The sequence below is a fragment of the Eubalaena glacialis genome, chromosome 11, assembly GCF_028564815.1.
Source record: "Eubalaena glacialis isolate mEubGla1 chromosome 11, mEubGla1.1.hap2.+ XY, whole genome shotgun sequence".
Classification (NCBI taxonomy): domain Eukaryota; kingdom Metazoa; phylum Chordata; class Mammalia; order Artiodactyla; family Balaenidae; genus Eubalaena; species Eubalaena glacialis.
Genome location: NC_083726.1, coordinates 890,481 through 960,745, shown reverse-complemented (window position 1 = coordinate 960,745; position 70,265 = coordinate 890,481). Strand labels below are relative to the sequence as shown.

General features: G+C 56.8%; 1 protein-coding gene across 7 annotated transcripts; it reads right to left on the bottom strand.

The window, feature by feature from the left end:
- Positions 1–14,519: 14,519 nt before the first annotated feature.
- BRD1 (bromodomain containing 1) lies at positions 14,520–48,964 on the bottom strand. Of its 7 annotated transcripts, none has more exons than XM_061206298.1 (13): positions 48,916–48,964; positions 44,513–45,890; positions 36,626–36,782; positions 31,698–31,829; positions 31,222–31,350; positions 30,573–30,885; positions 28,877–29,137; positions 23,642–24,136; positions 17,740–17,881; positions 17,201–17,328; positions 16,771–16,880; positions 16,399–16,553; positions 14,520–15,718 (listed from the first exon to the last, which is right to left on the bottom strand). In XM_061206298.1, exons 2-13 carry the CDS (start codon positions 45,874–45,876, stop codon positions 15,535–15,537), a joined length of 3,570 nt encoding a protein of 1,189 aa, XP_061062281.1. In that variant the 5' UTR covers positions 45,877–45,890; positions 48,916–48,964; the 3' UTR covers positions 14,520–15,534. The 7 variants fall into 7 exon arrangements, 5 of the variants coding, with proteins under 5 accessions (XP_061062281.1, XP_061062283.1, XP_061062284.1 ...); XM_061206300.1 differs by having other exon boundaries at positions 23,642–23,746; XM_061206301.1 differs by having other exon boundaries at positions 23,642–23,746; positions 28,934–29,137.
- Between the last annotated feature and the right edge of the window lie 21,301 nt (positions 48,965–70,265).

Genomic DNA, 70,265 nt, shown 5'->3' with positions numbered 1-70,265 from the left:
AGCGCGGGGACTCTCCTGGGTCCACAGCGTCCCGCCCACCCTGGGTGATCAGAAATCACACACGGAACGCGTCCCCCACTCCGGGTATGAAGACCCCACGGAGCCCGTGAGGCACCGCCTCACCCCCCGCCCCCCGCCCGGAGCCCCGGACGCCCCAGGTCCCGCCCTCCTGCTCCTGAACACGCCGTTAATTAACAAGGGGCACCACTTCAAAATCCAAGGGAACGTCCAAATTCTGCCCAAAATTATTATTGAAACTTTTCCTGTTGTGCATTTTACGCTTTTCTCCCAAACTTTGGGTTCACAGGAATAAGTCTTGGGCTGAGGTTGGTCACAGCACCGGGCGCCCGGCCAGCAAAGAGCGCTCCTGCCACCCGGTGGCCACATGGGGAATGACGCCAGCGGAGGGAAAGGGCTGGGGACTCCCAGCAACGGGGGACCTGGGGACGCCCGGCAATGGGGGATCCGGGGACCCCGCAGACAGGCGCCCCTCCGCCAGGGCAGCGGCCGAGAGAATCAACACCGACGCCTTAGACGCTGCAGAAAATGTCCGCTGCCCGCCACACTGTCCAAGGGGCCTGGGGGCCCAGTCGGCAGCCGGCCCACACGCGGCCTCCCTGCTGTACCCCAGAACCTGGCGGGCACAGGGCAGATCCAGGAGAATGGGACCCCAGGCTCAGGCACTGGGCATGCAGGGAGGGGCCTGGGATGCCTGGGAGACCCCCAGGCCAAGGGGCTGGAAGGGAGAGGTCTTGGATCCTCCTTGGGCAGGGCCACGGGCACCAGCCACCTCCACGTCCTGCTGAACACGAGGCCCCCCACCCAAGCCTCCTCTGAAGGCCCCCAGGTCCTAGCGAGGCCCCTGGCAAGGATGAGGGCAGTGCCACTCTGGACAGCCTCTGGGCCCATTCCCTCCCCAGGCCTGAGAGGCCGGAGCGGACCCTGAGGGAGCCGTGTTAGAAAGCAGGTGATATGATCCCTGGTCAGGTGGCCACTAGGTCAGATCAAGCTGTAGGGACCCGGGGAGGAGAAGGGCCCACCTGGTGTGCAGCCCACGTGAGGGGTCCAGGCGCAGAGGGCCGCCCCAACTTTCCACATGGGAAAACTCTGTCCTCCCTGCAGGATTCACCCCGACTTTCTTCTCTCATTGATTTTTAGATCAGCTACTTCACATAAATTCAAGATTCTAAATATTGTTTAATGTATTTTCTTGCTTTTAAGCAAAATTTATTTTTATTAATAAAAATCACTGCATATGCATTGCAATTAAGATAATCCTTCTTATAAATAGACCCTGAGCAATTTTACGGTTTGTTCCAGGAAACCCACGTCGGATGGTAGACAGCCCTTGTAACAGAATAACATTCTCAGATCCCAGGGAGGCCTAAACAGAGCTCAGAGACGCTCGCTTGCTCGGCCCTGTTCACACAGCAGGTGATTAATGTGTGTCTGCGGAATGCAGATGACAGTGGGGCAGGAGTGCCCTCGAAGGGCCGGTCCTCGAGGGGTCCTGGGCTGTCCTGGGCCCCGGGAGCAGCTGTGCAGCGAGTCCTCAGGGGGTGGCTTCTGAAGGCTGCACAGACCGCGAGGAGGCCCCAGAGGGTAGGGGCCTTGGAGCCCCCAGGGGACCGGGGGACAGGGGGAGGGAGCTGGGCTACAGATGCCCCACAAGGCTGAGCCTCCTCCTGGTCCAGGAGGACCCCCACCACCTGGGGAGTCCCAGCCGCAGGACTCAGAAGGACCCCATGATGTCACGTGGCCTTGAGTGGGCTGTGGGGAGCCTCACCCCCCCACAGGCCTGCCGAGCAGTGAGCACAGCTGCTGAGCCCCCCGGCTCCCCTCAGGCCGCCCCCCAGCACGGTTGGATCATTTAGAAAAACAGTGTGTTTGAAGGTGGCAATTTAAATTTTCAGACAAGGACAGCTGAGCACCATTTATGTACCTGTGATCGCTGTACAGGTGTCGAGAAACCGAAACAAAGGCTTGTCTACAAAGTTGGATGGGGACCACTGATGGGGCTTTAATTTAAAATGGAGTCAGACACATTTTTTTTAAATCCCTTCAAAGCGTTTTCCTGGGGACAAGTGAGCTACTGGGCAAGTGCGCCTCCCGGGGCCCCTGCTGAGGCCGCACCTGGTGATGGAGCAGGGCTGACAGGTGTGAACTCGAAGAGATGCAAATTTCACCACGTCCTCGGAGATTAAGATCCACAGATTAAGTGTATATCTTGGAAGGCCTGAGAGCCAGGGTCTTATTAGACTATTTTAAATGTGAATGTTGCACATTTGGGCTTTTAGCCTGACAGGTAGCATTGGCTTCCGACTAGCAACGGTGATGATCGGGTGGGGATCAGGGCTCCAGAAGGAAACTATATCCAAAAAGCTGGTGCCCAAGGAGACATGCCGGACGTCCTCCTGTCTCACCACCCCGGACCGTGCGTACCCCACGCGGGCCAGGCGCAAACACAGACCCCGTAGCTGAGTTGGCAGGAGCTCCTTGGAGGAGCACATGGGACTCGGGCACTCACGCACTCCTCCGCTTGCCCCAGAGCTCACCTGGTGGGTTTCACACTGAGACCAAGAAGAGTCGAGACCAAGTCCTCAGATGAAGCCGCAACCTCTGAACCTGAAAGGGCTGCCCCTGGGGTGGGGAGGGGCTCCACACGGTGCCCATGGCCCAGAGGTGGCTAACTGGCTTGCACCCCAGATCGTCCCCAGAACCCAGAAAGCACAGGCACGGAGCATGCCTGGCACCCTTGAAGGCAGCTAAGATGCTGGGGATGTTAGGACCAGCTGGCTGCCTGGGTCCTGGGTGGTAGACGGCTGGGTATTCAGGAAGACGGGAGGGACATGACCAGGAGGCAGCAGCCAGCCAACAAGCCTGGTGGCCCTGGTGGGAGGAAGGTCAATCCAGACAGCTGGCACCTCAGGCGGACCTCATGGTCTGCCAGCATCAGGATGGGGGTCAGAGAGTGGACGCTCTAAGGGTCCTCCCTGTCCGGCTTGGCTCCCCCAAGAAGGGCCCCTATTTCTGAGCAGCCAGGCTCTGTGTGGCCCAGAGGAGGGTCTCCGTAGCTCAGGAGGGTAACCGTAGGCCAGCGTGCCCCTCTGTCTCCAACCGGCCTCAGCTGGACACCAAGATCCTGGTCTGAGCTGTAGCAGAAGCAAAATAAGCAGACCACATGGCTGCTTTGCGGCTTCTGGTGATAAATTCTCTCAGGTTTGTACGTCTGGGAGTCCTTATTTTGCCTTCAATTTTGAAAGATATTTTCACTGTAGAGCTCTCAGTTCCAGTATTTTATTCCAATACTTTAACAATGTTGACCCACCATCTCCTGGCTTGCGTTGTTTCTGAGGCTAAACCGGCTGTCGTTTTTATCTTTGTTCCTCTGTCTGCATTTAGGATTTTCTCTTAGCACTTGTTTTAAGCAATGTACCTGGTGTCATTTTCTTCACGTGCTTGGAGTTCATTGAGCTTCTTAGACATGTGGATGGATGGATGGATGGATGGATGGATGGATGGATGGATGGATGGATGGGTGGGTGGATGGATGAGTGGGTGGGTCGGTAGATGGATGGGTAAATGGATGGACAAACGGAGGGATTGATAGTTGACAGTCAACATCACCAGAAATTGCCCAGAGCTCATTATGACCGTGCTGAGTTCTAAACCTCCTCTTGCCTGGTAGGTGGGCCATAAACACTCCCAAGTAACGGCTCACTCACCTCTGAGAGTCGATCACCAACTCCCTGAGATGTGGTCCCACCCACCCATCCATCACACACAGTTGCCCACACAGTGGAGGTGACAGCCACTGGGGACCGACTGTCAGTCACTGGCCTGGATTCTGCACATACCTCAGCGATCAATCACCCTCTCAGTCACCCACCCCACACCAGTCGACCAGCTTCTGAACTGTGCCCCTAACCCAGATTCAGCTCCTCCCTCCAAAAGCTCCTTGAGTGACGGCTGTCACTGCAGAACTTACTCACCCACCTTGTGTTGTTTCATCCTGCCTTCAGCTCACCCATGCGGCCCCTCGGCCAGACTTGGGAACAGTGAGCCTTCCCTCAAGGAGCTCACAGGTAGAGGAGCAGCAGACACATGGAGGGGCAAGTCGAGATTGCACCAGGAGCTGTGGACCCCAGAGAAGAGGCCCGTCACTCAGGACAGGGAGGGAGGAGTCTAGAAGGCTGCCTGGAGGAGGTGCCTCTTCACGGAGTCATCAAAAATGAGTGGGAAAGCATCTACTGTTTCACCATTGAGTATGATGTTCCCTGTAGAGATTTTGTAGATGTTCAAGTTGAAGAAGTTCCCCTCTATTCCTATTTTGCTGAGAATTGTTATCAGGAATGGGTATTGTATTTTATCAAATTTTTTTTTTGCATCTATTGATATAATTGTTTGATTTTTGTTCTTTAGCCTGTTGATGTGATGGGTTCCATTAATTGATTTTTTAATGTTGAGCCAACATTGCACACCTGAAACAAATCCCACTTGTCCATAGTCCCAGTGTATTCTTTTCATACACTGTTGGATTCAACTTGCTAATGTTTCGTTGAGAATTTTTGCATCTTATGTTCATGGGAAATATTGGTCTATAGTTTCCTTTTCTTGTAATTAGTATCTTTGTCTTGGTATTAGAGTGATGCAGCTTCATAGAATGAGTTACGAGATGTTCCCTCTGTTTCTATTTTCTGGAACAGCTTGTAGAGAATTGGTATAATTTCTCCCTTCAATGTTTGGTAGAATTCACCAGTGAAGCCATCTGGGCCTGGTGCTCTCTGTTTGGGAAGGTTATTAATTGTTGATTCGATTTCTTTAATAGGTATGTAATTTGCTCTTCTTTTTCTAGTTTCCTAAAGTGAGAGCTTAATTATTGGTTCCAGATTTTTCTTCTTTTCTAATGTACGCATTCTTCTGTAAATTTCCCTGTAAGCACTCCTTTCACTGCATCCTACCAATTTTGATGACTTATATTTTCATTTTCATTTAATTCATAATATTTTTCTATTTCTTTTGAGATTTTTCTTTGACCTGTGCATTGTTTCTTCTCCAGGTATTTTGGAACCATCCAGCTATCTTTCTCTTATTGATTTCTAGTTTAATTCCACTGTGGTCTGAGAGCATACTTTATCTGATTACTAGGCTTTTGAATTTGTTAAGGTGTGTTTTATGGCCCAGACTGTGGTCTATCTTGGTGAACGTTCCATGTGAGCTTGAGAAGAATGCGTATCCTGCTTTGTTGGATGGAGGAGTCTGTAGCTGTCAATTAGATGCAGTTGATGGATGGTGCTGTTGAGTTCAGCTCTATCTTTATAATTGTCCGCCTGCTGGAGCTGCCCACTGCTAACAGGAGTCCAATGTCCTACCATCACATTTGTGGATTTGGCCATTTCTCCTTGCAGTTCTATTGATTTTTGCCGCGCCGTTTTGATGCTCTGTTGTTGGGTACAGACACATCTGCATTTGCCCAGACGGTCAGGGTGGACCAGGAGGGGAGAGCAAAGGCCCAGGGAGTCTGGGAGGTCAGGGAGAAGGGGCCGGACAGAGGGGAGGGAGGCGAGGTCCAGGCCAGTCTGGCAAACCCCGCGAGTGGTGCCTAGACTTCCCTTTCCCAGGAAGCACGCAACAGCGTGTGCTGTGGGGCTCAGACCCCTGGGGAGTCTCGGCAGACAGACGCTGGGTGGTCCTGGGCCTCCCACATCCAGGTGTCCACCCTTTGCGTGGCCCCCTCCCCGTGAGTGTGGGCGGGACCCATGACTTGCTTCTGAGCAGGAGAACATGGTACGAGTGAGGGTGCCCATGACCACGTGCACGTGACTTCCGCACGTGGGACGGTAGCCCCGTCTTGATGGATAGGGGGCAAAGCAGCCACATTAGGACCACAGCACACCAGGACCCAAGGGTGGCCTCTGGCCAACAGCCAGCAGGAAAGGAAGCCACAGTCCTACAACCAAAAAAGAAGCTGGACGGTGCCAACTGCTTGACTGAGCCTGAAGCACCGCGGCCCAGCTGCCACCTGCACTGCGGCTGCGCGGGCCCTGAGCCGAGTGCCCAGCCGTGCCAACCTCTTCCCGCACAAACTGTGGATGACAATAAACGTGTGGGGTCTGAGCTGTGGTGGTTTGCTCCACAGCAGGGGACAATAGCACGACAGCTGGCACAGCGGGTCCCCAGGCCGGGGCTCTAATGCCCAGGAGCCCAGGGGACAACATCACCAGTGGCACCATGCCCACAGCACCGAGGGCCGAGCTCGGTTCTGAGACCTCTCGGGAAGGAAGTGGGTCAGGACCATCCTTGTGAGCGGAGCAACAGGCGTGGGTGGGCAGCAGGGCCAGTGGGGGTCCCGCGAGGCTGGGGTGCATGGCCCCCGCCCCAGCCGGCAAACGGCTCCAGCTCCAGGCTCCCAGTCCAATTTCCTGGGGACGGTCAGTATAAGTGAAAAAGCAGATGGCACCGGTAACGAGCTGTGATGACAACGGACCCGGGAACTGGGCAGTGTTGGAGAGGGGCAGTGCCTCGCAGCCCAGGTATTAATACTCATAATGCACACGGTTTGGTGAGAATTACCATGTTTTTCACGTGCCTTCAAACTTTTATTTTCCCTCCGTAGTCTCCAAGTTTCTCCAGCCCCATTGCTGATTAGTTCCAGCTAAGTCTGCCTTTTCTCATCAAAAGAAAAGATCATGCATTTTATTTTCAATTAACTTCCAGGAATCCATCAGGAGCAACCCAGCTGAACCTCATCATTCACAGTCCGATTTCTCAAAATGCCAGGCGCTGCCAGGGGCAATCAAGGGTGCGCCTGGCCTCCTGCCCGCCTGCCCAGGTCAGCCGAGGGGGCCGCACCCACCCCACTGTCTGGATCGGGGCTGCTGTGTGCACAGGAGAGCGGAGGCCACGTCTAACCAGGGTCCGCAAGGCGCTCGTGGACCTCCCTGGCAGGACACGGGCCCTGGCCGCCCACACAGGAGGGCCAGCTCTCAGAACGCAGGCGGTGCTGCCAGGCAGGTCTCTGGCCTCCCGGCACCCCCAGCAAGACTGGAAGCAAAGCAGTCCGAGGGGCCAGCATTCCCGTGGCTCCTGACCCCACGTCCCAGGGGCATCCAATGGGGGCCTGCGGTGGGCTGTTGCTCCCCGTGGCCTGTCCCTGGGTCCCTCTGGACAAGACCTTCCCTGTGCCCCAGGTCCCCCCTGACCTTGCACCTGCGCTCAGCGCGGCCACAGAAGACTGACCGGCTCTCAGAGGCCTCCCTGTGCAGCCCTCGGGTGCAGCCGCCCTGGGCGCCCCAAGCCCCTGCTCTTTAGAGCCGTAGCCCCTGGGGCTTCACATAACTCGGATGATGTCACCCCACTGGGTGACATCCCAGTTCTTGGAGCACAGACGCCCAGCACCTCCCCCTCCTCATCTGCCCCAGCCCCACGGCCCCTTGCCGGGTGCCCGGGTCTCTGCACTTTCCTGACCTCCACCCAGGACTGGCCATGTAACATGCAGAGCCTGCAAGACGGAAAGGCCCCTTGTTCAGAAACAACAAAGGCTTCGGGACGCCTGTCCCGCCCCGACCTGCGTGTCCTCTGAGCCCCTGTGCCCGGGAAGCCCATGGGGCAGGACTGTGTCCACAGTCCAGTGCCTCAGACTGGCCTCCTCTACAGCTCCGTCCAGCCACGTCACGGCCTCCACTTCACCCGACATACACAACTGCCCGGCTGGCACGGTGGCCCGCCTGCCTGTCCAGGTGGCCTTCCCGCCCTGCTGGGCCTCTCTGAGGGGTTCCCCCACCCATCCCAGCCCCTCCGCCCCCCTTGACCTGGTCCATTTCCTGACCCCTCCCTGCCGTGCACCCAGGAGCGCCCCATCCTGGGCGGTGCTATGAGACACCTCCTCCAGGCAGCCTGCCCAGCATACCTGTGACTCCTCACCCTTGTTCTGGGCACTGCCCAGCTCCTGCCTGGGGGGGGGGGGTCAGCAGGCTCTCACCCATCTTTTGTCCGACACAGAGCCTGGCACACAGCAGGTCCCAGGAAACATCTGTGGACCCAGGCAGACCCATGAAGGAAGGCCCTAGGGAATGGACGGGGCTGAGGAGGGTAGGGGAGGCAGCCAGGAAGCTCGAGAAAGAGCCAGAGGTGGAGGCTGAAGGGAGAAGGGAGGCAAAGCAAGGGGGCCAGTGAGGCCGGGCCGGGGGGCTGCCCCAGGGGGCCCTGCCGGGCATGCAGCCCAGGGGTCTGCGAAGGGACATGAGGAGGGCATGGCTGGTGGGCAGGAGTGGAGGGGCAGCTGGGTGGTGCCCAGCAGGGCTGCTGACGCCCAGCGGCCCCCGACCGGGGACGTGCAGTGAGGTCTGTCTCTGGGGGAAGGACAGAGGAGGCCTGGTGGCGGGCCTGGGGGAACCACGGTGGGGCCCCTAGCGCCCGCAAGCCAGACGCATCTCCCTCCCAGGAAGCCACCGGCTCCCCAGGGCCCCCTCCTCCCAGCACTGTCCACAGAGCCCGTCCATCTTCCCCTGCGAAGCCCTCCTGGCCAGGCGTCCCTGCGGGCGGCAGGTGTGGGGCTCGCAGCCCTGCGGGGAGGCCCCAGTGGGGGAGGACTTGCTCAGGGGGCACCCGGGGCCTGGGGCACAGGCGCGCGTCGGGCTCCCAACCAGGGTGGGAAGCCGAGCAGGGAACCAGCAGCCGCTCCCCAGCCCACGGTGCCAAGCCCCCGGGTCCACAGCAGCCCCCGGCCCCGGGGAGCCCAGCTCCGGCGGGCACACCCACGGCTCAGAGCCCCTTCCCGGCTCCGGCCTCTTTAATATGCACAGAGGCCGCGATTCACCGGGTGAGCCAGCGAAGTCGGAGCATCTGCTACGTATAAATTGAAACAAATCTGCTGCTTCTCTAAGGACACGCGGCTATAATAGGCACGGCCAGCACATCATATATTGTGATTTATGTGCAGAAAGCTTCACACCGAGCGCAGAACCGTCGACAAACACCAGGAAGACGCCGCTGCCCGGGAGCCACGGGCCAGGCTGCCCCTCACCAGCGGTGCTAAGCGGGCACAGAGGTCCGTCCTGCAGTCCCCACCCCAGGGCCGCAGCCTCAGCCCTGCCGACAGAGCAGAGCAGAAGCCCAGACGCCAAGCTCAAGTTCACTCACCGACACACACACACGGCCTCGCCACACACACAGTCAACACTGGTGTGCGTATATATTTATGTGTATGTGTGACTATTATTTATTCATCAAACCACCACTTAAAGGCCAGAAATGCGGTCCTCGAGACAGACAGAGGTTCAGGCAGCTTCTCCTGCTGCGCCCAGCGCGGCGCGCAGGTGCCTCGACTCCTGGCCCGACTCTGGGGGCTGAGCGGTCAGCACGGACCGGACTGTCCACAGACCTTGTCCGTCACCCGACGGAGACCCCACACCCACCGCAGGGACAGGTCATGGAGGCTGGGGGTCACAGAGGCAGCGTGGAGGCGGAGGGGCAGGGGGAGGGGGGCGCCACTTTCCCACTGGGGCTGTTTTATTAATACCGGCAGGAGGGCCTGGGCCTCCCGCCCACGCCAGCCCCTCCCCCGGCCCAGGGCCCTTCGCACAGGGTCCCCCCACCACCCTGGACATAGCCACAGACCTCGGACCTCTGTCTCCCTCCACCCTGGGGGGCCTCTTCTGGTCGAGCAGGTGGAGGGAGGTGTGTGGGCCTGGAGCGTCTGGGGCTTCAGGTTGGGAGCTGGTACCACAAGAGATGCTTTTCATGTGCAACAGGAGAAGTACTGTAATGAAATAAGGTAACAGAACCCCGTTAAAAGTGACAAAAAGAACATTTTAAGTGCATAACGGCCCCGTGTCTGTCCACACCAGCCAGCAGGCAGCCAGGGGCCGGGGCACCGCTTCCTGCTCGGGGCTTGAAGCATCACTCTGTGTCCTGGGAACGGGAGCCCAGCCCTCCCAGGTGCCTGGTCGCAGTCAGATGGATTTCCCAGGGAGCTTCTCTCTCTGTAGTTTCTCCCCAAATCCGCAGCAAAGAGCCAAGTCCCCCGTCCAAGCTTGACAAATCACCACTTGCGTCTCGGTGAGCCACAGATGGAGTCTCAGAGCACTGATGAATTTTTAATTTTCAATATCTTTGTGTATATTGCTTTTTAAGACCAAAGAAAATAACTCCACCAGGACACCAAAGCATTTATTTTTAAATACAAGTCTCGTGTGTGAACTGGCGGAGATAACCATGAAATTGTGCCCACGCTGAGCCCTGTAACTCCGCAGTAATCAAGTGTTTTGACCACACGACCGCCGAGTTTGTTTTTATTGAAATGATGCATTTTTAAAGTGAGGGTCTGGGTTATAAACAGCTGGGATGGGAGAGTAGAGGAGGCAACACTATGTGCCCCGAGGACTCCCCCCACCCCAGTCAGCCCAGGCCCCTCCGGGCCATCCCAGTGTCCCCCGACCCGAGGCCGATTCCCCGCAGCCCCTGCTGCCCAGCCATCCAGGGGAGCACGTCTGTCCACTCGGCATCCCCATGCTTTTACATGGAGACCAGGCGCAGCTGCGTGGCAGCCTTCATGGGATCCCAGGCTGGGCCCCGCCAGCCTTACTTGGAGGGACCCTCTCAGCCACCTGGCTCTGGACACACTCCCGGGGATCAGGGTCTCTGCACTCAGTTCCCACAAATGCAAGCAAGTCCCCTCTTTGACACAAACAGCGGCATACCCTGCTCATTCCTCCCCGCCTTGCTTTTTACACTTTATTTTGGAGATTTTCCGCATCAGTATATAAAGCCCTTCCTCACTCTTTGCAACAGCTGCCGAGGACTCCGCCGTGTGGTGTGTCTCCGTTGATCTTGGCAATCCCCTGTGGATAGACATTTAGGTTGTTTCTAACCTTTTGCTTTTACCAAAATGCTGCCACCTGACAGAGTCATTTCACACTGATGAGAATATATCTGAAGGATATATGCTCAGAGGTAGAACCACTGGGTCAAAGGGCGTTAGTCTGATGACCGGTGTGGATTCCTCCCCAGGGGGACCAGCTCAGCCACTCACCCACCAGCAGCGTCTGAGAAGGCCCATCCCCCTCCCTTGGACATTTCCTGTGCTTTTGTTTCTTTGCCAACCTGACAATTTAAAAATGGCTACTACGTGCAGTTTTAATTTGCATTTCTATTACTATGAGTGAAATGAAGCATTTTTTAATATGTTTAGAACCATTTGTATTCACTTTTCTGTGAAATGAGTCCATTGTTTGCCCATTTTTTTCTATCCTATTGGTGGTCTTTTTAAAACTGATTTGTAGAACTTTTATTTCTTAAGGAAATGAGCCCTTTTTCTGTGGTTTGAGTTGCAAATATTCTTCCGAAGTGGTCTTTTGACCTTGTGAATGATGGGATTTTTTTGACCATGCCCACACAAATTTTTTGATTTTACATTGTTAAATATGTTGATACTTTCTTTTATGGTTTCTGGAGGTTGTGTCATATTTTAAAAGGTCATCTTCACTCCATGGTAATAAATAATCACTCCACGATTTTTTCTGGAATTTTAATGATTTCATGTTGACCCATTTGATATTTACCTGCTCTAAAGAAAACAACTGTGGCTTTAAAAGGTAATGTTTCTATCACATAAAAAAATCTTCAGGCCTGGTAGTGTCGACAAAAAAATTAATCAGTCGAGGGCTTCCCTGGTGGCGCAGTGGATAAGAATCCGCCTTCCAATGCAGGGGACGCAGGTTCGATCCCTGGTCGGGGAACTAAGATCCCACGTGCCGCGGGGCAACTGAGCCCGCACGCCACAACTACTGAGCTCGCGCGCCACAGCAAGAGAGCCTGCGTGCCGCAACTGCAGAGCCCACGCAACCTGGAGCCCGCGTGCTGCAACTAGAGAGAGAAAACCCGCACGCCACAACTAGAGAGAAGCCCGCGCATCACAGCAAAGAGCCCCGCGCGCCGCAACGAAAAGATCCCGCCTGCCTCAATGAAGATCCTGCGTGCCGCAACTAAGACACAATGCAGCCAAAATAAAATTAAAAGTAAATAAATAAATAAATAAAAGAAAAATTAATCGGTCGATCTACAAAAGAAATGGAACATTTTATTCAAGCCAAATTTGAGGATTATAACCCGGGGAAGAGCATCTCAGAAAGCTCTGAGAACCGTTCCGCCCACTAGAAGTCAAGGCACAGTTATATAAGGTTTTTGAGACAGAGGGCTGTACATCAAATGACGTATTATTGACAACTTACACAATCCAGATCTAAGCGTCATCATGGGCCCTTGGGAGATCAAGAAGGAAATTTATCTTTAAGGAGCTGTCTTGCTGATGCCGGGAGAATACTGTTCTTTATGGCTGAGCAGGCATTTCTGCCAGCGGGGAAGGTGTGGTCGATGCATCATGCAGATACACGATGCGCAGTAAGGGGGAGAGAGGGGGCCAAAGGGCAGAAAAAATTTTTTGTTTAAATTTTTTTTGTCTTGCCATAAAATATGAATTGTATTTCACAACAGGAAATCTCTGTGCTTACATCAAAGGCCCAAGCTCCATCAAGCTTGTGACTCTGCCACTTTCCACATGGTCCAAAATGGCTGCTCCAGTTCCAGCCACCACATCCACATTCCAGCCAGCAGGAGGAAACTCCTCCCACATGGAGGACATTTCCTGGAAGTGATGCTCCCAGTTACTTCCCATTGATCTTGTCTCCTGGCCTCACCTCACTGCAAGGGAGCTCCCCTGGGGGTCCCAGGAGGGGCCGGGGTCCGAGCAAGGGTGGCAAGACCTGACCCCACAAGTCTGTGGGGTGCGGGGGTGTGTGGACAGTCTCTCCCCAGCCTGGGGTCAGCCCCTGGTTTGGGGGGAAGGGTTTGAGGGAGACCTCTGCCCCCCATCCCCCAAGAAGCCAGACGCACCTGGTCCAGGAGTGGGGAGTCTGCCCTACCCGCAGAGCATGCCTGGAAAGGGGACACCGAGAGGACACGTCTGTGGTGGGGGACCCCAGAGAGGGCTTGTTGGGGGGATGCGAGAATCCCTGTCTGCTTCGGGGAAACCCTGAGTGCCTCCCACAGAACTGGGGAGGGGCCCACGCCGAGTGGTTGGACCCTGCCTGGGGGGACAGGGCCGGGAGCCCCAGTCACATGACGAGCACCGTCTACACCGCCTTGGACACGAAACGCCCCAGCGCCGGGCTGTAGTTCTGCCCCTGCGCTGGGAGCTGGACGCTGGGGCCACGCAGGCCTGCCACGTGGGGACTCCGGAGGCTCAGGTCCCACCGCCCGGACCACGAGACCCCAGTGTCCCCCAGAGTCCCCAGCCCTGCGGTCTCAAGTCTGCAGGGCCAGGGCCCCGGGCAGCGGGTCACACGGGATTAACTGCAGGTCTCGAGGAGAGACCGCCGGCCTCCCGCGGGCTGGGCTCCGGCCTGAGGCGCCCCAGCGCCCCTGCTGGGTCCTCGCCCCCAGCTGCCCTTACAGACGCCCCTGCGCTCTGAAGCTGCCCTTTCTGCCCACCCGCCCAGAGGCCCTCCAAGAAAGAAGGAAGCCACAGCCAGGAGCGCCAGGGCCCCCGGGGCTGGATCCAAGAGGGCAGTGGGGCCCAGGAGGTCCCGCTAAGGACAAGGGGCGCCCTCAGCCCTGCCCGCCAGGCCCCTGCTCCGGGTTGGGGCCGCGGCACAGCCACGCCCTGGGTGGGGTTGGGCGGCCAGTGCTGGGCCGAGTGAGATTCCGAGACGGGGGCTCCTTGGGGCTGCCCCGGCCCGGCAGGGGCCCCAGGTACGGGTGAAGAGCTCCCGCGACGCTGACTTCGGTGCTGACACCACAAAGCCCCGGGCGAACGGGGACAGGCTGGACGCCCGCCCAGCGGGCCCGAGCAGCGGCAAGGGCCAGCTCCAGCGGGGCGGGCAGAGCCGAGCGCGCAGGAGGCCCCACCACGAGCCCCGACACGTCCTGGCGGCCAGGGTGGCGGGGCTCCGTGGAAACCACAGCAGCAGGACTCGGCGCCAGCGGACGCCGCCGGCAGAGCTCAGGCCGCAGCAGCCCCTCGCGACCTTCGGCGTGACCGTGACTTGGGGCAGTGGGGGCAGAGGAGGCCCCGGGTGCAGCTCCAGGCTCTGGAGCAGGAGCTCCAGCGTGAAGACCCCGTCCCTCCGTCCCTCCCGTCCCTTCTCCGACCACAGCCGGGGGCCTCGCCCGCGGCGACATGGCCCCAACAGGCCTTCCTCGAGGACCCCAGAACCACAGCAGAGAGAAAGCGTCCGTCAGACACGGGACAAAACTATCAAAGGAAGATGTTTTATTTTCAAGTTTCTATGGAGATGTTACAAACGATGCAGACTGAAAAGAAAAAAACATTTAAAAATTTTAAACTACCATTTTAAAATAAAAATATGATTAGGTAAAATAATAAATAATGACATCCCGTGACACTTTTTGAGATGAAGGTGTGTCGTGTGCCTCGGCTGCAGGGACCCTCGCCCCAGCCCCGGCCCGGCCGCCAGGCTGCACGCCCACCCGGCATTCTAATGATGTAGGAATGAAAGGGACACACCATCCAAATCTTGACTTTATTTTTTAATATAAAAAATGCAATTTTGGAAACCCACCCTACCTTTTCCCCTAACATAATGCTTTACCTCTTAAAAATAAAAATAAAGTACTAATTCTATATACATCACGTGTACCATACAAAAATGTATCCAAAGTTTCTATTGCTACCAAAGTGTTCTAAATTAAACAAGTTACAGAAAGCCCCTCATTGTAAACAAAAGATTACAAGTTACAAAATCAAAGAACACACAGCCAGAGTCATTTATACAACAACCAACACATCCTGCTCCCGAAGCAAGTTGAATTTTTATGTGCCTGTATAAAAATGCATATCAATATACTTCTGCAAATTTATCTTTCATTATAAAGCAAATGAATACACTTTCTACAATAAATAATCCGCTGGGAGGCACACCCGTGGGAGGCTGGAGCGGACAGGCGGAGGCTGGCGAGTGGTCGAGGCTGGCGAGGCTGGCGAGGCCCAGGGGAGGCGCCTGCCCCAGCCCTCACGGGGGCGGCGGAGTGTTTTTGGTGATTTGCAAGTGATGCACGCGGCATAAATTTATTCTCCACCTCTTTCCACAAAGTACCATTCAAAATAATGTCATTTTCTTTCTTAAAATACACATTTGTCATTGTAAATTTACATCCCATCTATTAAATAAGTGGTACTCTGTGTAAAGAGTATGATTTACAAAATTATTAAACATTCAAAAGTCTTTAAAAAAAAAAAAAAAAAACAAGACAAAAACCAGCTACAGATCAAAGAAAGTGACGCCGGCAGCGCCCTCTGGAGTGACCTGTGAGGGGCACAGAGCTGCACTCCGGGGACGCGCCCACGCCATTCACAGAGTGCCCAGACGGGGATGATTTCATAGAAAACTGGGAAATAAAACCTCCCCCTCCCTGGGAGAAAGAATTAAACTACACCTAAAAATCAGAATAAGTTAAGTGGTGAACAATATACAGTATGTACAGCGTATCGACACTATGGACAAGGCCACGGCCGCGTCAGTCTATGTCGCTGAGGTCGCTGGCCGGCTCCCCGTGCACGCGGCTCAGGTGGTTCATGGCGCGGTCGAAGGCGATCCTCACCGCCTTCCGGATGCTGGAGTTCCTCCCCTCCATCATCTTCAACTTGTCTATCGTCTCGTCAATGCCGAGGGGAACCATCTTGGACTTCGGGAGCCACTGCCTTTGAAGGAAGAGAATGGACCGTGAGGCCGCGCAAGTGTCAACCTGTCCCTCGGCCACCGCGCACACACCAGCCCCCACGCCGTCGGGCACTTCAGGCCAAGCGGCATCTCGGAAAGCGCCCCTGAGCACGGAATCGGTGGTCACCTCCTCTCCTCGGCGTCACTTCCCGGGGGGCCGCTGCAGCCCTCCACCGTCCACACCACGCCTGAGTGGCCACCAAGGGGTACACACACGCGACAACGGGCACACACACACATACAGACATACGCACGACACATGCACTCACACAGCAAGGGGTGGAGAGCAGGGCCACGGGTCCGGAAGACCCACTGAGCCACAGGGAACATAGCAGGGGGGCGGCCCGGGCCAGCAGGAGGAAGAGAAAGATGGGGGCAGGGGTCAGCAAGACACACAAACCCAATGCAGCCGCACGGGACACTGCGGCCGGCTCCCCACCGAGCAGCCTCGGGCACAGAAAGGGCCACGGTGCAGAGAGCAGAGGAGCCTGGCGCCAGAAGGGCAGGGGGGCGGCTCCCGCGTGCACTCAGGTCAGGGTCTGGACCGCGGCACGTCGAGGGCCGAGGCAGGGGCATCCCCTGGCAGAGCGCAGGGGTCTGGGAGCCCGTGTGAGGCCCATCGGGACCACACGGACCCACACAGGACCCGGCGGGCACTCACCAGCTTCTCTTGTTGTCGAAGAACAGGACAAGGAAGAGCTTTTCGTCCGCCTTGGTCTGCATGTGCTCGCCGATCTTCAGCACGTCCAGCGGCGGGGCCGGGATGGTGACCCCGTTGTGGTGGCCAGGCACACGCGGCATCTTGGGGTCGATGATCTGCCGAGGGAGGACACGGGGTCACGGTGGAGCCCTCGCACCCCGTGCCCTGGAGCAGGCCAGGGCCCGGCGAGAGGGGGGTCTGAAGGAACTCCGCCCACACCGCGACACCCCCCGTGTGCGTCTCTCGGCAGGTGGTCACAGGACGCCTGTCCCAAGGGCCCAGGGACACGGCCACGCGGCTCGGCGCCCCCGCCCCACTTGCTCCGCGGCTCACCAGGGCCGGGTACGAGGGGTAGCCGCTGCACTTGGCCCACACGACCTTCAGGGGCTCAAGGACGGAGGCCGCAGCATCAGTTGAAATCCACATGCTGTTCTGACCAACTTCTGAGGAGAAGAGGGAGGGAGAGAAGGGAGTCAGAAGGGCAGGGCCTCCGGGACCCAACACGCTGCACAGCTGAGGCCGCCCCAGGGCAGCAAGACGGGCCTGGGGGGTGCACCCGGCCCGGCCTGAGGGCGCGAGAGCCCGGGGAAGGCAGAGGGCCGGCCCAGCGCCCGCTGTGGTGCTGAGGGCCTCCGCACCCGCCCTCAAGCCGCGACACCGCGTCGCCCTGCACCCCACCCCTCCCCCAGCTCCAAGGCCTCCGGCCCCGGGGTCCCCAGCATCTCCCGCTCCGCGCACGAGGCGGCGGCGGGCGTGGACGCACCGGCCGCGATCCGGGCTGCCTTGGCGTAGTTCCCGTTCTCGATGCAGGAGATCAGCGCGCTGCGGTCCTCCAGCGTGTGCCTGCGGACCAGGGCGGGCTTGCCCCGGCCGCACGGGGGCGCGCTAAAGCTTCAGGAGGGAAAGAGGGGCCCGTCAGAGCCCGGCCGCGGGCCCTGCACGAGGGGAGGCGGGGAGAGGTCAGGAGAGAAGGGAGACGGCAGGGCCATGCTGGCCACCTTGTTTTTTTGGGCCACACCGTGTGGGATCTTAGTTGCCCGACCAGGGATCAATCCCGGGCCCGGCAGTGAGAGTCCTAACCACTGGACCACCAGGGAATTCCCAGCCACCATCTCGGTAAAGGCAAGACTCAGCAGGAAAAACCAAGTACAGACGTGACTCGTGCATTCGCCACTCGCGTTAGACTTGTGTGGCGTCTGCCTTCCCACTTCCGGTGAAGTTCTACAAAGCAGGTGACCGCGGAGCCCCCCGCGGGCGGGCGGGCGGGCGGCTCGGGGCGGGGCGGGGCGGGGCGGGGCCCACCTGGCGTCGCAGAGCGGGCTGCTGCTGGAGGAGGCGCTGGACTCGGAGGCGCAGCGGCGGCGGGGCGCGGCCGTCCTCCCCGGGGCGCCGCCCGGCCGCTCGTCCTGCTCGCTCCGCGCGGCCCCGAAGCCGTTGGCGAGACCTGCAACACAGGCGCGCACGCGGCCCTGAGCTCGGCTCGCGGGGCCGGTGCCCGCGCCACCGCCCCCTCTAGCCCGGGGACGCCGCCAGACAAACGCGCCCTGCCCGCCCCGGCACCCAGCACGCTCAGAACACGGGACGGGGCACAGGGGGCGCCGGACGGAGATGACAAGCCCCGGCCAAGTCAGCGCACACTGGTCTCCAGAAGGCGCTCTTAAAAAACAGGCCCCACAAAGGCAAGGAGGGCCTCCCGCGACTCCTTCCTGGACGGTCCACGCCCGCCGACAGAGGCCCCAAGTCTGGGCGGGGGCCCGGGGGGGTGGGGGGAGGGAGGGGAGCCACGGGCTTCTGGGGGATCAGCACGTCCACGTCCAAGGAAAACCTTCTTTCAAAACAAAGCACTAGCAGGAACCCCAAAAAACGCTCGCGACCTCCTGAAACCCAAGACGAGTGTCTCGTTCACGTGGCCGCCCTGTGTCCAGACGCCACGGAGACCATCAGCACCAAGGCACACGGGTGAGGACGCGCCACCAGGGGGCCAGAACTCACGGGGGTCCGAACATCCAAGCAGCCCAACAAACCAACGGCTTCACCTTAGCACCTGAGAAGCATTTTAATTGAGGCAAATCTCAAAAGCCAAACCACACATCCTGCCCCCGAAAAGTCTGACACCAGCAGGAGGCAGGAAGGACACCCCAGGTCAGAAGGTGCCGCGAGCCGCAGCCTGTGTCTGGCGCCGCCAGGCCCAGCCCGGCCCCTCTGGGTGCGACGGCTGCAGGGGAAGGCATGTTTTTTCCCCAGAAAAGAATCCCATTCCTCGTGCTTCAAAATTTTTTAAATCCATTTCTTCAAAACATTTTTTGAAGTAGTTAGCCAGATTACAGGGTTTTCTCATCTGCTTCACGTTACTTTCCTGTAAACAAAGGGAGGTGAGTAAACCCAGACAGACGGCCGCTGCTGCTCCTGAAGAGAACGAAGCCCCCAGCTCTCCGTAAGTGAGCCACTCAGACGTCCTGCTCCGGCTCCGCCAGACTCGACGCCACCGGCTACAGGAAAAGCTTAGCGTTCTCCGTTTCAAACCTAATTCGTATTTGTAAGTAGTATACTCTGCAGGCAGTGGCGGGTGCTGCACTCATTTTCGGAACTTGGACCAAACCACCTCAGGAAGGCAGGCCCATGAAACGGAGCGGCTGGGCCAAGGCTGCGGGGCAGAACCACGGCCGCTTCTCGTGGTCCCAGCCCGTGGGGCCCAGGTCCGCCAGAAGGGGCTGCGCTCACGCAGGCGCACGCCCAGCACCAGCGGGGCTACAAGACCCCACCTGTACCCCCCGGGGAGGCCCCAGGACAGCACCCGACACTGGGCCAGGTCCAGAGGCACCGTGTGGCGGCAGCCCAGGGGTCAAGGACACGCAACCACCAAGCTGCTCCAAGCACAGCCAGCGGGGACGGCCTCCCCCTGCGCCCAACCTCCCGCCGGCAAAGCGGGCTGCCCGTCCACCTCTCCTGGCAGAGCAGGAAGAGGGGCCCTAGAAGGTGACGGGGAGTCTCACTGCCTGTGACAGGTACCCAGCGCCTGGGAAGAGCTGGGGCGAGCAGTGCATGGGGCCTGCCATCCGCGACCCCCCCATCCCAAGGCAGGAGGTGGCACCCAGGAAGGGCAGGGCGCCCGTCACAGGACGCACGTGGTAAAGGTCAGACGAAGGACGGGCCTCCTGACTGCGGAGAAAGGAGAGGGGAGACAGGCCCCGGCTCCAGGGCACCGAGCAAGGCTGCACTCATGTCGTCCCCAGGGAGACGGCACAGACATCACCCACATGGCATGCATGGTGACAAGTGACACCAAGGGGAGAAGATCCAGAAGTGGGGAGTCCTCAACTGGGAAACAAGAGGACATGCACGTCTCCCTAAGGACTCAGAGGACACACGCCCCCAGGGTGACCAGCTAGTCACATATGGTTTTCCCCGTATCACCCACTGAGCAGCAAACAAGCCCAAGGGCACGAGACCACGTGGCCACAGCAGGGCCAGGCTCCACAAGCCACCCCACGCCACCCAGAGACCTGCAGGGACCTGAAATGACACTCAGTAGGGCAGGGTCACAGGTCTGCACAGAGGCGGGCCCAGAGCCACAGGCAGACACAGGTGCCCCCGCAGTGCCTCCGAGAGCCAGGTTAGTGCCCCGTGAAAAGTGCCTTCAGGGACAGGCCAACGCCCCCCAGACATGAGCTGCACCCCCAGAGCCCCTGGGAATCAGGGCTGACGCCTCGGGTGATAGAGGAGGCACCCCGGAGTCTAAACTCCCTTCTCTGCCCCATAGGAGGACACGCCGAGCGGGGAGCTCCGGCCCAGCCGCAGCTCAAGGCCGTCCAGGCGCCCCCGGGCGTTCCAAAACGCGGGTCGGCGTGGCTGCAGCGACCTACATCTTGAATGCCTCGCACCTGCCGGGTGGCAAGAAGCCTCCAGGTGCTCCCACAGGGGTGTCGGGCGCCCGAGGTCCACGCCGCCACGCCCTCGCCGGGCCGTGAAGACCTCCTGGACGGCAGCCCAGCAAGAGGCACAGCGACAGGAGCGGCTGCGCTCCCTGCCAGCCACACGGTGTGGACGCAAAGGCTCCCCTCACACGACACAGTGTCAGGGCCAGCGGGCACAGGGAGTGCAGCCGGCCTCTCGGGAGCAGGGGGCATGCCTGTTACTCTGATTACAAGTTTTTATTTTTACTGTTAGCAACAGAATTGCATTTTTTATGCGTTTTTCCACCTTTCAATAAAAACACAGAAGCACATCAAGTAAGATCCCAACACCCTGCTTTTGCCCAGACCGGCTCCAAGAAGACGCAGAAGCGTGGAAGGCTCGCCAGGACGCCCAGCACGGGACGCCCCCAGGCCCGCAGCCAAGACATCCGCTCGTGGCAACCAGAGACAGAACTGTGCCTCCCCGAGGGCCCCGGGGACGAGCGGGAGGAGGAGCCAGAGGAGAGACAAGCGAAGGGAGGGCGAGCCCGGCGGGAGCCAGGAGGCGCTAACAGCAGGCAGCGAGGGGAGACGGGGCTGACGCCACGTGGTCCGGCACCGTGTGCGGCCTGCACAGTCCTTCCCGAGCCCAGCGCCCAACCCAGAACCCCTGGTCATCTCAGACCGGTCCTGTGCCGGCTGAGGGGGGCTCAGAAGCTCTGTCCACGTGAGCCATCTGCGGACGCAGCAGCCTCTCCAGGCACCTCGGCCCGAGGCTTCCTTCCGCATCGCCACCCTACCCACGGGGAGGCCGAGCGACGTCCCAGCCAGCTGGAGGACGGGCGCCGGCCCCGGCACCTGCGGGCGTCTGGCCGGCTGACAGAGGGGTGGGAGGGGTGGGGCACGGCTCCTCCGAGGGCCGGTGTTTGTGTTTCTGTTTGGAGGGCGGCTGAACGGATGCGTCCAACGTCATCCTCAAGAACTGGGTGAAATGCAAGGGTGCAGGGATCCTTCTGCGTTCCAAAATGACCGCGTAGCAGAACTCCAGTCCCAGGTGAGTAAAAGAAAATAATTAGGATCCAAAGAGTGAACTACCCAGCATGTTAGTAGTTAAAATGAGAACCTGGAAAACAGCGAAAATTTAGTCAGACTGCAGGCCCCGCCGAGCAGCCTCCTGCCGGAGCAGCCTGCAGACACGGCGAGACGCGAGCGCACACGGCCCCCCACGCGCACGACCGGAGCCACGCGCAGGCATCTCAAGCGAGGAGACGGGCAACACGGTACCCTGGCCTGGGGCCCACGAGCCAGCAGTCACAGAAGGAAGCCGGGAGACACGCAGGCCCTGGCGGCACGGCTCCAGGAGGAGCAGCCAGTGTGCCGCCGCCGCCCGCGGGTGCTTCCGAGGAGAGGCCTGAGTGGCCGGAAGGAACAAGGCGGGGTTCACCCTCACCTGAGGCCTTGCAGCACACTGCGGACGCCCGCGGGCTCCCCACGGGGCAGCGCACGCAGACGCACCCCTGGGAAACAGAAGGCTCGGAACACCCCAAGTCCCGAGACCGCGAAGACTGCCGCTCGGGGCGAGAGCGCTGGCCGCGGAGCCCACCAGACGCCCGGGCGACGGGCCAGCCGAGGGCCGAGCAGACCCTGCGGACTCACCGCACACCACGGAAGGCACCGCCACTCTGGAAGGGGAAGCAAAGGGCTCCGCCTGAGCCAGGCCACAGGGGCCGACACCGTGGACGCGCCCCGGCCCTCGTGCAAGGCCTGCGGGAAACTCCTCCCGGCCTCGACCATCACCACTGAGTACCTGCAAAATCCTCGGCTCAGACGCGGAAACCGGAAGGAGGGGACGTGATTTTCTACAAGGGACCTTCGGTGAGGGAGTCCAAGAGGCCCCCAAAAGCCCGACGGTTGAAGGCCCACGGCGGGGCAACGGTTCCAGAAGAACAGCCGGGCGGCAAGGGCCACGTCGGGGCCTGGCAGCCCACCCCCCGGACACCAGCTTCGCCGGGGGCCCTTGACCGCAGTGCCCTGTGCACGCTGCACCAGAACACGACCCCCTGACGCGCCTCCCGGTGCAGATGCCGGGACCCTCCAGCGTGCTTGAAAACCAAGCCCAGAGTCTTTCGCTAAATTCGGCCGAGAAAGGCCCCAGGGTAGTTAAGGAGCCCCGAGCACTGGCACAGGCTCCGTCTGTATCTGTATCCTGGACACACTCAAGCAGCTGGCAGTACTCAGAAATAAAGTTTTAACAAATTATCAAAAAACACCAACTTGATATTGATCCATCAAACTAAAAGCACAAAAGTGTAACGTTTCAATAAAACTAACTGTATGTGCCAAAGTTTACTGTGAAAGAACAGTCAGTCTGTCGAGGTGCAGGCGACACACCTCCCCGTAAGCCGAGCTGGAGCCGTCCCCTCCAGGGTGGACGCCCGGGACCGAGCCACCCCAGCCGGTCCCACGAACCCGTGGCTCAAACTCAGTCAAGCGCCGAAGGAGAAGAAGCACTTCTCTGTCTGGATGTGGCAGACGGACCAGCAGCAGACACAAGCCGGCTCTGGTCCACATCCAGGACCAAAGGAAGCTCAGACCGCCCCCAGGAGACAGCCCCGCGGGCCCGCCGCCGTGGAGGGGCGCGGACGACAAACGGCTAGGTTACCAGCACAGAAACCCCTTGCCTCCCGGCGGGAAGGCTGGAAACAGGCTTCGAAGGAGCAGGAAGGTGCCTCCTGCAAACACAGCTAGTGGGAAATTCCTGACTCTAACGTGGACATAGCACGTGGACGTCTGGGTGAGTTAATTAGACAAACTTAAGCCATAAAAGCTTAGTAATGAATGAGAAACACTTTCAACTGTTATCTCAGCAAGAGACAGCCCATCGTGCGTGTACCAACCAAGCCACACAGGACGGCGAGAAAATGTCAAAGTACGCTTTAAGCAACTGGGTGACGCGCCGCGTTTAGCCCAGACCCTGTGGGCCTCAGAAGGGAGGCCCGCAGGACACCCGCCATCACCCGCGGCACCTGGACCCGCCCACACGCACAGCACAGCGAGGCACCAGCCACGCTCGGAAGCCCACCTGGGTCCAGACTCTCCGAGGGGAGGGACGAGCAGTGCCCCCGGCCCCCCCCCCAAGGTGGCGCCACCTCAGACCTATGATTCAGGGCTTTTCAAGGAAAAACACCATCTGTCTTCTTACGTGGACAACAAAGTGCAAAACACCGAAGCTGCTGGCACACCCCGCCCCCCGCCCCCACCCACCCCCGCCCCGCCCCGAGACAGAACGCGGCGGCCGGCGCGGCATTTACCTGTGTCCAGGCGCTTTCCCGGGGACCCCTCCTCCACCTCGGAGTCGCCGCAGGTGCTTCGCGACCTTTTTCTTGGCTGCAGAAGAGTCTCCAACCTCGGAAGGACTACAGACAAAAAGGTTTTGGTCCCTAGCTGAGGAGAAGTTGGCTGGGTTTCAGTGTTCTTGGCAGACTTTGGGGGGCTTACACTTTTCGATTTGCAGAAGAGAACAGAAGTGCGTCTGTTTACATCGCTTGATGGCTCCGCCACCGCGGAGGCCGCCGCCGGCGCATCGCCACTACTGGCGAGGGTGGGCTCTGGAGGGTGTCCGATTACCAGTGCGCTCTGAGTGCAAGTGCTATGTGATTCATTACCAAATGTGACTCTTTTGAATAGTTTACTCTGCTCTGGGTTGAGTTCTACTGGTTTGAGGGTTGGTGGTTCTGAATTAGTCTCCGAGTTTGAAGGAAGAGGTAATGCATCTGATGGTTCAAGTTTAGGGGGAGATTTATCTCCTGAAAAAATTATAAATAAAGTGATTTTTGAAAACTGATAATTATAAAATCTATTATAAAACTTACTATAAATGTGAAGTCCACCAAAATACTAATTCAATTAAGGAAACACAGCATCACACATAACTGTCTGCAAGCAGCCGCGGGTTACCCTGTGTGCGCTTCCCTAACACCGAGGCCGTGGCGCCTGGCGCCCAGGTGTCCAGAGTTCCCCTCTGAAGACAACCGTGAGGATCACCGCACATGCGCCAGCATCAAGACATCATTCGAGTTCATGACAGTTTCTGCAATCAACGTTCACTTACCTTGAGGAAGAAAAATATTTCACGTAACTAAGGGGTTCTAAGCGGGCATTCCCACAGCCCTGACCTGGTCCCCAAGGTTAGCAGACAGAAGGAAACAGCACGTAAATCTGATTTCTGACCAGGGCATTCTAAGTCGATGTCAAAAACAGGGAGTGGTGAGTGGCTGAGAACGATCCAGGAGAGCAGGAAAACTTCCCACTCGGTCCTCAGATACACTAACTTCTGTGCCACCTCCAGAAACGTTACAACCTAAGTTCTTTCTTCTAAGTCTGACTTTAAATACAAAAACACAATCTTCGGACAAAGACTATTTTAACCTCTTAAGAAAGCCTTTTAAAAATTACTAAGGTAGAAACAAGAAGCCTGAGAGCCAGCGTGTTAGCCCCGGGCCCCGGGAGGCTGGAGAAGCCTCTCCAGGGAGGACGGAGCTGGCCGGGGCGGGCACACCCTCTGGGATAAGCCACCGAGATCTCTCTCTAGGCACGGCTGATACTGGCTTCAGAATGTATGACATAAAACGAGAAGGACACTAAGTAGTACATATCATCACAAAGTACAGTTTCTATTTTATGAAACCTGCAAATCTCCCCAAAACCGTCTGGAATACATAAGGTTAATATTTTAAATCCGAAGTCATTTTGACAATGAAAAGCTACACAACTTCTAAGGTTCGTTTATGTCTCCGAGCAAATGTTTCGAGAATTCTCCCAACTTATGGTGAGGAGAGCCAGCCAGGCTCGGAGCCCAGGAGGGTGGCACCGAACTGCAGGAGCGCTCTGCCCAGGCAGCTGTGGTCAGGCTCTGCCCCAGAGGGGCCTTCGCTTTCAAACGCCACTCAAAGCCTGTTAAGGCATGTGACAGCGACTCAGAAAATGAGCGGAGAGCCTCTCCTGGACCAAAAGCTGTTAGAAACGTCAGTTTCAGAAGGAGACACTGACTCATCTCGTGCATGTGTGCAAACACTAGGGTGCGAGTCCCACTGACGGCGCTCGGCTGGTGAGGAAGCTCCCCCGCCCGCTGTTCGTCACCACGTGGGAACACTGACCAGGCGGGAACTAGGGACGTGCAGAGTGACCGCTGGCAGGCTTCCTGTCCCTCACTAGGAACTCCAAGGGCATCTTCCCAGGGGTGGGGCCCTCCTCCCTCCCTTCCCGACAGGGGCCTCCTCTCCCCCCCGCCCCAGACCCACAGGGGCTCTCGTGCTGACCTGACACCAAGGTGCCAGCATCCGCCGCAGCCTCGGCAGGCGGGGGACGCGGGGACGGCAGCGCTGCCCCCCGCCCCGCCCCCCACGCAGCACGCAGGCTAGGCGACCTCAGGCCCCACCCCCAGGCTTGGCCGCTCCCGCTGGGGCAGCCGCCGCCCCGCCCCCCCCAGGCGCCCACAGCCCTGGCTGCGCCCACGAGGCCCCGGACCACGTGGTCCACGGCAGACCGCGCCCACACCCAGCCCGTGCCAGCCGCGGGGGAGGGGGGCTCATCAGAGGGGCCACCTGACCCTCCTCCACGAAGGCTACGCTGTGGCACAGGGCCCTGCCGTCTGCCGGGGCGGCTCACAGAGGCATGTCCCCAGCCTCTGGGGGCCACGCAGTTGCAAAGTGGGCGTCAAGGACAGAAGCTGCTCAGGTGACCTGGTGCAAACCACCCCCACCAGCTGCGGGCCCCTCGCAGGCCACCGGCCCCAAGCCTCAGTGTCCTCGTCCGTCAGATTAGAACACACAGCACGGCAACCACTGACCCCGCCGCACTCGCCGCGCACAGAGCAGGTGCCAAGCGGGGCCTGGGGGGGCCGGGGGGGGGAGGTGCACACGGAGCCGACACGAGACCGCAAGTCCCTGTACAGTCACTGGCTGCGAACAATCACACGCCACTGAAATGCTTGTGAAAACCGCTCGATTAACTTCTAGAACAAACGCTCTTCGTCCGTAGCATAAACGAATGCAGAGCACCTGAAATAATCCTGTTCACAGGAGCTCACCACGCACAGAACCGCCCGGCGGCTCCACTCGGGGTGCCCCACCTGCCCCACTGCTTCGGGGAGTCTGCAGGGCAGCTTCTCCGCCGTCCACACCCGTGGCGCCAACCCGCCCAAGAGCCGCTTCCAAACCGAAGCCACAAACGGCCTGGGGACCCAGCGAGGCACCTGTCTGGACACCGTGCCACCGACCCTCCCGAGTCAGGGCCCCCGTCCTCACTCGAGCGTGACCGCGCCATCCAGCCTCAGCTGCGCTGACCCTGGCAGCCCCTCTGGAGCCTCCACGGAAGGAGACGGGCGCAGTCTTGAAACAGCAGAAACAGGGCTCGAACCCGAGCCTGGACCAAAACCCCAACAGCTAGAGGCAGAGGCCCCTCGGCGACTCAGGCCCACGGCCTCGGCCACGCCGTCCTCACTGCCCTGCCCCCCGCTGCTCGACGGAAACCTCGCCGTGTGTGAAACTGACGACCCAGGCACGAGGCTCCCCGGCTGAAGGCCCCAGACCAGCACCGCACAGACCGCGGGCAGAGTCCGCGGGCGCCCGCCCCAAGCTGCGCGGAGCCCCACGCCCGCCGCCCCTGGCGCCTGACGCCGGCGTCTCCTCCCTGCTTGAGTTTCCAACGGAAACCCCGTGAACATCAAATCACAACTAAGACCGCGTTTGATGTTGAGAAATCACTACTCTTTCAAGCGTGATGGATTGATATTGTGGTCGTGAGTCTTTCAGAAGATTCTTGAGTTTTGCCCCAGGACCGTGATCCCAAGTACACGTTTCTACACTCGTTCACAAATGGCTGCTTCCGCCGCCTCCACCAACCTCTGTGTCATCCACACGACCCCAGCCCCACTGTCTGCAGGCCACGCCGCCGCTTCACGGGGGGCGCCCCCCACCTTCCCTGACAAGCCCGGCTGTTTCTCCACTCCACCCACACCTCTCCTTCCACGTGTCACTCTTAACCAGCACGGCTCCAGGCCTCCCTGCTCACATCTGCCGCGCCTGCACCTGCTTCCTCCAATGTGGGCCAGCCCCACGGAACAGCGAGAGGGCCCGCCGGGGACACCCGCCCAGTGGGAGAGCTCAGAAGCTGATGGCGGACCAACCCGTCGACACGTTCTCCCCCCAACCCACTCTTTTGCACAAGAAGAGAAACACATGCCCTCAGCCGGAGGGGCAGCTCGGGCAGCGGGAAGGAGCCGGCTGGGAGGCAAGCAGGCGCCCACGCCAGAACCCACGCTCCAGGCCCACCCTGCACCCCGAGGACCCCTGAAGGCACAGAAGGGGGCACAGCCTGGGAACCCAGGTAGGCCCGGCTGTCGAAGGTCCCCTTGAGCAAGAGCTCCTCAGAACCAGACCCCCAACAGGCAGGGCCGGCGCAGGTGGCAGCAGGGAGGCTCCCCCAGACTCTACGGACCGAACGTAACTCCCATCACCCAGGAGCAGCTGCAGAGGCTGCAGCTGACAGCGCCGCCACCCACACAGAGCGGCCGGCGCGAGGAAAAGGCTGCTGAGCGACTCAGGGTCGCTCCCTGAGGGAAGAGAAAGCTCAGGGCTCCAGGTCCTTCCTGCCCCACTGCTGCCTCAGGCAACTGGATAAGAAAGGAGGGGGACACGCACGACTCTGCTCGGCCAGAGGGACGCCCAGCGCCAGCCCACCGCCCACGCACGGGCGCCCATGCAGAAGCACACGCGGTCACCGCCAGGACGTGGCAGATCCGCAAGGCTGGCACCCGGCCACAGCACACCACAGTTCTTTTAAAAAGATAAGCTGTAGAACAACCTAGCGTATGATTTTATTAACGTTTTTGTTATTCTTATCTGGAGGCGGTGGGGAAAAAAATCAGAAAGACCGTAAAACAGCTGCCAACTGCTGTGTTGGCAGGGAGTCTGACTCCACGGCCTGTGTCGCCGCCTGAAACATGCTGACCCTCAGCTGAAGCAAGGAGAGCAGGAGGGGAGGGCCCTTGGCCCGCCCTAGAGCTCCAGCCCCTGGAGGGCACCTCCCAGAGCCCGGGCTGAACTGGCGTCCACGGCCCGTCCTGCCGGGGAGGGGCTCCTCTGGGCGCGCGTCCGGCCCAGGCCTGTGCCCCACACACTCGGCCCACGACGGAGCACGGGAGGGACCTTCACACCCCCCAGGCCCTCCGCCCTCCCAGGAGCGTGTCAGTGAGAGGGCTGAGCGCAGCCGCACGGGTCACCAGGCACCCGGTGAAACGACTCTGCTCCACTTTCCTGACCCGACACACAGTCGTGCCCCCCGTCACTCTCCAACCACCCTGGCAAGGCTGTGGACGACCTAAACGGTGCTCCTGAAATAGTTTTCCAGAACCAAGCTGAGAAAAAAATCTCATTCCACGCCCTAGACTTTGTTAGTGCCCAAATGCGGCGCAGACGGCACAGACGGCCCGGCGTTTGCCCGGAGGTTTCCGAGCGCTCCTGGCCCGCGCCCCCGAGCGTGCTTACCTTCCTCCCCGGTCTCCTGCCCCAGCTGAGCACCGTCCTCTTCAAAGCCTGCAGTACCTGACTCGGCGGCCGGGGGCTGGCTGTGCTGCTGGCTCAGCTTGTTCCGAAGAACGGCGATCTCCTTCTTCAGCAACTTGGCTCGCTTGCTCCGCGACCCGCTGGACTTCATGGAGCACGTGAGGTCCAGCATGTCCAGCAGCTCCCTCAGCTGCTCCTCCAGGACCAGGTGGGCCCTGTTGGCCGGGTTCAGCAACCTGTCCACTGGAAGCAGAGGCACGGCCATCAGAAGCCTCAGACCACCCTGCCAGCCCCCACCTGCGCGTGGCGCCCACGAGAGCAGGGGCGGCGCCCAGGGACACCGAGCCCTCCTGCTGAGACCAGCCGCCCACGCCGAGTGAGGACTCCAAGAAAGGGCCCGAGGGGGGTGTGGACTCCCCGAGGGCGCCAGCGTGGGGCGTCTGCCCATCGCGACTGGTGTAGGAGCTCAAGTCTCGGGCCCAGGCTGTTGTGTGGCTTTTTTAAAATTGGGCTGCAAGATTCACAGATAATTTGGAGTTCGGGGCATATTTACTACAAAAACCGCTAGCAATTTCCATTTCCGCCAAACACCAAAATTCATAAAGCACAGATTATCTTAAATCAGTGAGAAGCGGCTAAGAAACAAAACGAGTCTACAGAACCCGCTGCAGATAAAACTGGGACAAAAACGGCAGCGCGGCCGTCCAGACAAAGGAACACACCTCCCTCCACAGGCAAACCTTTTACTTTTAAAGCACCGCCTCGCCCATAAAAGGAACGAGACGACGCTACAGGGAAACAAAGCAGAAAGCATCCCGACAAAACCCCGCAGATGAGAAGGTTCACGGAAGCAGAAGGCACATCGCTTGAGGAGCCTCACCACAGCGTCTGGTCCGCCCTCGTGCCACCCCAATGCTGAGGGAGGAGCGGATTAGACTTCGCATCCCTCATTCTATCCTCAGTGAAACCTGGGCGTGGAGGCACACGCGAGCACTCGTGGCGGCCCGCCCGGCTGTTTCCTGCAAGGCCCGACCTCCGTGGCCCCGCGGCCCTGCCCGCCTGGGGCTCCTGTGGGGGCAGAGCCGTGCAGCGAGGCAGCAGCTTCCAAGGGTCGGACGAGTCAGCGGACGGCAGGCCCCCCAAGGCCACGGCGCAAGGAGTGCACCGCCAGGGAGAGGGCCCCGTGCCTGCGCCCCGCTCGCTTCCAAGCACGGCGACAGCCTTGCTCTGGCCACAGACGCCCTCCCAAGTCCGTCAGGGCCCACGTGGGCCCAAGACCCCGGCTACACTGCTTCCTGGTCTGTATCAGGCCGACCTAGGCCGTCCTGCTCGGGGCCACGGGCCACGCGTCTCTCTCAAGTGGGCCTCTGAAACGTGGCTGCCCTGAACAGAGACGCGCTGAGTGTAAAATACACACTACACGGCAAAGAGAAAATGAGAAGCCAGTGGAGGCAATCCTCCGTAACTTTTATGTCGTTTACACGTTAAAATCACCATACTGGTAAGACACAATGGATTAAAAATACGTTACTAAAATAAGTTCCGCCTGTTTTCCGCTTTTTCACGAGGCTACTAAGAAACCTCAAATCAGTGTGTGGCTCCCATCCCCTTTCTCCTGGGCCTACCCGCACAGCATCCGCGGGGGGAGCACCGCCTGTCCCCGGACAGCCACGCTTACCGTCGTCCCAGGAGAAAGGCCGCCGGGGGGCCGCGGGGGGCCGCTCGGGCAGGTGCATCCCTGAGGCCTCCTCGAAGCCGACGCTGTCTGCCTGGCGCCTGGCCTGCCTGAGCACCACGCCACCCTGGTCACGCAGCCGCACGGCGGCCCGGTAGAACACCGTGTCCTTGGCGTTGTACTTCATGCAGTTGTCCACGATGAGGTCAAAGTCCTCCTCCAACTCCCTGAGAGTCCGGTACCCTTGCGCTTCTAACCGTTTCCGCATCGTGGCAAAGTCCATAGGGTGTTTAATGTGATCCAGATAATCCGGAACCTGATTCCAGAGAAGAAAACAGCAGTTTACAGACAAGACAGAATTCATTCATGCTACATAATCAGCACACCTGCCACGTAAGGCAGCCACAAGTGCACATACACACGTGCACACACACACACACAATGCTCACACAGTACCAAGTGGCAGCAATGAGACACACCGAACTGAAGCCTGGGTCCTTCCAAGGACCCTCCCAGCCAAGGCCCCTGAAGTACAAACGCAGGAACCCGTCCCCTGGCCGGGCAGACACGCACTGGGAAGGGCTCTTTCTCCGTCCCTTTGGTCAGCGCAGACGTGAGGAAGGACGGGGAGCACGAGGGCGAGGACACCCACCTCCTTCAGGCTCACTGGCTGGGCAAATATCCGGGCCGGGTCCTTCTCCTGCAGCTGGTCCAGCACGGAGCGCAGCAGCACGGTGAGTGGGGTCAGCCGCAGCTCCAGGGCCATCTGCTCCACCTTCACCTGGGGGCCAGCGCACGCGGTCTCAGGGCCCGAGGGGACCCTCCCGCCGAGAAGCCGCTTCCTGCCTCAAGGGCTCACCACCGCCCCCTGGCCGACGGCGCCCCTTCCTGCCCGGGCTTCCCGGGACCGCACTGAACACCAACCGCCCCACGCCAGCCAGCCTCCTCTCAGAGGTCAGTGCCACCCCCCAAAGCCACCCGCACCCAGGGTGACGGTCACCCGGCCTGCACCCCTCACCAGGGAGGACGGCTTGGAGGAGGCAGGGAGGAAGGACTGCGGGCCCAGGGGACCCGTGGCTGCAGCCCCCGGACGCCCCGCCCCCGGACGCCCCGCCCCCGCGGCCTCACCTGCTCCCGCTTGAGCTTCTCGCGCTTGCGCAGGAGCTCAATGAGCAGGCGCGCGCGCTCCAAGTCGTGCCGCAGCCGCTGCCAGTACTTCAGCTTCTCTTTGGCAGCTTGAATCTCCTCGTCGTTTTCTCTCTGCGGAGAGGAATGGAGTCGGCCTCGTCCCCCGCACAGACCCGCCGAGGAAGGGCTCCACGGCCCAGGAGAAAGCAGAGCACAGCACAACCGGCCCAGGCGCCACCTCCCCAGCGTCTCAGCCCTGCGCACGTCCTTCCTGCGGACACGCGTGCGCACCCTGCCAGCCCGCCTCCAGGCCAGCGCTGACGGGGAGGGATGGCGCGGAGCAGCGAGGGCTGGGGACCAGGGCGTGCCAGTGGAGAGACCTGGCCGCCCGGGCAGCGCCCCCCCCCCCCCCGCGGCCTCGGCTAGGGCGCTCCCAAGACCCTCGCCCAGCCAGGCCGCCCGGCCCCCCACGCGCACGTCCTCGCTTCCTTCCCGCCCCAGGCGCCTTCTGCGCAGGCGCTGAGGCCCTCAGCACGCCCCTCCCGGAGGGTCAGGGCTGCTGCCCGTCCCCAGCCCCAGGCGCCCACCCTCTACCGCCTGCGCCTGACACCACCAGGAAGCGCACGTGCCCAGGCTCAGCCCACCCTGTGCCGAGACCACAGCTCCAGGAGGAAGGGGCAGTCGGGCTCCCCACCTCCTTCCCACACCAGCCCCGCTAAGGCTCCCAGCGGGTGTCTGGGGCGCTGCCGATGACAGCAGCCCCGAACCCGAGTCCGACTTTATGCACGGGGCGCCCCTTCCCTGCTGCCGTCGTGGACACACGCACTTCCAGCCTCAGCTGAGGCAGCGCCCGGCGCTGTTGCCGGAACACACGGCACAACTCTCAGGCCCTCTTCTATCCCCGGCCCCTTCTGCCCCTCGGGTTTCCACCCACATCCAGGCAGAGCGGAAACAGCACAGCCAGCAGGCGGGGTCCCGGCCCCCAACGCTTAGCCCAGTCCTATCCCAGTCCGAACCCTGAACCTGGCGGCCGGGAGCACTCTGCCCTGAGGGCGGAAACGGTGAGGACCAACCCTGAGGCCGCCACACACGGGCGGACACTGCCCGCTAGGACCTTGGGGTCTGAAGGCAAAGGACCCACGACGAGCTGCAAGGCATCTCTCCTCTCGCTCTACTGGCAAACGCAGCAGAGCGAGGCCCAGGAGGCCGGGTGCGGGGACGTGGGCTGGGCCTGAGCCTCCCCTCCGCCAGGCGTCCTCCAGGCTCCACCAGATTCCAACCCCTGGGCTTGTTTTTAGGTTACCTGAAATTCTCAGGCATCAACCAGGAGTTAACAATAACATCAGCTGTATAAACAAAGCCAGTAACTACGCTGAAAGGTGGGTTAGAAAACCAAATTCCCCAAGAGCATCTGAAAATCATCTGTCCGTTAGTTTGAAATAAACCCTCTGAAAATATCAGCTAAAAGGATGTTTAGCTGATTTGAGGGAGAGGAAGGCAGGTAAGTCACAACAAGCCCCTGGTGCCCATCTGCTGTGCTCACTGCCCGCTCACCGCCCAGCTGCAGGACTCAAGGGCCGCCAAGGGCCGCTCTCCCCGCACACGACGGCCCCACCACGCAGGAACCTGCTGGCAGGACCTGACTGAGGCCCACGCCTCTTCTGCACAAAAGGGCCTGAGTCTCTGACTCTGCTCAAGTGGTCTTACTTCACCTAAAACCAACCCTGGGAAGTTCCACAAACTGGGGCGGTAATGAAGCCATTTCTGGTGCCAAAAAACTCTCAGCAAAAAGGATCTTAGAGGACGGCTTGCAGTCGAGCCGAGGTCCACCCAACAAAGGAGGGGAGGACACCCACTGCCTGGAAGGGAGACGGCCAGGACCCCCCCCCAGGGTCAGGACCACCTAGGTCAGATCAAAACCCTGTGCTGGAGGGACAGGGCAGGCCAGCTCTGCGGGGTGAGGCCCTGGCACACCCACCCGACTCCCCGGACGTGACCAAGGGCGTAAGACCCTGAGGGACAGCCACCTCGGCCCCTGAAGCTGACGCCAGCAGCAGCAAGGCGCACAGCAAGTGGCCCTGCCCCAGCAGAGCAGGACAACCGTGTTGTCCTAAAGCCACCAGAGAGCAAACAAGGGACGCTCTCCCGCCAGAGGGCGCATCGGGGTGAGCGGGCGGGCGTGCTCGCTCAACGGCAGGACAGGAGAGACAGGAGCCGCACCCACCCCAGCACACGCCGCAGGCCCTCACGCCCAGCAGGCTCTGCAGGATGGCGGAGGACAGGCTCCAGGGAGGGTCACCGCCAAGGGGACCCGCTCTCAACAGACCACGGAGGAGGCAGCACCCAACAACCCGAGGCGCCTCGTCTGCCCCAGGCCAGCTCATTCCATCTGTCTGTCTGTCCCCAACCAGAAGGCTGCCACGGGAGGGAAGGGCTGCTGCACCTGCCCTCTTCCAGGGCCCGGCTCAGAGCTAAATGAGTCAGCTTAAACTCTAATACCAAGTAATTTTAAGGTTTCAAAAAACATCAAAAATCACACCAAGCCTTGAACGTCCCATGTGGAACATTAATGTTTCGGACGTCCCCACAAGTCAACCTTCGCTAGAACGCGATGGGAAGAGGAGTTGGGTGCCGCCCTTCCACCCGTCCGCCTCCGGTCCCCAGGGTGGCGGGTGGCAGGCCGCCCCGCGTCCGTGTCCCTGCCCACACAGGCCACACAGCTGGGCTCTCTACGACCCGGTCAGAGCCCTCTCCTGGCCAAGCCAAGGTACACCTCAGGGTTCAGTGTAAGTCATAGGACCCAGATCTCCGTGGTTCCTCCCAATTCCTTCCGCCAAGAGAGCTGACGCTTCCCTTTCCCGTTTCCTGTGGGTGAATCCTCCCGTTGTTACAAATTTACCTCGTGTGGGGCAGGATGGAGATAGAACATGACTGGTCTCGAACCCTCGTGCCGGCCTCCTGAGAGCACATGCTCCCCCAGGAGTGCCCCCCCCGCTCCCCTGAGGTGCAGGCAGGCCCCTCGCATGCACACGCCCCCCCCAACCCCCCCAGCTTCCTGCCCCCAAACCCAGCCCAGGTCCCCCCGGCAACCACACAGGCCCCAGGCCACCGCTCCCAGGGCGGCTCACCCCGCGCACCCCCGGGCCCCGAGACGAGACTCCTGGGGCTGCATTCTCCACGTCTCCCACTTCTCTGCCGTCACCCGGGCGAGGACGAAGGCCTCCGTCCTGCCTCACTGCCCCGATCTTGCGATGCCTGCTGCCTTACCTGCCACCCCCGAGGCCCAGCACCCTCTCCTGGCACCCAAGGCCTGCAGGCTCTGGGCCCCCGCCCCTGCCCCCCTTTCCTGGAGCTCCCGAGACAGCACCCAAGCAAGCCAGCCAACCTCAGTCCCCATGGTTCCAGCCCTGCGGCCTCCTGAACGTCCCCCAGCCCACAACTGGCCCTCCCGGCCCACGGGCATGTGTTCTGACACAGCCCTGACTGAGACCCCAACTCCGGGCCCGGTGCGGAGGAGGGAGAGGCACGCCGTGCGTCACTAACAAAGCCCCGGGTGTGACGGAAGATTGAGAATGAGCCCCAGGGGCCAGACCCCCACCGGTGAGCACGGGCGCCCCCGGCCCCCGGGGTCGGCAGCACGACCCAGCCCAAGCAGTCAGCAGTCCCGAAGCTGGATGGAGGGGGCAGGCGGGCACAGGACAGCTGAGCACCCGGCAGGCCAGCAGGGCTCAGGACGCGGCACCTCCCAGCCCCTCTATGCGCACGTCCACCGAAGCCGCAGCCCAGGGTTAAGGGAGCCGCTCGGTGTGCAAGGTCCACCCCAGCAAACAAGGGCGGCAGCGCTGGGTCTGCACAGAGGCCTGTGCCACGTCTCGGGGGAGGGGACTCAGATGGCACTGCGGGCACCAGGACCCCCCGGGGAGAGACGGCCCCATCAGCACACCCTCGGGGGCAGCAGGTCTGAGAAGCACACCCTGTAGCCTTGCGGTGCCTCCTTTCCCGGAGATGGAGGAGGATCGGGGGCACGGCCCACCCCGTAGAGGCCCAGGATCTTAACAGTTCCTCTGGATTTCAAAAAGCCTTAAGAAGACGTTAAACTGAGCATCTAAGTGTGTTAGTAACGTTAAACAACCTACGCTGTCAGCACAAGACTGGGAAGATTAAGAGGAGGGACTCCCTAAGAAGGACGTCGCCGGGGTGTCAAGGTGGAGAGGGCAGCGCTCAGCCCGGGCCTCGCGCCGGGACCCAGGAGAAGCGACAGCAGAGTCGGGAAGCAGCAACTCCCGAGACACCGGGATGAAAACAGCGGCTGATTCCCTCGACGAGGGAACCCCAGGGATGGGGACCCTCACAGCTGCCAGGCAGTCCTGCCCCGACCAGAACTCAGCGGAGGGAGCTCCCTTCACGCCAGGAACCCAGCTGCCGGACGCAGCGCCCGGGCCCCCCTGAGGATGCACAGGGACAGACGGCAGAGCCTTCAGGGTGCGGCGGGAGCCACAGCGATCCAACAGGAACCGGTCGGGAGGGGGGCCCCCGCTGTGCGCCCGAGTCTAGGAGGCTGCGCCCCTCAGCACAAACAGGCAGACGACCCTTGTTTGTTTTGGGGCATCTCACAGAGTCGACCTCTTCCTTTCTAAATCCATCCTTTCAGAGGAACGCTCTACAACACCAAATGGGTCTATGAACGCAGATCAACCGCTAAGCCGTGAGCGCTAGTCTGGTGTTGCTCTCTGCCCCCCCACTCGTCTTGGCCCCCGTCGCCCGCGGCGTGGCCCCCGAGTTACGTCGCTCCCGCACGGCGCCCCGTCCCCTGCCGCCCCACCCCCGGCAGGCAGCCCGCGTGCAGGGTCGGGGAAGCGGCTGAGGGGCCCCCGGGCTGGGGGCTGGGGGGGCTGGGGGCGGGGGGGGTGGGGGGCGCGGGCACGTACCTGCTGCGAGCTCCTGTGGGACTGCAGGCTGGACTGCAGTCTGCGCAGCAGGGGGGCCCCGTTCCTCGACAGCCTTTTGAGGAGCCAGTAGCTGTGGGCGCGCGCGACAAACTGCTTCTTCCGCTGAATGGCCACCTGATTCGCAATCCTGTTTAATCTAGAACACGGGAAACTCAGAGTTTAGCTGGAGAGCGAGACGCGGGCGCGCGCTCATCGTGGAAACGAGAAACCGCAGCGTCACTGTTAGCACACAGCGTGCGGCCACCGCACCTCTCGGCGGCGGCGCCCTCACGGCCACCACCGCCCCTGGTTCTCCGCCTACCCGCAGGCTGCGTCCACCCGTGGTCGCTCCAGCGGCCCTCGGGGCACACGTCTAAGAAGAAAAACGGGTGGGGCCCTGGGTGCTTCCGCTTTCTCTGAGTCGCGCATCCACACGCACCGACCTTCACCAGGTGTGGCCGACCCTGCGGAGTCGCCCACTCTCACGGGGTGGGGGGCCGTGGCGCCCCGGTCCCCTCAAGAGGGAAAGCGATGGCGTAAGTGGAGGCAGCAGCAGCGGCGGGCGGCAGCTACCCTTCACCAAAACGACCGTGAGCGTCCCCAAGCCGCCTGCGAAACTCCACCCTTTCAAGGACTGCAAAGCGTGAAGGATTTGTAACTTGCATGAGGGGACGGGGACGCGAAGACGGCGTAAAACCCTTGGAGGCCAGCGGGACAGCTTCCCGGTCCCTGCCATCACCCCTGCTGCTGAAACACGCCTCAGGAAGACGACCAAGGCAGCCGAGGACTAAACCTCGACAGGACAACGAGGCTTCCCCACTGTGCACCACACATCAACGTTTCAGGTCAGAAGTTAAGGAATTTCAAGAGCACATTTTTTGAAAAGCACGATCCTGACATGCACAGAACTCTGCCGACACCCTCGGCTCTGCCGCGTCCAGACCCACGACGGTCCTTCTCTTTAAAGCAGCGGCTGCGGCTCGAGCCTCGGGGCCAAAGGCCACGCGCCACACAGGGCAGCCCTGCCCGGGGTGCCCAGGGGAGACCCACCAAGGGGGCAGCTCCACACCAAGCACAGGCCAGGGGTCAGCGAGAGCAGCCGGGCAGACGCAGAGCCCAAGCCCCAGCATGCCCACAGGCCCACCCACCCGGGACACCTGGTCACACGGTGCTACCAGAGGCAAGGCTGGAACGCCTGCCAGCGGCGGCCAGAGCATCTCCGCTGTCCCACGACGGCTCCAGCAGAAGGCACCGGGGACCCCAGGGCTCCTCGTCTGCGGACGGGGCTGTGTTCACCTTGGGCACCTCGGAGGCGCCCTTCTGTTGGGGGCTGTTTTCACCTTTTTGACAGCGGCTTAACGGAGGGGCAGCAAAGTGCATGCATCTTAATGCACAGAGCTCAGGGGTCTCTACACACGCAGACATGTGTTCTAACACGCGCTCAGTTACTGCAACGGTCAAATGGGGCAGCACAGATGAAAGGCTGACTCGTAATGTGCTGAGCACCCAACTGAAGAAGTCAGGAAAAGACAAGAGAGGAAGGTCCCAGGACCGCACGCAGGTGGCGGCAACTGCCCCCAAGGCCGCGTGGCACCCTGGAAAGCTGCTGAGGGGAGCTTTCATGTTCTCCCCACCATAGCAACAGTGACTATGGCAGGTGAAGGATGAGCGAACTGACTTTACCCTGCAAACGCTCACAACGTATAAGTGACTCGAATCATGGCACTGTACACCTTAAACTTACAATGTCACGTGTCAATTAAATCTCAATAAAGCCAGGGGAAAAAAGCCAGAGAGCAAAAAATCATGAAACAGGAAACAAGAACACACAAGAAAATCTCAACAAGACCAGAACCTTATTCTCTGAAAAGACTAGTAAAGAAACAAATGGGACTTCCCTGGTGGCGCAGTGGTTAAGAATCTGCCTGTCAATGCAGGGGACACGGGTTCGAGCCCCGGTCCAGGAAGATCCCACATGCCGCGGAGCAACTAAGCCCGTGCGCCACAAATACTAAGCCTGCGCTCTAGAGCCCACGAGCCACAACTACTGAGCCTGCATGCCACAACTACTGAAGCCCACGCGCCTAGAGCCCGTGCTCCGCAACGAAGAGTAGCCCCCGCTCGCCGCAACTAGAGAAAGCCCGCGCGCAGCAACGAAGACCCAACGCAGCCAAAAAAAAAGAATGAGAAGATAAGCTGAGGAAAAGACACGTGATGAGCACAACCAAACCCCGTGCCACCCACAGGCTGAGCCCGTGAAGAGAGAGACCCACCTCCGGGGGCGCTGGGACTGACTCTGGTGTGCTGGCACTGCATTCAAGGGCATCGCCCAAGCCCACACCAGACTGCGAGCCCCCCAGGGCAGGAAAACCAGAAAACCAGGCCCCAGAGGAACCCACCCCCATTTACAACGAGTGGTTGCTGTGACTGACCAGTGGTGGGCTAATGGGACAGGAGGGGTCCCAAAAGTGAGTGGTCATTTAACTTTTTTTTTTTCTTGCTACATTTGATAAATCAATGTTACTATCTAGTTTTTTGTTTTTAAAGTTTTTATATAAAAGTCATGAAAAACAGGGAAAAATGGCATTAAAAGCCATCCCCACCTGACATGCGCAGACCCCGGAGGAGCGCCTGGGCCGCCCCGCCGGCATCTGCGGGGAGCGGGGTCCACCCTCCCTTCTCAACACCTTCTTAGCCAGCTGGGTCTCCACAAAGGGCACCGCACACTTTCAAAACAGCTTGGACGGAGGTCGGGGCACAGGAGTGAAGTCCACCCGCCAGACCTGAAGAGCCCGGAGTCTGCCTCTGGAGGGAAGTGGTTCTGGGCCACACTGGCTCCGGGGGTGCCCCCTGCCCGACCGCATGGACCATAGGCAGGAGCCCCAGGACCACATCCACACCTCCCAGCCAGACCTCACCAGCACCCATGGCCACGGCCACAGCCAAGGCCAGGCAGCCGACTGCCCCGGGGGCCTCCCCTCGGCTACTAAGCAGGTTGACAGTGACAGCCAACTGGGCAGAGCCTCCTTTCCTGAGAAACCCCTCTCGAGCTGCCCACCTCAGTGCCCAGGCCCACCGGGCAGACCCCTCTGACAACCACACCTCCTGGTCCATGACGGCGGGGAGAGAAGGACCCCGCTGAGGTGGAGGCTCCCTCCCATCCCTTGCGGGGAGGAAGGCCAGGAAGAGAAGAGGGACAGGCCACGTGGAGAGGAGCCATCACCTCCAGGGGCCCCCGGGCCCCGGATCCGACGCCAGAAAAATCAAGAGCAGAAATCACCTGGTTGAAGCACTGGTGACACCTCGGTCACCAAGGAGCAGGGGACGTCGCTGCCTTCAGGTGGGGACACAGGGGCCCCGCAGTCCCAGGCACACCTCTGTGAGCCGCGAAGGCCTGTCGCAGGAGACACAGAGATCTGGGGATGCCCAAATCAAAGGAGGCTGAGCGGGACTGGTCCCGACTGGAGGCAGGAAGGCTCCAGGGGAGGCCGGCCCCACCCTGGGAGACATACAGGAGCGCGTGGAAACCACCCCCAAGAGGGTAATCGGGTTATTAGCAAGAAGGGACTCTGGGTGAAGAGCGTTTGGGTGGGGGGTTTTTTCGACTTTTGCAACATTTTATAGATTTGAAGTTATTTCTGAACAAAAAACTGAAACTGAAAAGACGACAAGACGAGATGCAATGCCGGTCTCTGTGCCGTGGAGGAGAAGGGTGCCCAAAGCACCAAGGTCCGTCCCACCATCCACTCCAGGCAGCAACTCCAAGTGCTAGGATGAAAGAAAACTTCAATGCATGTCCGCCCATCTCTGCGGAAGCAGATACAGTGAACATGACCAGAAACTGCCAGATCCCATGACCTCGGCAGACCCTCCCCGTGGGCTGGGCCTGCTCTGTGCGCCCGGGATGCCCGGCTGCGGGAGGTGTGAGCACAGCAGGCCTGCTGGGGGGGGGGGGGGTGACGCCGGGGCCGGTCCCAGCAGAGACCACCAGGCAGGGCCCTCGCGGCTCCCAGCAGGAGGAGGGAGCCGGGGGCGGGGGGAAAGCGAGCAGGACACGGGCCAGGGGTCCACACGCCCGAGGGACACGGGGCGCGGCCCACGGCACCGCGCTCAGCACTCACTTCAGTCCTACGCACACAGGAATCCCTGAGACTGGAACGCACCAGAGGAGCCCGCAACGCAGCGGAGACACGTCGTGAAGCATCCAGATTCCTCCCCTGCGCTCTTTTTTACTTTTATTCACGTCAGCTCTCTGGTCAAAACACATCCGCTCTGGGACGCGCCATCCCTGCGCTCCCGCGCTCCCACGCTCCCCGCCTCGCCCCAGGAAGGCCCTCGCAGGTGCAGAGCCCGGAGCCGGCAGCCCGGACGGGGGGACCTGCCCGGGGAGACGCCAGTCCCCCACCCCCCCAGTTTAAAACCAAGGAAAGCAACGAGGCCACAAGAGGGTCAGAACTAGAACACTCAGAGCAGCTCCGGGGAAACACGCTGCACGGCCCCCCGTCAGGTGGCAAGAGCCGCCAAGGCCGCCTCCGCTGGGCTCGCCCGTCGTGACCGGGAGGGACACCTGGAGGGACACCTGGAGGAGCAGGACACGCGGCCCGGCTTCTCCACACCGTGTGCGTTTCACGACCCGCACTTCTGACTTCTGGCTGGGTCTGTAAGGCTTCTCTCCAGGAGTCGCTCCTTAAACAGCCCTTCCCCAAGGACCCGGGCAGGCGGGCGGGAGGGCTGCCCGGCGGCGCCCACAGAGCAGAGGTGGTGCCCACGGAGCAGAGGTGGCGCCCACGTGCACAGAGCGCCCAGAGCCAGGCTCCCACCTGCAGGGGCTGAAAGGCTTCCCCCATTTCCCCAGGCCACGACCCGTGAGAACTTCCATAAAACGTAATAAACTTAACTGCCAGAAACATGAAAAGAGACATACAAAACTCAAGTGCAAACTTCTGGCTGTTCCGTTCAACAGGCATTCAACTTGTCTGCCCAATGGCTCCCAAGCAGCCGCTCTCCAGCCGTCCTCACCTGGCGCCCCAGCGGCGCCCTCACGGGGACAGAGCCGTGACGCGGCTGCGCCACCCTCACCACGCACTCCGGTAACAGCTCAATAGGCAGGAACCCGCACGTCAACGAGGACCGGCCAGGCCAGGCCGGACGCTCCTCCCGCGAGGCCCCTCCTCCCCAGATACTCTGGGACACCCAGAGCGCAACCAGAGAGCAGAGTGACCAGGTTAGTTACCCCAAGGGACCCAGGAGGCTCCAACTCCACGAGTCCCTTCACCTGGCCTGGCCCCTCCCCGATGCCCGCCTCCACGGGCCCCCCCCTTCCCCCCACGAAGCAGATGAAATGGACGAAGAAGCAGAGAGGATCCGATCAGAGGAGTGGCTACTCGAGGAAACGGCAACGCTTGACAGAAACAGAGCAGCACGAGCACAGGCCAGAAAAGGGAGAACACAGGCCTGTCCTCTCTTCTTTAGCCCTGACTTTTCGTATCTTCCCAACTTTAAACGTGTTGCTTCTGGGCTGGGAAAAGAATCATTCTGACTGGAGAACAGGTGCAGGAGGGGAGGCACAGACAGGCGGGCACAGCTCCGCGCCACCGGGACAGCCGCTCAGGGGCGGCTCTCCTCGCCAAAGGCTCCGGGTCCAGTGGCCTCGAGGACCCCGCCAGACCCAACCCACCCACCCAGGGCAGAGCACAGCATCCCATCAACGTGCCCGCGCCACTCCTGGCCCCGGGCAGCCGGCCTGACCACAGGCTCGAGTCCTCCAGCAGGTGGGCGAAGCCTCAGAACACCCACATCTGTGTTCCGGAGTCTACTGCTGAGAGGCGAGAAAAGCAATCTTTGTAGCTCAGAAACACTAAACGATAAAACAAATTAAACCAACCATCTCCCTCTTGTTGAGAACAGACTATGATCTCAAAATTAGTTGGCCTGAGTTATTTTTCTTACTTGAAAACTTGTAAACCACTCAAACTACAAAAGCGCTTACAGCTCCTGCCACACACCCCCAGCCTTCTCACAGCCAACCCTCCTTCCTCTCTGCAGGGAATAAGGGGAATCCTCCTCTTCTTAGATCTCCAAAGCCCCTCTTCCAGCCCCCCCTGCCCCGGGCCGGCTCCCAAGCTCGCTCAGAACGCCCGCCACCCTGGTGGCAGCTCTAGACGGGTCCTGAGCCAAAGGCCGTGGAGAGCACCCAGCTTTACTCCCATCTACACGCCACTGTGCCTGGGTCCTAAGAACGGGACCACCAGCCCAGCCGCAGCTCAGGCCACAGCTTCGGGACAAGAGCAGTGGCTGTGAGCCTGGGCCTCCCAGCACCTGCCCCGACACCCCACAGGGTGGTCTGACGTCAGGATCTCCCGGAAACTCTGGGCAACACTGACAGCAAAGCCTGTGGCCGCGAGCACTCATCCAGGCGCGTCGTGTACGTCTGCTCCGAACCGAAGTAACAGTTTGTTCCTAAATTAGGAAAGGACAAGACGGAGCATGGCCCAGCAGCACCGTCACCTGAGCTGCAGTGTTTCCTCCAAAGCAAGTCCTCCTCTCCACCAGACCGGGTCATCTCAGACCCCAGGTGCCCACGTTTCCCAACCGCAAATGCTTTCTCCTGCGGACGGGCTGGCAGACCCTGGGGCAGGGAACCAGGCGGGGCTGGACACACAAGGCAGCACCTCAGACTTCTGGGTTTTCAATTTATTAGATCACATTTTTTGTTTCATTTACTTCAATTTCAGTAAAGCTGAAAATTTCGGGCTCTTAAATAGATGCTCTTGATACAAATCCTATACTTTTTGACCTACAGGTAGAAATCCAAGTGAAACTGTCTTTTAAAAGTGAGACTGCCTTATTTGCAAACAGACACCTTGATTTTAACAGAAGCCTTCTCTGGATAAGAGGGATAATAAGCACTTTGTATTCACTTTGAATTTACTGATTCTGTAACACAGGTACTGTTCTGTAAAAACAAAAAAATTTCATTCTGGAAAAAAGGCCACATTTCTTTAGTAGCAGTTCCCACCACATCTTACGACCTGACAACATCCCAAAACTGCTCTCGGGAGCAGACACCCACTTACGTCTTCCTTTCATCAGCCTGATGCTTTATTTTCTTAACCAGACTATTCTAAAGACCCGTGCCCTATCATACAGGGCTTTACTTCCTCAAAGCTCAAGCAAGTGTTTGAGTCTTTCCCAAACCACACCTGGTGAGAAATTCATCAAGCCACTTACCTCGTATTCCAAACAAGAGCGCTCTTAAATACAACAAAATAAAAAGAACAAGTCAGTACCAAGAAGAACAAGCAGAGGAGGAAACGAGTCCAGGGATGGGGCTGGCCAGCGCAGTCCCGACCCCACCACCGTGGACGGCTCCAGGCAAAGAACCCAACACTGAACAGGCAATGCTGACACCACGAGAGAAACAGTCAGGAGAACCAGAAAGCCTGTCCCACGACAGGAAGGAGGCCAGCACCTCCCGCCTCGCGGCTCCTGTCAGCCCCGCTCTGATCTCTGCCCCGGGGTCAGCCTTACCCAGCCACACGGCTTAAGTTTCCAACAAATTTAAATATCCCACAAGATTCCCGAATCTGGGGGAGGGAGCAGGGTGAGGAACGGTGTTCTATTGCGTCAAAGATGACAACAACTCCTGGGGCGCCGCGGGGCCCCAGACTGGGGCGCCTGCAGTCAGTGTGGCCGCGGGCCCGCGCGGGCATCGAGGAAACCAGACACACTTGCCCGTCTCACAGACTCAAGTCTTTTGCAACATCCATGCTCCCGTGAAGCGGAGACTGAAGGAGGCCACCTTGGAGAGGACCGTCGGGGCCGCACAGACAGCACGCGGTCAGACCCTGCGCGCCCTCCCAGCAGGCCCGGGCCCGCCACGCTTACCTCTGAGGGGGAATGTAGGGCGCACACACAGGCGGCAGGGCCGCACAGGGCTCCCGGAGCGTCTTCTTGGCCTTCTTCGCTTTCTTCCTGACCTTGGACGTGGACCTGACCGTTTTGGCTGAGCTCTCCTTCCGGCAGACGCCGTTCTTCACCTCGACGTCCCCGTAAATGTTCAGGGGCCTCCGGGTGCAGCCCGGGGGCGTGTGGACGTCACAGTACGCAGTCTTCCTGACGGAGAAGGTGGCAGCACCGCCGGCCAGCTCCTTCACGGGCTCCATCTTCATGTAGAGGCCGGCCCGCTGGGCGCACGTCACGTGGAAGGCGGTGTAGCAGTTGGCCTTGTGGCACTGGATGCAGGCGCCCACGCCCTTCTGCTTGCAGAGGTAGCACGTCAGCTTCCAGCGGGCGGGGGGGATGTTCCGCACGCCGTCGATGGGCTCGATGAACACGGTGTTGGCGAAGCCAACCTCGGGGATCCACAGGGCGCACACCACGTGGCCCCAGCGGTCATCGTCCGTCTTCTTGAAGGCGCCGCCCTTGTTGGGGCAGAGCACGCAGTCCGCCGGCCGGGCCCGGGACTGCAGGCAGTGGCGGCAGAGCCACTGGCCCTCAGGGATGTAGGGCACGCCGTAGCACTCCTGGTGCACCGCCAGGTTGCACATGTCGCAGAAGAGGATGGCGTTGCTGTTCTGGCACTCGCCGTCCATGCACACGCAGCACACGGCGTCCTCGTCGATCAGGCACTGCTGCCCGCCCTGCTTCTGCTTCTCGCAGTGCGACGCCTTCTCGAAGCGGTCCATCAGGAACTCGAACACGCTCTGCGACACGGCGGCCACGCAGTCGCCCCTGCGCCTCTCGTTGACGATCTCCAGCCAGGCGTAGTCCTCCTCGTCCATGTCGTACTCCACCTCGTGGTCCAGCTCCGCGGCCGACTTCTCCACGAACTTGTAGTACGCGGGCGGCCGCCGGGGCGCCGCCGGGGGGCTGTACTCCACCACGCGCACTGTGGGCTCGGGGAGCGTGCCGGCCGAGGCGGGGGCGCCGTGGGCGCCGGGCGGGGCTTCATTTTTCTTCTTGACCCTGTTGTTCTTGTGCCGCTTAGTTCTTAAGCACACGGGCGGCCTCTCGCTGTTCTCTTTGTTGCTGTTGCACTCGCTCATCTCCTGAGCAGTGAGGTCATCTTCTAATATGATCTCCAGAGGGTCGAAGATGCTGATCCTGTGCAGGCGGCCCTCGATCTCGATCTCCACCATCCTCTGCGCTTGCGCGTAGGTCAGCGTCTCTCGCGTGGGGGAGTGCTTAGTGCTGCCGGGGGAGGAAGGGTGCCTCGCTGCAGCGCGATGACCTCGGCCTTTCCTCCTCATTTGGTACTGACTCCCTGAAACGGACGCAGAGGACACGTTAACTCCACACAGAGGACGCGGGAGGCGAAAGCCACCAGGTACGCTTGGGCAGACCTGACCACCTCGTGCTAAATCGAAACAAAACTCCCGGCAAACCTATCTCTGAGGTTTCCAAAATCACTCGTCCCCGGACTCACAGTGGTATCTCAACAACCTTCAACAGCCCGTTGCCACCAGGCTGCCCCTCCCCAGAGACTCCCGGGACCAGAGGAGAGGGCAGGCGGTGAAGAGGGGCTCCCAGAGGCACACGCGATGACAAGTCCTTCCAGGATGCTGACGCCCACTGTTCGCCGGTCACCTTCTTGGATCCACAGGTCACCAAGCCGACTGCCACATCTCTCACAAGTAGGGGTCGCAGCCCTGAGCCCAGGACAGCGCACACACAGGGCTGGACCCCAGCAGGCTCTGGCCCCTGGCTCCCCCTCCTACTGCTGCCCAGGAGAGAGCCCTGAGCCCCAAAGTGGCAGTCCCATCAGCACCCCTAGGGAGCCCTGAAGCCTCAGCAGCCTGACCACAGCCCCGTCCATCCTCTCGACGAACGCGTCCTCCACAACCGTGTTGAGGCACGGGGCCACCAACCACACCAGGGCTCAAGGGGGAAGCCCCGTACTGGCCTGGGGGCAGGCTTCACCCCTGGGAGGCCTCCACCCAGCCTCTGCAGGGCCTCAGGAGTGGCCACCACGAAACCCCCCATGGGCCAGCCACCTGCCCTGCCCCTCGGAGCACTTCTCAGCTGCTGGCTTGACCACGGTGCCGGGCCCGCCTCCTGCCACAGCAAGGACCACCCTAAGACCCCCACGCCGCCCGCAGAGGCTCCCCCAGCCCCCCCGTTCTCAGGTGCCAGCACAGGCTCAGGCGCCCGAAATTTGGGCCACAGAGACTTATGAGGATTTGCTCTTTTCAAACGTCTGCCGTCTGTCACCGACCGAGTCTACTACCGGTCTCACTCGTGTGATGACTCCTGATCCTGGACCACTGCCTGCCAAGCAGGGTGGCACCTTAGGAACTGATGACAAGGACCCCTCCTCCCTCCAAACGACCACATTTTACTGACAGGAAGCAGAGTGATATTTAAGAGACTGGCTGACAACATCCCAAGGTGGAACCCAAGGCCCACCGCTGGACGTGACCCCGAGGAGCCGGCACGGGGCGCCCCCGCACAGCGACCCTCCTGGTCTCCAGACTTCGCTTTTTCAAACCTGAGCGGAAATCCCAGCAGACCCTAAATGCACTTTTTAAGACAGACCCTTCAGATTGTGGTTTTCTCGTTTGCCAAACAGAAATCCACGTTTTACGTGAAATTGGACAGGAATCCCCTACAAAGAGGAGCACGGAAAACAGCATGAGCAGCCAACCCGTCGCTCACCTGCATCTCAGGGGTCTCCAGAGGCCCACGCAGCCCTGGACTCCTGTTGTGCAGTCAGCCAAGCCGCTGCCCAGCTAGCCCTGGCCCCGCCATCCCTTCTGGGGGAGAGGGGCACGGCCCCCCCCACGGTCAGCACCACAGCCTGCACGGAGGGGACGCCGGTGCGCCAGGGCACAGCGCACAGCTTCAGGGGTCCTTACTGGGGTGGGGCAGAAGGGACAGTTGGTTACTCAGCAGATGCAAAGCGAACGTGTAATTTTCTCCTCGAAAGCAGAGAACCAACAGCGCTAACCAAAATCGGCCCTTCAAAACCCACACTCTCCTGAAGGGCACTGAAGCTCTGGACACTTAGTACCCGAAGCACAGCACTTAATGGCCATGGCAGCTCCGCAATTTGAAAGCTAGATGGTGACAGGGAAAGAAGGCGCTGGTCACTCTGCAGACCACCTCACCCGCCCATCATTTCCCGATCTCTGGCCCTCGGGCTCCATCCACACTTGGCCCAAGCGTTCCAACGAGGAGGCCATCAGCAGCCTCTCCTGACCCTTCTGATAAATGCACCTTGAAAAGCCATGTGGCCACAAGAGAGGCAGTCGGCACCCAGGGCCGGCTCACCTTCTCAAATCAGTGCCTTTCCCGCCTGGCTTTGGACAAGCCACTTACACCCTCGTGCAGGAACGGGACAGCAGGCAGCTCCCGGCCCGCAGGTGAGTGCACGCAGCGCCCTCCACCCACGACCCTTCGCGGGCGGTGGGCGCCTTCTCCACGGGGGCGCGGCCTTTCGTCAAAACTCCACTGCGCACCCGCAGCGCGCGCGTCCTCCGTAAATTACACCTCAATCAAGTTACTTCTTCCAAAGGGCCCCGGAGGCCGCTGGGTCCACCACCGGCTCTCAGCGCGGGAGGGGGGGCGGAGGGGGCGGCGGCCCGGGTCCGCGCGCCCCTCGAGTCTTTCCAGCGCGGCCCTGAAACAGGGAGTTTCCCGTCCGGGCTCAACGTGCCCAGCGCGTCCGTTACATAACGCGACCCTCGGGCAAACGCTCGGCCCGCGGACCCGAGACCCCGGCCCGCTCCCGTCTCGCCGGGCGGCCGGGCGGAAGGCGCAGCGGGCGGGACGGGCCCCAGCGCCCAGACAGCCCGGCCTCCCTCCCCGTCCGGCTTCCCGCCCGCCAGCCTAGCCTCCCTCCCTGTCGGCCTCCCCGGCCGCCCTGCCTCCCGGTCCGGCCTCCCTCCCCGGCCTTCCAGCCTCCCGGCCCGGCCTCCAGGCCTCCCCACCGGCCGGCCTCCCTCCTTCCCGGCCGCCCAGCCTCCCTCCTTCCCGGCCGCCCAGCCTCCCCACCCGACCCGGCCGCCCGGCCCGGCCTTCCAGCCTCCCGGCCCGGCCTCCCCGCCTCGACAGCCCGGCCTCCCCGTCGGCCGGCCTCTCTCCTTTCCGGCCCCCCGGCCTCCCCGCCGCCGCCCTGACACCGCGGCCTCCCTCGGCCCTGCCGCCCGCGGACAATGCGCCGCCGCGGCGGCCGCCAAACATGGCGGCGGCACCAGCACCGAGAGGCCGGCGGCGGCGGCCCGCGGGAGAGGCGGGCGAGGCGGCGGGCGAGGCGGCGGCCCCGGCCCCGGCCCGTCCGGCGCACTCACCTTCGGGGCCGCGGCCGCGGGAGCCGGGCGGCGGGCGCGGGGGCCGGCGCGGCCGAGGCGGCGCTAATGGCGCCCGCGGCTCCTCCGCCAACGGCCGCGCAGGCCCGGCCCGCCGCCGCTCTGGGCGCGGGCTCCTGGCGGCGGCGGCCCGGCCCGGCTCGGCGGCCGCAGGCTCTCGGGCGGCGGCTCGCACGGGCGGCGGGGCCGGACGGAGGCCCGGCGCGGGGGCCCGGCCGGCGGGCGGCGGCGGCGACGGCGACGGCGACGGCGACGGGGCGCTGGCGCGGGGCTGCTCGGACACCCGGGCCGGCTCCCTTGCTCCCCAGCGAAGCAAACAATGCGGCGAGCGCTCCGCCCGGCGCGCTGCGTGCGAGACGCGCCCCGCCCGCCGCCGCCATGACGCGCGGCCGCCGCCGGGGGGGGAGGGGACGGGAGCGGAGGGGACGGGAGCGGAGGGGAGGGGAGGGGAGCGGAGGGGAGGGGAGGGGAGCGGAGGGGAGGGGGGAGAGCCTGGGGGGAGGGGCGGCCGGGCAGAGGGGCCACCGGCCGGGCGATGGGGCGCCGGACCCCGGGGCTGGGGGATCATCGGAGGGGGCGCGGGGTTCAAGGGAGGGGGGCACCGGGCGGGCGATGGGGTCGCCGGCACCGGGGCTGGGGGGTCATCTAAGGGGGCGCCGGACACGGGGCTTGGAGGCCTGAGGGGGCGCGGCGTTCAAGGGAAAGGGCAGCGGGCGCTGGGCAGAGGGGCTGGGGCGCGCCTGAGGGGGCGCGGGATTTGGGGGAGGGGTGCCGCACACCAGGTCTGGAGGCATCTGAAGGGGTGCCGGGCGGGGGAGGGGCCGGAGGGGAGGCCCGTGGGGAGGGGATGAAGAGGTGGGGGCCAGAGCGGGAGAAGGGGGCACTGGATGGGGCAGGCCCGGCTGAGTGTTGGGGGGACCTGGGGGAGTGCCGGGCGTGGGGCAAGGGGAGCCCAGACCACAGCGTGGTGGAGACCCGAGTGGGCGCCCCATGGGGTCGGGCCAGGCAGGGGGTTGGGGGGAGCCTGCAGGGCCCGTGCTGGGCAGGATCAGGCGCTGGTGGAGAGGAAGCGGGTGCTGGTAGGGGTGGGGGAAGCAGCGGGGAGCACTGGGGAATGGGGGCTGCAGGGCGGCCCAGCTGGCACTCCTCCTTCAGGATTTACAGGCCTAGGATGGGGCCGTTAGGTCCGGACCACCCTCTTGGGCTCCAGGTAAAACAGAAAGGGCCCCTGCGCAGCAGTAGTTCAGAGACCTGAGTCTTGGTCGCTGCCACTGGCTGCTTCCACTGTGGCCTCTGCTTCAACGCCAAAATTCAGAGGTTTAATGACAGTTTTCATCCCGAGATTAGTCCCGAAGTGCTTTGGGAGGAGGGAGAAGCCTAGATGTTTTCTTGGTTTCCTTGAGGATTTGAGGTTAGTGCAGTGGCCATGAAGGAGCCCAGCCCTGGGGAAAAGGAGCAGCAGGTGCCCCCCTCCCTGACAGCCAGGGGAGGCCCCTCAGTAGGAGAAGGAACATGCCCCCCAGGCAGAGGCTGCGTCCTTCTGAGCTGGTGAGACCTTACCCCCATGGGCAGGCAGGGCGGGCTCCGCCGCTTAGGCTCTTCCAGCAAACGCCCTATCGAGAGCAGGCTGGCCATGTCCACCCAAGTGTCCTAGCTGGGGGCCCTTTGCTGACCAGAACTTGTGCCCCAGTGCATCCAGTGTACAAGTTGAAAAGTGAAGGCTTGAAGGGTCACCCAGTCAAGGTCACCCAGTGGTCAAGTTCCTGAGCAAGGTCCCACCTCCAGACACATCCTTGGGCCAAGGTGAGGCAGGCCCAGCAGTGGGCCCCGACCATGTCTGCACCAGATGCAGGAGCCGCAAGTATGTCTCTGCTCTTCCAGATGTGTGCTATCTGTGTCAGTGGAGAGCAAGCACACGGGGCCTGCACCCTTCTCCACCCCGGGCAAGGCAGATGCAAACCAGGAAGCTGGAGGCCGTCTTGTGAAAGAAGAGAGACAGGAAACAGGAGAGAGGCAGAGAGGATGGCTTCTCCACCAACCGAAGTGACGCCCAGGAGGAGTGAAGGCATGTCATAGTGGCCTTCTGGAATTCCAAGGATGAAGAGACTAGCTTAAAAACCGTCAGAGAGGGACTTCTCTGGTGGTCCAGTGGGTAAGACTCTGCGCTGCCATGCAGGGGGCCAGGGTTTAATCCCACATGCATGCCACAACTGGAAAAAAAAAACAAGATCCTACACGCTGCAACTAAGACCTGGTGCAGCCAAATAAATGAATAAATTTTTTTTAATTTAAAAAAATTAAATTGGAAAGAAGAATAAAGTTATTTTTAAAAAACCCTTTAGAGAGGAAGGATCTTCTTTAATCAGACTGAACCTGATTGTCAGTTGGCAAAGGGGTGAAACTGTCAAAATCCTAAGAGAATTTTTTTTTTTTTGGCTGTGTTGGGTCTTCATTGCTGCGCTGGCTTTCTCTAGTTGCGGTGAGCGGGGCTACTCTTCGTTGCGGTGCGCGGGCTTCTCATTGCAGTGACTTCTCTTGTTGTGGAGCACGGGCTCTAGGCGCGCAGGCTTCAGTAGTTGTGGCACGTGGACTCAGTAGTTGTGGCTTGCGGGCTCTAGAGTGCAGGCTCAGTAGTTGTGGCGCACGGGCTTAGTTGCTCTGCAGCATGTGGGATCTTCCCAGACCAGGGCTCGAACCCATGTCCCCTGCATTGGCAGGTGGATTCTTAACCACTGGGCCGCCAGGGAAGCCCATCCTAAAAGAATTTAACCTACAATTCCATACACAGTGAAACTAGCATTCAAGTGAGACAGCAAAATAAAGGTGTCTTCACAAACTGAAAACATCTACACACTAAGTCTCAAAAAGGCCTGAAAGACATGCCCCAAGCCAAATGAGAAGTGAACCCAAGAGAAAGACCTGGACGCCAACAAAGAAACTAGCTTAGACTGCTCAAAGAAAGTCAAATAACAACTTGAGAGAAAATCCCGCATGAGCTCAACATGGCATATGGCAAGGGGAGGGAGGAGCAGGAAGGAAAAGCACACGGAAGTTCTTGTATAGCTAGAGGATTTGAGAATCGATAGGAAAAAAGTCTGAAATACCCAAGTTTCCATGAGAAAAATGGAAACAGAATTTACAGATTTCAAAACAGCTGGGAGAAAACTGAAATGAAGAAAAATTGACAGTGCCAACAAAAAGCAGAAAAGAGAGAAAGATAAATACATGATAAATGAAGAACACAGCACGAGGTGACAGGAGTAAATTCAAACGTTTGAGTAATCAGAGACATGATGGAATTAAAAATTCATCTATTAAAAGACAGACGGGCTTCCCTGGTGGCGCAGTGGTTAAGAATCCACCTGCCAATGCAGGGGACACGGGTTTGAGCCCTGGTCTGGGAAGATCCCACATGCCGCGGAGCAACTAGGCCCGTGAGCCACAATTACTGAGCCTGCGCGTCTGGAGCCTGTGCTCCGCAACAAGAGAGGCCGCGATAATGAGAGGCCCGCGCACCGCGATGAAGAGTGGCCCCCACTTGCCACAACTAGAGAAAGCCCTCGCACAGAAACGAAGACCCAACACAGCCATAAATAAATAAATAAATAAATAAATAAATAAAGACAGAGACTCTCTAATTAGAATGTAAATACTGTTAAATACTGTTTACGAGAAACACACCTAAAAATGTGGATGGAAAGTATGTGTCATACAACTTATGTTCCTCAGAAGACCATAAAGAGAATGAAGAACTAAAAGCTAGAAAGTATTTGCAAAACATACACCTTGCAAATGATTAGTATCCAGAATATATAAAGAACCCTTCCAAATCCATTAGAAAAAGACAAACAAGCCAAAAGAATGATGGACCAATCCTGTAATCAGTCTCCTTGCAGAGAAGAACATGGAAAGGGCCAATAACCTCACTAGCAGTTTTGGAAATGCAAACTAAAACCACACTGAATGAGCACAACCGTTAAAGTTGGACGCATACCCTGCTGGCCCAGAGCATCAGGTCGTACAGTTATCTTGTAAACAATATGGCATTCTCCAAAGAAATCGGGTGTGTGCATCAGTTAGCTGTTGCTGCATAACAAACCACCCCCCAAACTTTGTAGCTCGAAACCACAACAATCGCTTCTTTCACTCATGGATCTGCTATTTGGGGAAGATTCAGCAGCACAGCTGGTCTACTCCACGCTGCAACCGCTGGGCATCTCCACTGGGGGCTGGACAGGCCACATCCAAGATGGTGCACCCATGTGGCTGGCAAGCTGGTTCAGGCTGTGGGCTAAGGGCCTGGGGGACGTCCTCGAGGGAGGGTGGCCAGGTTCCAAGAGCAAGAGTCCCAAGAGAACCAGGTGGACCCAGTATCACTTTTCATATCATAGCCTCAGACATCATGTAGCATCACTTGTGCACAAACCTGTCCAGATTCAGGAGATAGGGGGACAACAACCCCTAGTTCCTGTGGAAAGAAGTGTCAGAGTCACATTTTAAGAGGAGCACGTGGCAGGGAGAAGTGGCTGTGGCCGTTTGGGAAAATGCAAGCTGCCTCGATGTGCACACCTGTTCCCAGCTCTAGGGTTAAGCCAACATACATTCCTAGGTACATCCTCTGCCTCGCTGCATGCCAGAGAAACCTGCACTGACCCATCAGGAGACCTGTCAACTTTCAAAGCAGCGCTGTCTTTAATAGCAAAAATACTGGGGGGGGAACCCTTAAATGTATGTGGACAATAAAATGAATGAAGTGAGATACGTCTACACAATGGACTAGCGTGCAGTGATTGAAATGAGTGAATTGCACCACTTGGATCCACGTGGCTGAATCTCAGACACGTGACGCTGAACAGGAGAAATATAATGTCATAACGATGATACAAAGTGTGATTCCATTTGCACTCAGCAGAGAGAGCTCGGAGTGTGTAAGTATGTGCACACACAAACACACACCTGTATCTTTTCCGATATCTATAAACAAGTCTTGAGCTCATACTGATAGCTTCAGTTCTAACATGACAGATCTCATTCTGTCCTTCCCCCTTTCTATGTTTATAACTCAACAGTGAGAAGCCTCTATGCTTTCACCTGGTAGCTCCAGCCCCATTGTCTGTCAGGCTATACCAGCCAGACACTTGGCCCCAGATGCATCAACCACCACCCCCGTGCCCAGTTAGATGCATCAGCCCAAAGCTCAGCTCTGGGGACGTCCCTGCTTCCTCTGGCTCCGTAGCCCTCCCACCCCCACCCCACTGTAACTGCAGCTGAAAGCTTGGGCCCGACAAAGGCAAGGAGACGGGTATTGGTGCTTTTTTGTAAGTTTCTATTTTCTGGCAGAAGTAAGATAAAATTCTTCTTTCTTCTATCTCTAACCTTACATTTAGTAGACTGTGCTTTTGCAAACAAATGAAACATTTTTTAAATGGTATTTTCTTACTTCGGAATTCAGGAAAAATCGTTTTTACTGACTATTCAATTTTAATAGAAATCTAGTTATTTGCATAGGTTCAATAGAAATCAGTCCTCTTTTTTACCAGTATATAATTAGACAAAATGATTGTGCCGCTGCGGCCTTAAGCGGGTGTCATATTTGAGAGCACGTCTCCTGTGATTCAGGATGACACACCCACCTTCGGAACAAGGATCGTAACCTCTGCGTTGAGCCAGTGCCCACAGACCCACACCAGTGCACGAACGACAGTGTACCAGGTCTCAGCTTCACAAGTAGTCAGGCAGACAGGAACTGTGGCAGACACCTAGGTCCTTGTGAAAAGAGAAACTCACCTACAGGCACAGGTGCTGCAGGCAAGAGCAATGTGAACCTCAGGCATGCTAGAGGCTCAGCCGTACATTCCTCGTGATGACATCTCCAGACAGAAGTGAATTTTGCGGCCTTGGTCCTTGGGAAACCCCACGTGGCTTAGTTGTACCAGCCCAACAAGGAGGCTCAGACGTGCTAATTGCCACTTCTTTCAGCACCTGTGTAGATGAATCAGGTCCAGACACAATAAGACCAGCTTTCTGTGAAGAATAACCTTCGTCTCAAGGGGGGGACTAATAAAAATGTTCCAAAACATGGATGGGTAAGAGGATGGCGGTGGGTCCTTTCGGTGGGAGGCTGAGTGCGGTCCAGCAGACCCACCAAGGGTACTTTTTGATTCTCTAGGGTGTGCATCTGTTTTACTGCCTACTTACTATTGATTATGATTTTTAATAACACGGTAAGGGTAGATTTTAACTTGTAGAAAATGGATGGCTAGGTAATGTGATTCTTGTCTGATAGCAATGCAAATGAACTTTGCCCAGTGGTAAGTGACAAAAATTATCTCTGTAGAAAAGATTAGTTGGAAGAGGTTGCAGTTTTATGGCCCTGTAGAACATTAACCAGTTTTTAATCTAAATTAGTGAACTTACTCAAGCAAGCTTTTTTTCAGCCACTACAAATCCTTCCCTCTCTCCAATGTTTTCAACCAGCCTCACCATTATGCTGGTTTCCTTGTTAATGATTTAAATAAATCTTGGACACATCCTCACTTTAGAGCTGTAGAGTCATATTTTTAACTTTTGAAAATCATGCTTTGGCAGCTCCTGCATCTCGCTGCCTCCTCAGCATCTCCGCTATGATGGTTAATGGACATCCCAAACTTAACACGCCTGATGCTCAGCTCTTGGCCTCCATCCCCAAACTGCCCCCCTGTTGTCTTCCCCATCTGTTATGGGTTGAATTGTGTCCCCCCCAAAAAAGATAGGTTGGCATCTTAATCCCTGGTGCCTGTGAACGTGACCTTACTTGGAAATAGGGTCCCTGCAGGGGAGCAGGTTAAGAGGAGCTCACTGGGGTGGGCCCTGACCCAATGGCTGGTGTCCCTATAAGTAGAGGGAACTTTGGACACAGGCTCCAGGGAGAAGGCCATGTGACAAACAGAGGCAGAGGCTGGAGGGACGCAGCTGCCAGCCCAGGAACGCCAAGAGTGACAGCCACCAGAGCCAGAAGAGGCAGGAAGGGTGCTCCCCGACAGGCTTCAGGGGGAGGCAGCCCTGCCGACACCTTGATCTCAGACATCCAGCCCCCAGGACTGGGAGACAAGGGGCCTCTGGGGTTGAAGCCGCCGGGTCTGTGGCGCTTTGTCACGGCTCCCAGGGTACTAATGCACCTTCTCAGCTAATGGTGACGCCACGCTTCCTGAGTGAGAAGCAAATCCTGTTAGCTCCCCCTTCAAAACACGTCCAGAACCAGCCCTCTGTCACCACCTCCTGTTAGTACCCCAGGGCCAATCACTGTCATCCCTCACCTAGATTATCTAGGTGTCCGGACTGGTCTGTCTGCTTCCCCCTGGCATCTCTGTAGCTTTTCTCTGCACAGCAACCCACGTGATACTATCACGCCTGTGCTTGGAATCTCCCAGTGGCTCCCCATCTCTCTCAGAATAAAAGCCAAAGTCCTCAACTCGATAACCAAAAAATAACCAAATTAAAGAATGGGCAAAGGACTTGAATAAACACTTCTCCAAAGAAGACATACAGATGGCCAATAAGCACAGGAAAAGATGCCTGACATCATTAGTCATCGTGGAAATGCAAATCAAAACCACAGTGAGATACCACCTCACACCCTCTAGGATGCCTAGAATCAAAAAGTCAGGGGAATTCCCTGGTGGTCCAGTGGTTAGGACTCCAAGCTCCCAATGCTGGGGTGTGGGTTCAATCCCTGGTCAGGGAACTAGGATCTTGCAAGGCAAGTGGTGCAGCCAAAAAAAAAAAAAAAAAAGTCAGATAATAACAAGTATTGGTGAGGATGTAGAGAAATTGGAACTTTCTTGCATTGCTGGTGAGAATGAAAAATGGTATAGCTGCTTCAGAAAACAGTTGAACACTACCTCAAAATGCAAACCATGTGACCCAGCAATTCCACTCCTAGATATGTGCCCAAGAGAAAGGAAAACACACGTCCACACAGAACTTGTACATGAACATTCATAGCAGTATTGCTCATAATAGCCAAGAGGTGAAAACAAACCAAATGTCCATCGACTGATCAATGGATATATAAAATGTGGTCCATTCATAAATGGAATATTTTTTGGCAATAAAAAGGAATGAAGTACTGAAATGTTCTACAACAGGGATGAATCTTGAAAAACGTCCTGCAAAGTGAAGGAGACAAAAGTCACATATCATATGATGCCACTTATATGAAATGTCCATAATAGGAAAATCCAGATACAGAAAGCAGATTAGTGGTTGCCAGGGCCTGGGGCAGTGGGAGGGAATGGGGAGTGACTGCAAATGGGTGTGGGGTTTCTTGGGGGATGATGAAAATGTTCTAAAATTGACTGTGGTAAGAGTTGCACAACTCTGCGCATATACGAAAAACTATTGAATTTTACTTTTTTTTTTTTTTTTTTTGGCCACACCACATGGCTTGTGGGATCTTAGTTCCTTGACCAGGGATTGAACCCAGGCCACAGTGGGGAAAGCGCTGAGTCCTAGAAACTGGACCGCCAGGGTCCCTTGAATTGTACATTTTAAATGAGTGTACTGTAGGGTATGTGAATTATATCTCATTAAATCTGTTTTTAAAATACATTGAATAAATAATTACATAAATTAAAAAATTAAAAATAACACCAGAGAGTAGATAATGTAGACTCATCTCTTCCTGCTCCTCCAACTAAATATAACTTTAAAAACTGGGAAATAAAAAAAAAAAAAAAAAAAACACTGGGAAATAATACAAGAGACAAATTATAGACCTCTGGTAGGAAAAGAAAGGTAGGCTGGCTGAAGGCCTCGGATTGAGGAAAAACACTGCAGCCTGGAGTCTCCCACCACCCCACCCCACCCCCGGTAGTATAAGGCTGCCCAGGTCCAGCAACTCCTGGCCAACCAGTGGCAGAAAGCAGCCCAGGCCCAGTCTCTCCCCACCCTCCCACCCAGCAGCTAGGGGAAGTCCATCTATCCTCCCATGGGGAAGTCAACGGAGATTGAGCAGGAACCCTGGAGGTACCAGGTCTCAGAAGCATCCTCCATCCCATGGGTGCAACCTCTCCCACTCCCCACCCACTGGTTCTAGGCAGGCTGGAGAATCTCCTCTGTTCCCACAGGCAGCACCAGCCGAATTAAGTGGAAGCTCCAGTGGCACAGGTGAACAGAACATACCAGAATAGAAATGCAAGGGCTCTGAAAACTAAATTATCATTGGAACCACAACCCACAAAAGTAGGCCAGGATGTGCTGCACCTGAACAGGAGCAGGATGACTGCCTGCTAAAATAGAATGTTTCAATAGGATCCAGAGGCTCCCAACATAATTTCCAAACTGTTTAGATTACAATTTTGAAAACCACGTGTCAAACCAAGAATTTAAATGAGAGAAAAACAATCAACAGATGCCAACGGTGAGATGAATCAGATGTTGGAATTATCTGACAGAGATTGTAAAGCAGCCACCACAAAAATGTCTCAACAACCAGTTACAAATTATCTTGAAACAAGCAGAAAAATAGAAAATCTTAGTGCATAGAAACAAGTTATTAAAAAACCAAATGGAAATTATAGAACTGAAAAATACACCAACATTTAAAACTCAATGAATGGGTTCAATAACACAATGAATATGACAGAAGAAAGAGTCCATGAACTAGAGGACAGAAGAGTAGAAATTACCCAATCCGAACAACCAAAAGAAAGTAGACTGAAAGAAACAAATAAACAAACAAACAAACAAACAAAGCTTCAGGGACCTGTGGGAGTATTAAAAAAAAATTAAATAAATCTAACATTTGTGGAATTGGATCCCAGAAGGAGAGGAGTAAGAGCAGCAGGCTGAAAAAAATATTTGAAGAACTTATGGCAGAAGCTTCCCAAATTTATAGAATAGATAACCAACAAGGACCTACTGTAGAGCACAGGGAACTGTACTCAATATTCTGTAATGACCTATAAGGGAAAAGAATCTGAAAAATATATACATGTATGTAAAACTGAATCACTTTGCTAACACAACATTGAAAATCAACTATACTTCAATTTTAAAAAAGAAACTTTCCAAATTTAGCAAAAGACATAAACCTACACATTCAAAAAATTGAGTGAACTCCAAATTAGATAAATCCAAAGAAATCTATACCACACACATGATTAAACTTCTAAAAACTAGTGATCAAAAAAAAAAAAAAAAAAAAAAAAAACACCCTTGCAAGCAGACAGAGAGAAATAACACATTGCCTATGAGGGAAAAACAATTGGAATACATTGGATTTTTTATCAGAAACCACAGAGGCCAGAAGGAAGTGGCACATTTTTCAAATGCTGAAAGGAAAGGACTGTCAACCATGAATTGTATATCTAGTGAAAATATGCTTCAAGTATGAAGGGGAGGGAATTCCCTGGCGGTCAAGTGGTTAGGGCTCTGTGCTTTCACTGCTGAGGGCACAGGTTCAATCCCTGGTCAGGGAACTGGGATCCCACAAGCCACACGGCATGGCCAAAAAAAAAAAAATGAAGGGGAAATAAAAACATCCACAGACAAAGAAAACTAAAAGAATTTGTCACTAGCAGAACTACCCTTAAAGAATGGCTAAAGGAAGTTCTTCAAACAGAAAAGAAATGATAACAGAAGGCTTAGAGCTTCAGAAAGGAAAGAAAAACAATGGAATGGGTAAGATAGAGGTAAATATAATAATTACCCTTCTCATCATCAGTTTCTTATGTCATGTTGGGTGATTGAAGCAAAACTTGTAACACTGTCTGATACGGTGTTAAATGTATGTGTAAGAAATATTTTAGACAGTTATATTTTTTAAATGGGGATGGTAAAGGGAGTTAAATGGAAGTAAGGTTTCTACACGTCACTCAAAGTGCTAAAATTGTATCAATAGACTGTGATAACTTAGGTATGTGTAGTGTAATACCCAGAGAGTCACTGGGAAAACTATACAAAATGTTATACTCAAAAACACTATAAAAAATCAAAATGGAATTCTAAACAATGTTCAGTATCCCACAAGAAGGCAAGAAAAGAGAAAGAAAGAAATGATTGAGAGGAAACAAACAGAAAACAAATAATAAAATGGCAGACTTGAGCCCTAATATATCAAAATTGTAAATGTAAATACTCTAAATACACTGAACAAAACACACAGATTGTTAGAATGAATTAATAAAAAAACACAACCCAACTATATGCCATCTACAGATGGCAAACATAATGACATACGTAGGGTAAAAATGAAAGAATGAAAAAATATTTATAATTCAAATATTAGCCAAAAATGTAGGAGCGGCCATAGTATATTATTTTTTACATATTATTATATACATTATGTATTATTTATTATATATTAAAATCAGATAAAGTAGATTACAAAGCAAAGAAAATTACTGGGAACAAAGAGGAACATTACATAATGATAAAAGGATCAATCCAGTTGGAAGACATAATGATCTTAAGTATTTGTGCACCAAACAACAGAGTTAAAAATATATAAAGCAAAAAATGATAGAGCTGAAAGAAGAAATAGACAAATCTAAAATTATAGTTAGGGACTTCCACATCCCACTCTCAGCAACTGATAGAACTTCTAGACAGAAGGTCAACAAAGATATAGAAGAACACGACACCATCATCAAGCAACAGGATCTAAATGACATTTACAGAACATTCCACCAAACAACAGCAGAATGAACATCCTTTTCAAGCACGCACGGAACACTAACCAAGATAGACCATATCCTGGGTCATAGAACAAACTTCAACAAATTTAAAAGGACTGAAATCATATAGAACATGTTCTCTGATCATAACAGAATCAAACTAGAAGTCAATAGCAGAATACCACAGGAAAATATCCAAATACTTAGAAACAAAACTAAATAAACTTCTAAATAATCTGTGGGTCAAAGAGCAGTGTTCAAGGAGATTTTAAAAATATTGAACTGAATAAAACAGAAATACACTATATAAAAATTTCTGGGACACAACTAAAACAGTGCTGAGAGGGAAATCTGTAGCACTAAATACATATTTGAGGAATGAAGGAAAGTCTCAAATCAATAATCTGAGCTCCCACCTGAAGAACCTACAGTTGCACACACCAAAACGAGCAAAAGAAGCGTAAAGCAAGCAGAAGGAAGAAAATAACTAAATAAGAGTAGAAATCAGGACTTTCCTGGTGGTGCAGTGGATAGGACTCCACGCTACCAATGCAGGGGGCCTGGGTTCAATCCCTGGTCCGGGAACTAGATACCACATGCATGCCGCAACTAAGAGTTCACATGCCACAACTAAGGAGCCCACGTGCTGCAACCAAGACCTGGCGCAACGTAATTAATTAATTAATTAATTTTTTTTAAAAAGTAGAAATCAATGGAATTGAAAACAGAAAAACGAGAGAAAAATATTTTTTTAAAAAAGCTGGTTCTTTGAAAATTGTCAAATCTCAATCAAGACTGACAAAGAAGTAAAAAAACGGGAAGATAAATTACCAATATCAAGAATGAAATAGGAAGGACTTCCCTGGTGGTCCAGTGTTTAAGACTCCACGCTCCCAACACAGGGGGCACGGGTTCGATCCCTGGTCGGGGAACTAAGATCCCGCATGCCACACAGCGTGGCCAAAAAAAAAAAAAGGGATGAAACAGGAGATATCACTCCAGACCCTACAGATGTACAATAACAAGAGAGATGTGATGGTTAATTTTATGTGTCAACTTGGCTGGGCCACAGTGCCCAGATATTTGATCAAACATTATTCTGGAGGTTACTGTGAGGGTGTTTTTGGATGAGATTTAAATTCAAATCAGTAGATTCTGAGTAAAGCAGACGGCCCCCATAATGTAGGTGGGCCTCATCCAATCAGTAGAAGACCTGAATAGAACAAAAGGCTGCCCCATGCAAGAGGGACTTCTTCAGGAGACTGACTGCCTTCTGATTTCATCTGCAACATCAGCTTTTCCTGGTTCTATGGTAGACTACCTTTGGACTTGAACTTTAACTCTTTCTTGAGTCTCCAGCCTCCCTCATCAGATCTTGGGCTCACCAAGCCTCTGCAATCTCATGAGCCAGTTGCTTAAAATAAATAAATAAACACACACACACACACACACACACACACACACCCTATTGGTTCTGTTTCTCTGGAGAACCCTCATACAAAGAAGAAGAAAAAAAGAAACACAAATTAACAATATTAGGAAGAAAAGAGGGGATGTCACTATGAGCCCTACATACAGTAAAAAGATAATAAGCAAATACTATGAGCAACTCTACAGACATAAATTTGACAACTGAGATGAAATGAACTAATCTCTTAAAAAACACAAACTACCACTATTCACCCAAAATAAAAGATAATTTAAAGAGCCATATAACTATTAATGAAGTTGAATTCATAATTTAAAACTCAAAAAAGAAAAGAAATCTCCAGGCCCAGATGGTTTCAGTGGAGACTTCCCAAATGTTTAAACAAGAATTAACACCAATTCTACACAATCTCTTCCAGAAAATAGAAAAAAAGGGAACACTTCCAAATTCATTTTATGAAGCTAGTATTATCCTGATACCAAAACCAAATAAAGACAGTATCAAAAACGAAAACTACAGACCAAAGTCCCTCATGAATATAGACACAAAAATCCTCAACAAAATACTAGTAAACATAATTCAGCAATGTGTAAAAGAAAATTATACACCATGACCAAGTGGGGTTTATTCCAAGGCTGCAAGGATGGTTCAATATTCAAAAATAAATTAACGTGATCCATCATGTTAATAGTCTAAAGTAGAAAAATTACACAATATCAATCAAATATATTTGATTGATAAGAAAAGGCAATTCAATAAAATTCAACACCCATACATGATAAAAACTCTCACAAAAGTAGCAATAGAGGGGAATGATCCCAACTTGATGAAGATCATCTATAAATAAACTATAGCTAACACATTTCATGGTGAAAGACTGAATGGTTTTCTCCTAAGATCAGGAATAAGGTATGTATGTTGCTCTCACTACTTTTAATCAATCACAATCATGCTGGAAGTATCATCCAGTGCAACATGACAAGAAAAGGAAAAAAATGCGTTCATCTCTGAAATGAAGAAATAAAACCACCTCTATTTTATTTGCAGATGGCATGATTATCTACATAGAATATCCCAAGGAATCTACCAATAAAACTCCTAGAAATAATAACTGAGTTCAGGCACATCTCAGAAGACAATATAAACATTTTTAAAAAATCATTTGGGGACTTCCGTGGTGGCACAGAGGTTGGGAGTCTGTCTGCCAACGCAGGGGACACAGGTTTGAACCCTGATCCCAGAAGATCCCACGTGCTTCAGAGCAACTAGGTCCGTGCACCACAACTACTGAGCCTGCACTCTAAAGCCCGTGTCTCACAACTGCTGAGCCCGCGTGCCACAACTACTGAAGCCCGCGTGCCTAGAGCCCGTGCTCAGCAACAAGAGAAGCCACCGCAACGAGAAGCCCGCGCACCACAACAAAGAGTAGCCCCCGCTCGCCGCAACTAGAGAAAAGCCCACGCGCAGCCACAAAGACCCAACACAGCCCAAAATAAATAAATAAATAAATTTTTTCAAAAAATCAATTGTATTTTTACATACTAGCAATGAACACAAGGACACTGGAATTAAAAATATAAGGCCATTTACAGTGTTTCAAAATAAAATGAAAATGCTGAAAATGATAAAATCCTGATTTAAAAAATCACAGATCTAAATAAATAGAGAGACATACCACTTTCATGGTTAGAAGACTAACACTAGTGAAAATGCCAGTTCTCTCCAAACTGATATACAAGTTAACACAATTCCTATCAAAATCCCAGCAAGGTTTTTTGTAGATACAGACAAGATTACCCTCAGATGTATATGGACTGGCAAAGGAGCTATAATAGCCAAAAAATTTTTGAAAAGAAGAAAAAAGTGGGGGGACTCAGTCTACCCAATTTCAAGACTTATTATCGCTATGGTAATCAAGATGGTGGTATTGGCAGAGGGATAGACACACAGATCAATAGAACAAAATAGAAAACCCAGAAATAGACCCACATAAATGTGTTCAAATGATTTCTGACAAACGGGTAAAAGCATGTCCATGAAGGAAGGATAGCCTTTTCAACAAATTGTGCTGGAGCAATTAGACATGCATAGGCAGGGAGGAAGAGGAGCAGCGGTGGGAAGGGGAGGAGGGGGAGGAAGAGGGGAAGGAAACCCAAGGGTTTCACAACTTATACAAAACTCAAAATGGATCATGAACTTTAATGTAAAGTTATAAAACTTTTAGGGAAAAATGTAGGAGAAAATCTTTGGGATCTTGGGCCAGGCAAAAAGTTCTTAACTTGACACCAAAGGCAAAAGACATAAATGAAAATATTGGTAAACTAGGTCTCACAGAAATTTAAAACTTGCTCTGTGAAAACCCTGTTAGGAGGAAAAGACAATCTGCAGACTGAGAAAAAAATATTTGCAAGCTGCCTGTCTGACAAAGGACTAGGATACAGAATGTATAGAAACTCTAAAAACTCAGCAGTAAAAAAATAAGTAATCCAAATAAATAAATAAATAAATAAGTAATCCAACTTTAAAAATCAGCAAGAGATATGAAGAGACATTTCAAGGAAGAACATATACAGATGTCAATTAAGCATATGCAGGGAATTTCCTGGCAGTCCAGTGGTTAGGACGCCACGCTTCCACTGCATGGTACACGGGTTCAGTCCCTGGTCGGGGAACTAAGATCCTGCATGTCGCATTAGCCTCTAAAACACGATGAGATATCACACCTATTACAATGACAAAGTAAAAAGTTACGACCACAACTGATGCTGGCAAGGATGTAGAGAAACTGGATCACTGATACATGCTAGTAGGGATGTGAAAAGGTAGAGCTTGGTAGTTTCCTCAGGAAGTAAACATGCAACTACCATATGACCCAGTAGTTGCCCTTTGGGCATCTATCCCAGAGAAATGAAGACTTCTGTTCTCACCAAAACCTGTACACAAATGTGCATAGAATCTTTATTTGTACTAGACCAAAACTGGAATCAACCCAGATGTCCTCCAGCAGGTGATGGTTGGACCAACGGTGGTCAACCCACACCACGGAACACTACTCAACGGTGATGCTTAAACAAAGGGTGAGCCATCCACATCACAGAGCACTGCTGAGCGTCACAAAGGGACGGGTATTGACACTCACACGACGCGGATGAGTCTCCGGGGAATTATGCTGAGCAAAACAGCCAATCCCAAAAGGTTACTTACTATTTGATTCCATCTATGGAACACTAAAATGACACAGTTTTAGGAAGGGAGGACACATTAGTGGTTGCCAGGGATTAGTGACAAGGCCAGGCAGGAGGGAGGTGGGTGTGGTTATAAAAGGACAAAATAACAATCCTTGTTGGAACTCTTCAGTATCCCGATTGACATTTCACAAACCAACCTGGCTGATAAAATTGTACAGAATTTAATACACACACACACACACACAGACACACACACACACACACACACATACAAGTAAAACTAGGGAAATTGGAACAAGATCAGTGGATTGTATCAGCATCACTCTCCTGGTTGTGATCTTCTACTTTCATTTTATAAAATGTTAGTTACCACTGGGGAAACCTGGCTAAGGTGTCCAAGGGCTCCTTTGTATTATGTGTTAGAATTGCATGTGACCTTCTAATTACCTCTGTAAAATTTTCAATTATAAAAAAAATCCTGGGCTTCCCTGGTGGCGCAGTGGTTGAGAATCTGCCTGCCAATGCAGGGGACACGGGTTCGAGCCCTGGTCTGGGAAGATCCCACATGCCGCGGAGCGACTAGGCCTGTGAGCCACAACTACTGAGCCTGCGCGTCTGGAGCCTGTGCTCCGCAACAAGAGAGGCCGCGATAGTGAGAGGCCCGCGCACCGCGATGAGGAGTGGCCCCCGCTTGCCACAACTAGAGAAAGCCCTTGCACAGAAACGAAGACCCAACACAGCCAAAAATAAATATAAATTAAATTAAATAAAAATTTAAAAAAAAAAACAAGAGCTGAAATTATGACAGATAACGTTATAAAAAAAAAAGAATCCTATTGCCAGTAATGTTTTCTGAAGAAATAACCAAAAGGCAAAGAGCATAAGAGCATCGCGCTCCTCTGAGAACTGCTGATGCCGGGGGACAGGGCACAGCTGGCACCCTCCCCCAGAGGCGTGTGCTCGCTGTTAAAAACGACCCCGCGCACGGCCATAATCAGCGTGTCTACGTGTGAGGAGCTATTTGTTAAGCGGAAACAGTAGCCTCATAAGGAGTACATATAGTAAAATCTTTTTTTTTTTTTTTTAATCGATAGCCTTGTATATAAGACCTGGGCAAGATATAGTCTAGTTGTTTTCAAAGTTATCTTTTCCGGGGTATGATCATAGATCGTTCTCCAGTTTTCTTTATTTTGGTGTTGGCTGGACTGTTAATAGGGGACAGCATTCCTGTTATGATTAGGCTTGCTAGATGAAATACAGTATACCTGCTTACTTTTTGGGTTTTTTTTTTGGCTGCGTTGGGTCTTTGTTGCCGCGCGCGGGCTTTCTCTAGTTGCGGCGAGCAGGGGCTACTCTCCGTTGCCGTGCGCGGGCTTCTCATTGCGGTGGCTTCTCTTGTTGCGGAGCACGGGCTCTAGGTGCGCGGGCTTCAGTAGTTGTGGCACGTGAGCTCAATAGTTGTGACTCGCGGGCTCTAGAGCGCAGGCTCAGTAGTTGTGGCGCACGAGCTTAGTTGCTCCGCGGCATGTGGGATCTTCCCGGAGCAGGGCTTTAACCCATGTCCCCTGCATTGGCAGGCAGATTCTTAACCACTGCGCCACCAGGGAAGTCCCCTGGTTACATTTTTAAACCAAGACAAACAACAGTTTTTTAGTATGAGGACGTCCCAGGCAATATTTGCACTTTTATCTGCTAATTCTGGCTATCCTAGTTATGATCATAAACTCCGAGTCATTTCCACCTTGGAAAATAAAACAGAACTAGCCATCACGGACTGGTGGCCTCCATGCCTGACGTCTGGGGGCCAGTGTGTGAGCCTGCCTGAACCCTCTGCCCCAGTCAGGGCCTGCTCCCACCTGGGCATCCCCTCCCCAAGCCCTGAGTCCCACATGCTCTCCCCAAGGACGCCTCCTGGGATTTCCTCGGCTCTCTCCAGCAGCCTCTCTCCCACGAGGTCACCCTGTCTCCATCTCTTGTCCTCCCTGGACCCCAGGGCCCTTGTTCCTCAAGCCCCTCAAGCCCCTCAAGCCCCTCCTTGATCTGGCCCCTTCCTACCCCGCTGACCGTCCCACCATTCACACGGACGTCTCCCCTGCCCCAGGGCCTTTGCACCTGAGCACTCTGCATGCGCCCTCCAGCACCCCATCCCAGCCACACTGCCCCTCTTTCCCCTGACTGGGGGCACTTCCTGCTGTTATGTTTCCCTGCCGCCTCCCCTCAAAAAGGTAAGTGAAGCTCTGTTCCCACGCACTCCTGTCCCACCGGGGGTCATCACCACTTGCTAGGCATCCCACCTGCAACTTCTCTCCAGATCAGTGCCTTACCGAACCCTGCCACTTTCTCTCCAAGGCCCTCTGGAGTGCCTCCTGCAGGGACCATGGTCCGCACCTCACTGCCACCCCAGTCCTTCAAGTCCCCTCCTCTGCACCCCAGGAAGGGGCCAAACTCCAGCTGAGCACCCCAGGATCTGTCCCACCGCCACTCCCGCGTCCTCACCTTCTCAGCCAGCTGGCTGGTTCCACCCTTGGGCCCCGACCTGGGCGGGCTCTCCCCATCCTCTGAGAGGGGGCACCGGTCTGGAGGAGCGCGACACCTGGCAGATGCAGCTCTCCCCCCCCACCTCTCACTGTCCTCCTCTGCCCCATCCAGAGGTGGTGGCACTACCATCATTCCCACTTCTCAGGTGGGGAAGCGGGGCCCCCAGAGATCCTAGCTGCAGGGTCGACCGGGGGCCCAGTGGGTGGCCCGTCACACCGTCAGTAAGGGCTCGGGGTCACTGTTCCTTGCACACCTACCCTGCGCCGGGGGGCCCTGGATCGCCGGTTTCCGGTCTTCACTCCCCAAGCTGGCAGCACCGTGACATCAACAGCACCCCCTGCGTGGAGACAAGGACCATCTGGTGCCGCCGAGAGGTCCCAGGGCCGGAGGAGTTAAGTGCAGGCCCTGCAGCTCCTTAGCCCCAAGGGAGGAAGGCCACGCCCGGCCCTGCGCCCCCTCCGCCCCAGAGAAAAGCCACCGGGACACGTCACACGTCTACTGCAAGGGCTGGAGCTCTCCTGCCTCCCACAGCACAGCACGAAGTGACGATGAAACCGGCTCAAAAGTGGAAGCCGCAGAAGCACTTCCTCTCTGCTGGGCCTGGGGGCCTGGAGCCCCACTCTAGGCCCCGCCCACCCCAGGAGGCTGGATGCAGGGGTACCTGCGTGGGGATGGTACGGAGCCTTGCCCCCTCCCTGGCTCCTCCGGCTGGCTTACTGGGGCGTGGAGCCTGGAGCAGGGTGGGAGCGAGGCCACGGGAAGGCAGGCGGGCCGGTGGGCGGGCAGGAGTGAGTCTGTGGCCTTGGGGTCCTCCCTCCCATCCCCTCAGTCCCTCCTGTAGCCCGGACCCAAGCCTGGGGGGGCTCACTCTCCCCCCGTCCCTCTTCCACCCCCCCCCACTCCAAACTTGCAGCCCCCCACACCCTGAGGGCATCATCCCAACTGGATTGGGCGGCCACAGAGCACCCAGGGAAATCCTCTCCTCCCCAAGCCAAACTGCCCAATCCCCCTTGTGCCCCGACACCCCCGCACCATTCCTTCCAACCCGCAAATGCCCCAGCTCCTGGGAGGCCTAGGGTGGGCGCAGGGCGGGGAGGGCCAAGCCTGGCCTTGAAGGGCCCGCCCCCAGCTGAGGAGCTGCGGTCAGTGCTGCAGAATGACTCAGGGGTTCAGTTCAGAAGAGCCTTGTGGAGGGGCCCCCAGGGGACCCCGCTGATGCCTGCGTGGCGCGGGTGGTCCTTGCAGGGGTTCCCAAGACCCTGCCCACCTGGACCCAGAGTCACACCCGAGACTGCAGACAAACTCGCGAGCTCGCCCGTGGCCGGGGCTGTTCCGTTCCCGCCGCCCCGATTCCACACCAACTTCAGGGAGACGCCTCGGAACCTCCTGCTGGGGCCCCAGCATGGCGCCCCAGACCTCGTGTGAACCAGCTCCGCCCCTGCCGGCGCTGTGACCTCGGGGAAGCCCTCACCCCCCTCCAGCTCAGGGTCCTCTCCCCTGCCATGAGCAATGACACTGCCTTCTGTGTGGGGTGGGGGGTCCCACGGACAACGGGGACAACGTGGCGAGGGCCTGGTAGGTGCTCGGCGCCCTGGAGCCCCCTCCTGCAGCCTGACGGCTTCCCTTCCACCTGGACCCACCTGGGGTCTTCCCCACGTGGCCTGCTGGCAGAGCGGTCCCCCTCTTGCGCGCGCGCGCGCGCACACACACGCACACGCACGCACGCACACGTACGCGCGCGCACACGCACGCACGCACACACACGCACACACACATTCTTGCTGCCCTGAAGGAAAGGCAGGGACGTGTGCTGAGGACAACAGAGGCGGACCCCTTTCCCGGTCCCGGAACCACAAAGCCCCGCACTCCAGGAGGAGGTAACCACGGACTCCGAGTTCTCAGCTGCAGGGCTGCCCACGGCACCCGCAGCAGGAGACAGGGTGTCCACCCCCAAACCACGGCGCTCCATGGTGCCGCCGCCCTCACTTCAGGCCTGGCCCTCAGGACCCTGGATGCGGTCACCAGGGCCAGGGGGCCCAGCTGCTTCCACACGTGACACCATCAACCTCACGGCCCCCGAGCTGGGCTTGCAATCTCAGTTCACATTTGAGAAACTTGCCCATGGTCACGTGACTGGGAAGCTGAGCATGGGGTGAACCCCCTCCAAGGACCACAGTGCGGCCCGCATGGACAGAGAGCCATCCGGGCCACCGAGGGTGCTGCAGGTCAGTCCTCTGCCTCGGTGGCCTCAGTGACCTCAGAGCAGGTGGTCGGTCACTCTTCATTCCCCATGTTGCCTGAGCGTGGACTACACATAGCGCCCGGTACCAGGCAGGGCACAAACCCCTCCCTCTTGCCTGGGGCTCCAAGTCCGTGCTCAGAACTTGGATAAAACCCAGGAGGTCACACTTTTGTTCAGTTTAAATTAAAAGTAAGATCCAGCATCTTGGGCACACAGAAAGTGCTCATCCAGGATTTGGTACATGAATGCCCCGCAGCTGTTGACAAGGCCACACGGTG

What these genes read in the sequence shown, in the direction of transcription:
- BRD1 (XM_061206298.1), bottom strand. Translation starts at nt 45,876, where the DNA reads ATGAGGAGGAAAGGCCGAGGTCATCGCGCTGCAGCGAGGCACCCTTCC. An exon ending in AGCCCGCTCTGCGACGCCAG is followed by an intron (nt 17,329 to 17,739) that starts GTGGGCCCCGCC and finishes TCCCTCCTGAAG; the next exon opens with CTTTAGCGCGCCCCCGTGCG. An exon ending in ACCCCTCGTACCCGGCCCTG is followed by an intron (nt 16,554 to 16,770) that starts GTGAGCCGCGGA and finishes CTCCCTCGGCAG; the next exon opens with ATCATCGACCCCAAGATGCC.